Genomic DNA, 65,881 nt, shown 5'->3' on the forward strand with positions numbered 1-65,881 from the left:
GGCGGGCAGTGAAGATGCCGTGGCAGTCATATGATGCATAGCTCTCACAAAAGGACACAAAAAGGAAGGTCCAGCTGCATGGATCCCTCTGCCTTTCTTCGCTAGCTTTCTATACAAATTAAAGGCCCATTTACAGGGGCCGATGATCGCTAAAAGACCGCTCAAACGACAGTTTGAGTGACAGCTTTGAGTGCTCATTTTGCATAAACTATTAAGTAGCTACTCAGCTACTTAATAGCAATTAAGTGTGCAAATGAAGCCTTAGATGAATGCAGTTAATACCCTGAGGGCTATTATCTGCGCTCAGATCCTTTGTTCTCCACGGGGAGTGCTGATAGCATTGTTTCCCCGTGGAGAACAAAGACGATTTTTAGGTTGGACTGAATTTAACGATCAGCTAGCAGTGCACGAAAAGCGCATTAGCGATTTTCTAGCGATCGGCTGGTGTAAATGGGCTTTTAGTCTTTCACAGTTTTCAGATTGCACTGCCCTAAATCATCTGTCAAACGCATACCAGAAGGAGAATCTTTCACAAGTGGACAAAAGACACCTATGGGTAGATCACACTATATGTTTAGATACTGTAAATTTATTGCTATTCAAAAGTATCCTTTGGAAGTTACCAGTGGTCGCCCATTCAAAACATGCACTGACAACAATTGTATCAACACAATTACACTACATTAAATGAAGATGGTGTTCGGCAAAGTCGCAGTATATATGAAGTCCCTCTGTCACTTGCTGATAAACAAGTTTTCCTGGTTTAGCAGAAAAATAAGTTATAATAAACTCTCCCGCTCAGGTCTGTGTTCATTATGCTAAGAAGAAAGTAAGAGTAAAGGCCCATTTAGACAACGATTATCGCTCAAAAGCCATCTTTTGAGTGATAATCAATGCGTCTAAACGCACGGCCAGCGTGCATTTTTCATGCACGATTCATTAATTACTGATTTTTAGCAAGCTTAAAGTCAGCGATGACTGTTATCAGTGCCATACGACAAGTTCTCCGCAAGATACCAGCTGACAGCATTCTTTCAGCTGGTATCCCGCACAGAGCTCTCAGCGATAGCTCCGAAAACAAAGAAGCTGTTTGCATATACAAAGCAGCTGCTGTTCTCTGCGCTGTCAGTAGTGTCCTGCTCCACCTGCATTTAACTCTTAAGTAGCTAATTAGCTATTAGCTAACTTAAGAGTTAAACTGTTTGAGCTATCATCTTTCGGTGTAAATGGGCCTTGAGACTCATAGAAGGGAGGGGTTTAATGGGAATCTAGACCCCCTCCTCCCAATAAAGATACCAGGGGTAAGAAAACTAGAATGATGGTTCAGAAGGGTTAAATAAATAAAATATGTAACATCTAGGGAGACAATCAGGGTGAGCCACAGCAGCATGTTTCAGGGTCCAAATCCCGCTTTTCAAGTATAATAATATATACCCAGTCAGCTAGGGTTGTAAAGGGTAGATCCTCGAGTGAAGTAGTGTTCTGCCACGCCCGCTCAAGAAGAGGGCCCCGGCACATAAACACTGAGGCTACCATGCCGCTGAGCCTCTCCCTCGCTGGCTCAACTCTTCTCCTCCCCCCCACCCCCCGATCCCAATGGGAGGGGGCGGAGCTAAGCACCGCCCCATCTCCTCCCATTGCTGACTATGAACAAGGAGCAGGCTAAACTCCCTCTCACCTCCCTTCTCCGGCCGCTGTCATTGGCTCCCATAGGAGCCCATGCAGCGGCCGACGTATTCCAGCCCAAAAGATGGTTCCAGGACTGTTTGGGCCAGATGTAAAAATGCCCGGCGCTATATTGGCCGGCCGGGCGCTTTTACGTCACGGGAATATGGCCATGTGATCTGATGAATTGGAATCCAATGTATCAGATCACAGCGTATTATCAGCTGACCGTGAAAACAGCGGACTGATATACGCTCGTGTAAGAGCCCTCTAGGGTGGTTTCATACAAGCAATAAAATTGTGCGATTTTCGTGTGATGCGAGTGATTAAAAATAAAAAAAAATTGTGAAACCAATGATTTTCAATGTTTTTTCCCCATTAGTGATGTTTTCACTGATAAGATGTCGCGAGAACAAAAGAAAAAAAAATCACGTCATGCTTTATCTTTTTGCGATGTGCGATTTATTTTTTTTTAAACTCCAATGTTTCCCTATGGAGCCTCCTTTTTAATTGCATTGCGTTGTAATGCGATTTTAACATTAGAAAGTCCTATTGACTTTTGCGATAAAAAAAATGGCAGTGATGCAATGCAAGATTTTTTTAAAGAATAAAACAACCATCGCTGATGCTCAAAAACCGTGGAAACAGAGAGGCGATTTTGCCGCGAATTTCTTGCTGCAAAATAGTGATCGCCTGGAAGCGCATGCAATAAGAGCCTAGCCTTGGACACGCCGCGCGAATTACTGCCCTGCGCGGCACAGAAGAAGGAATACTGAATAGAGGGAGCTGCGAGATTCCGGCCTTACCTACCCATCTACACACACTGATAAAGAGTGTGTGGGGGGAGATGTAGCCCTAAAAACATAAAAACATTCAAACACAAAAAGCATATCATTGTAGGAGCGGGCAAGGGAGAGAGACTCTAGGAGTTCGGCCCTGCCAGATGGTCGGACGGCGGGCGGAGGCTGCGAGACGGAGAATAGAATAGACCTACTAGACTGAAGGGCCCTACACTGGCTCGACCCCTAACCCCCCCCCCCCACCTTTCCCCCTCCCCCCAAGTCCCCCCCCCCCCCTGACGTGTTAAAGGGGTTGTCCCGCGCCGAAACGTTTTTTGTTTTTTTTTTCAACCCCCTCCCCCCCCCCCTGTTCGGCGCGAGACAACCCCGATGCAGGGACCTAAAGAAAAATCCGCACAGCGCTTACCTGAATCCCCGCGCTCCGGTGACTTCTTACTTACCGGCTGAAGATGGCCGCCGGCATCTTCTCCCTCCGTGGACCGCAGGGCTTCTGTGCGGTCCATTGCCGATTCCAGCCTCCTGATTGGCTGGAACCGGCACGTGACGGGGCGGAGCTACACGGAGCCCCATTGAGAACAGAAGACGACCCGGACTGCGCAAGCGCGGCTAATTTGGCCATTAGACGGCGAAAATTAGTCGGCTCCATGGGAACGAGGACGCTAGCAACGGAGCAGGTAAGTGAAAAACTTCTTATAACTTCTGTATGGCTCATAATTAATGCACAATGTACATTACAAAGTGCATTAATATGGCCATACAGAAGTGTATAGACCCACTTGCTGCCGCGGGACAACCCCTTTAATTTTTCAGTTGGTTTGCTCAAGATCGATAAATAGAAAAAGAAAATCAGGGGAGATCTGAGCGAAATTATAGTTCTAACTTGTTAAGATAAAGACTACAAGACAATAATAATACAAAATTGTATGCCGTGTATGAAAAATCCTAATAAAAGATGATTTAAAAAAAAAAAAAAATAGTGATCGCCATGTGGGACTAGCCATAACATATTGCACCTTATAATTTATGTCTATTTTCCAGCTATACTGAACCATTCTATTGGATTTCAGATCCTCCTTGACGCTATCCCAAGTTGTGGATACCCCGCATCTTCCAATTGCTCCCACCACTTGGCGTGCAGGGAACAAATGGAGCGACAACTGGCTTTTCACTGGGCTCAGCTGTCAACACCAGGTGAGTCCTTTCCCACCTTTTTTTGCTTGACACTTATTTGCATTACTTTATTTTTTTTCTTGGTTTTGTCAGAGTAAGCAGGGAGTGATCCTCCAGATTCACAACTGCAACCAGTTTACTAAAATAGTCTTTGCCTTTTTTCTCTTTAGAATATAGATGATCAAAAGGCAGGTGGTACCAGTGTCATTCAGTACTGAGGGCCACATTTCTCAACATCCAATGCAGTGCCGAGGATTACTGCCCTTACCAAGTACAGTGCTCAGTAATACATTGTCCTTATTAAGCAGCTAGCGCCTGTCAATAGCAAGGTCTATCCTTCTGCAGTACATGACACACCACCACACTACATTTTCAGTCTCACCGTATGCCTCTTCAATCAGTCCACAGTAAGGGTTTACTCCACCACCACTTTGCTTCGCTTCTTGTTCCCCAAGTCGGAGGATATTTTCTAGTCCATTCAGAGCCACTTGCACTATTTTTGAATCCATGACTGTCAGGAGGTCACAAAGTGGTTTGATGCAGCCCAGGTCTGCCAGGTATCTAATATGAATGAACATAATTACAGCATCCACTGTGCACATAATATTCATGATTTTTACATGAATCAACATGTATATACAGTTGATATTACCTAATCTGTTCTATGGTACCCCCAGATGTGGCATTTGTGATGGCCCATGCAGCTTCTTTTCGCGTGCGAAATTCAGCTTTTTGTAAAATCTCAATTAATACAGGAAATATATTGGCATCGGCGACGGCCTGAAAACAAAAATATGTAGTTATGCTGACTCAGAAGACAAGTTAATTTTCCCATATAGTAAAACAACCAGTCAGTTATGAAGTCAGTATGAAGAAAAACAAAGAAAAGCCTGATTAGTGGGTATAGCTAGGACACTTTGCTAAAATGATAGCCTTTAACTACAGGAATGGAGATGTGGAGGCATTGGATAACTGCATAATACCTCCATGCAGCCATATCTTACTTCATAGGCTTTTTAAAAGTTTGCCACTCACATTACCTGTATTTGGGGTCTATTTCCAGCAGTGATATTAGAGATGGTCCAGCAGGCCTCTTTACGAATAGACTCCTTCGGGCTACTCAGAAGATGTAATAAACAAGGAAGAGCAGAGCAGTTTAAGATAACCTGCAGGATACAAAAAAAAAATTGTATTTGTGAAGTTTCACTTATAAGCATGTGATCAGGAGAGTTCATCAGGGTAGTCTGGGCCAGATAGAAAAGAATGACTACTAGAGATGAGCGAACGTACTCGGATAAGCACTACTCGTCCGAGTAATGTGCCTTATCCGAGTACCGCTGTACTCGTGCTGAAAGATTCGGGACGCGCTGCGGAGCGGGGAGCTGCAGGGGAGAGCGGGGAGGAACGGAGGGGAGATCTTTCTCTCCCTCTCTCCCGCCCGCTCTGCCCCGCTCCCCGCTGCGACTCACCTGTCAGCAGCGGAGCGCCCCGAATCTTTCAGCACGAGTACAGCGGTACTCGGATAAGGCACATTACTCGGACGAGTAGTGCTTATCCGAGTACGTTCGCTCATCTCTAATGACTACAATCAAAAGTGGTGTAAAGACATGTCGTGAAATCAAGAAAAAGGGGCAAATGATGAAAGGTGTCCCTTTTTCTTCAACTTATGATAGTCCAAATGCGGTACACCATGATGTGATGGTCCCATTATCAGTAACCAACAGAGGGCACTTCTGTTGACAGTATGCTGTGAGTCAAAGACAGACATACCATAGAGGCAGCTGCTTTGGAGCTCCTGGAGAAGTTTTCAATATGAGGTAGCAAAAGCCGGTGCAAGACTCTTCTCTAGAAAAGTTGCATTATTAGGAAGCAAAGTAGTAAGGGATTGGCCCAGGAGTAACAAAGAGCAATACACACAACAGCCCTGGGTGGCAAAACTTAGCATGATAATGAATGAATGAAGTTTTTGCCAAATGTATTATGTGCTGCCCGGATAAATTTTAGTATGAAGTACATCAAACTGACTCGCTAGATTACCCTTTATAAAAGTAGTTCTGATACTTTATAAATGTGCACGGCAGTCTGTTTTTCACCTGTGTCTGTATGTCATCTCCTGTGACAATGTTTCCTACAGCTCTCAAGGCAGGCGAAGCCACTTTGTAATCGTTGTGCCTTAGTATAGATAAAAAAGAAAAAACATAATTACTCCGTCAGTTTATATGAAAGGAAAAGCAAGGTTGCTTGAAAGGTCATGATTAACCCTTTCCAATCCAATTTGTATCCTGATTTTCCTAGGGAGCTTACTCTTTTTCTGCCGTTATACAACGGCGCTATATGCTGGCTAAAGCCAGTACTGCATGAGGGGACATGTTGGATAGGCTCCGACAGCAGAGAGGCTGGCAATATACAGTAAGAGAACCCTGACGGATGTCTTCCAACATCGGAGCTGTACAGCCTTAAATCATAATGTCTTCAGAGGTCAGACAGTGGATTAGAAAGGGTTAATCCACCAGAAGTGTTATTCACACAGCTGTGGATGTGTGCTGTCTGAGAAATCAGATGCAGAATACCTCAAACAGCACACAGAGTCCAACAGCTGCACAAGGTTCAGCCATTGAGCTTTCATAGCAAAATGTTAGAGAGTTTTACCAAAAGAGTATTTCACACTAACATTAAGAGTTCCACCAGCCTACGGCAGACCCCAGAATCAATCACTGCTTGGATCTTCTCATTGGGACCATCAGAAAGGTATGAGAGTGCCCAGCAAGCATCTGCCAATAAGTCCGAGTCACTGGTGAACAAGAGACGTGATAACACAGGAAGACACTGAGACACCTAGAAAAAGAATGAAAGACAACAAAAACATACTAAAATTTCTATGAGAAAAGTCAGAAATAGCATCTGTTCTCTAACAAAACAAAAAAAACCTGTAAACAATTAAAAAAAATATAACTAAAAACCTTGTCAAAGTCAGGAGGTGGGTTCTTTCCACGACACAAATTAGACAAGGCCCACACAGCATTTCTGGTCATGGTAAGACGGCTTGACTTGGTGAGGAGACTGGAGAAAAAAAATAAAAACCGTAGTAAGATATTCTAAAACAACTATCATGTAACTATGTATTAGTTGTAGCTATGGTCACAGGTGAACCACATTCTTATATATACAGCTACACTAGAATGAGCAGCATAACGTACTTACTTAAGGAGGGGAGGAAGGATATCACAGCTCAGCACATAGTCTCGGCAAACTGAGCTGTCACCCGCAATGTTACCCAGGGCCCATACCGCCTGCAGGAGCACACAGCAAGTTACACCGCTTGTCAGAAAACCGTCCGACAAGACAAAACATGGGGAGCAGACAAAGAGGTTATTCAGACCTGCTCCTGAACGTCTTCATAGTCCGAGTTGAGCAGCTGGATAAAGATTGGCACAGCTCCTGCCTCTATCACGATCTTGGTTTGCTGTGAAGTGCCTGAAGCGATGTTTGTCAAGGCCCACGCCGCTTCAAACTGTTACACAAGAGTATAATTAAGGATTTTGTGCAGCTCACCACCCAATAACTTTTCTCTACTTCAATGCACAAACCTGTAGCGTGTAGTTATCACTCCTTTTTAGGAAATCTACAAACCGCTCTACCACACCAGGAGCATTTATCACTTCATCGATTGGGGGATTTGGCTCTAAAACAAAGTGATAACAGACTAAGGAAGTGTCCAAGATAATCATTAATTAATGACAGGTCAGCTTTATTCTCTAGGAGTCAATATAGATGAGAGAGATTTTAACTGGTGTTCACATAGTGAAGCAGAAGTGTCTCACAAGGACAGCAATATGTTAAACACACCTTTAGACAGCAGCTTACGAAATTTCTGTGTTGTAGCCAACTGCAGATCAGGATCATCAGAAAGTAGTAGTCCAACCATTTCACGGGTAATCACTCCATCCTGTCAGTACACACAAAGAAATTCACAGTACATGAGCCATTGTAGAGAATTGCTGAATTAGCAAATATTCAAATAAGGAAGACGGAACAATACCTTTGCAGCGCCATCTATTGGATGGCAGCATTCCTGCAAATTAATGTCAGACCCTTTATACAAGTCTTTATAACAATCATTGGGAATAGGAAACTAAGACAGAAAAGCACACACAGACAGCTGTTTCATGGTGTTTACCCCTGATCAGTGTGCAGTAGGTCTCTGGCTTGGCTGGTGAGAGGCCTGTGACGTGGGTAAGAGGGCTGCCGTCTCTCCTTAAGGAAGCACCCATAAAGTGTGTGGAAACACCTAGGGGGTGAGTGGGTTGGGGGATGATGGCATCGTCTCTCCCCAAGAAGAGCACCCAGAAGGGGTGTGAGAAGACATATACTAGTCTCTATAACAATGACTGGAATAGGAAACAAGCCAGAAAACCACACACAGATAGCCGTTTCTGGGTGTTTGCCCCTCATCAGTGTGCGGTAGGTTTCTGGCTTGGTTTGTGAGAGGCCTATGATGTGGGCAAATATTTGGAATTATTATTAGGGTATAGGCAAAAAAAAAAAAAAAGAGAAGGTAACAGGTGCTCAGGAATAGAGACCATCAACATACAACAAATATGTTGGAGCTATTCACTTCATAGGAGGGAGAGCGAGGGATATCTCTGTCACTTATATTCCAAAGACTGTGCAGATGTAATCAAATCTCCTCAGAAGGAAGGTAATGGTCACATCCTCAGACATAGGATATTATAAAGCACACAGTAGGAATCAAAATGTTTCAACAGTACAACAGCTTAACCCCCACCACCACCTTAGGAGATTTCATCAATTATTTCACTTTATATTAAACTTACCCCAACATTGGTGGAGCTAACATAAGAATCCATCAAAGGCCCATCAAACATGGATGCCTCTTCAGAAACCAGTTCCACATTGCGACGCTTGAAAAGCTACAAATAAAAAAAAACTACATTTAAAATAAAGTTTCATTTTATTCAGGTCAGACAATAGTCTGACCTGAATCAATAAACCAAAGGCCCCTTTACCAAGCACCGTCAACCCAGTCTCACAAACAGCTCTTTGCATCATCGCCCCATGTTTTTCACAGCAATTTTTTAAACTGGTGTTTTTCCCTTCATTCTGTTAGTGAAAACTACTGGCCAGATGTCAGCTGTAAATCAATAGGGAAATACCAACCCCCAGTGGTCGGCCCATTTTTTATTTTTACATCATCGCATTCCCAAAACATTTATTCCTTTGGCGCTATAGCCGTATGAGGTCTTATTTTTTGTGGAGCAAGTTGTATTTAGGGATATCACTTCAGAGTACATATAATGCACTGTAACATTTTTTTTTCTTCTTTTGGGAGGAAACTAGGGATGAGCGAGTATACTCGCTAAGGCACTACTCGCTCGAGTAATGTGCCTTAGCCGAGTATCTCCCCGCTCGTCCCTAAAGATTCGGGGGCCGGCGGGGGGCAGGGAGCAGCGGGGAGGAAGGGAGGGGAGACCTCTCCCGCGCGCTCTCCCCGCCGCAACTCACCTGTCAGCTGCGGGGACCCCCGAATCTTTAGGGACCAGCGGGGAGATACTCGGCTAAGGCACATTACTCGAGCGAGTAGTGCCTTAGCGAGTATACTCGCTCATCTCTAGAGGAAACCTTTCCAATTCCCTTCCCCCTTTAAAAAATAAATAAATAAAAAAATTTAAAAAAATCACCATATGGTATAAATGAAGTGTCACCTCTATACAGATGGTCCCCTACTTGCGAACAGGTTCCGTTCCAGGAGCCTGTTCGCAAGTCCATTTGTTCGCAAGTCCGAACTCCATACAACATCCGGCTGTTCTTACAGCGGGCACCCGGCGGCAGCAGTCTCGACGAGCCGCGCCGCTTGTCGGAACTGTTAACACTTTAAATACTGCTCTAACAGCGGTATTTAAAGTGTTAACAGTTCTGACGGCGCGGCTCGTCAGAACTGCTGCCGCCGGGTGCCCGCTGTAAGAAACAGCCTGCACTCGACGTTCAGGGGGCCCGTACAGTGTCCCACGATGAGATCGCGGGACGCTGTGCGGTTGCTAGGCAGTCGGGGACCTCCTAAAAGGCCCCAGGGCTGCCTATGCAGAGTGCCCATCAAGCGCACGGCTTGATAGGCGCTCTGCATAGACAGCCCTAGGGCCTTTCAGAAGGCCCCCGGCTGCATAGCAACCGCACAGCGTCCCGCGATCTGACCGGACAGGCTTCTATCAGGCTTGATAGAAGCCTGCCCGGTCCCTGCACAGTATGATGTAATGCCATAGCATTACATCATACTGTGCAGAACAGATTGTTCGCATCTTGCGTAATTCGTAAATCGAATGTTCGCCAGTCGGGGACTATCTGTACTGGGCATCAAACTATATACATTTACCAACATAATTGTACCACTACTTTCCACAATAAAAACACAAGAGTAGCTACACTTTCAGAAAACGTGACCTGTAGAAATATGTCAAAAGAGTTTATAAGTGGGTGACCTGCTGCTGAGACCCCTGCTTATCACTAGCATGAGGCTGCAGCACCACCCCCCCCCCCCCCCCCCCCCAGCACTGGGCCCCCTTGACTACGTTCGCTTGCTTTTGGCTGCTCCCTGTAGCTGAAGGCTGCCGCAGAGGTGTATAGGAAGCTTTTATACCCCTCTAGAAGGTCGTCTTCAGCTACTGGAAGCAGCTGAAAACAAGCGAACATAGTCAAGCTGTGTCTTTACCCTCCATTGGTGCATAGACCCACTAGGGTTTACTGTATACACAAAATATTTGAGTCTTTTGTTACAGATCAGTGGTTACTAGTTGTGGGATCTCAAAGAGAAGTTTCCAGGGCTTTATATATGAATTCTAGTTCATAAAACATCTTACGCCAGTTTTGGGCATTAAAAAAAACAAACAAAACACTAAATACTTTGCACAAAATGCTGTTTTTTGACAGTTTGTGCTGCCATCCACCACGGTGCAGAAAAGAGGGCATGGCTCATCAGGAAGAGACCAGAGGCACACTTACGTATAATTAACATAAGAAACTAGAATAAATCATATCCGAAATACAAGCCAGGTCGGACCTGGTGTACTTGTCTGTGTAGGCACATGGAGGTATCTAGATGCGACTAATACATGAAGAGGCATGCGCTTCCTTATATTAGGCACTGGGAGAAATAATATTTGAAATCCCAGATAGTGCTTGAGAAGATTACTTGCCTGATAATGGCGGCTATGCTGGACCTTAAAAGCATGTTGTAGTTTATATTGTTGCTATGCGTATTCCGGTTTGACCATTTGATGGTACCGAAGTCTGACTGAGAACACAGAGTTACGGGAAAGCCCGGCTAAGCGAGGGATGGTGTTCTTGCACCCACCTCCCCTTTGTGGAGTAAATAAAGTAAATAACCCCCTTACTTAAAGTTCTTATTGTTTGTTTGGGCCGCACATCCCTGAGCGCTGGTACACATATCTTTGCTCAGCAAATTTGGCTTATGAGTTGTTTTTTTTAATTTAAAGTAACTCCCATACACACTTTTGGTTCCTTTGAGAACTTTAAGATGTGATCATTTGATAGTTTATATACTATACAACTTATATAATGCAGTGTAGTACACTTCCGACAGCTCTCCTATATGGCAATGTCTGATAGGCTGGTTTACATGGTAGACCATGGGAAGCCCTCGGGTGCCAATGGGCAAAAGAGGGAGCCCCCTCCCCGTCAACCAGTTACATGGTGCAAATCACTATTCAGCGTCAGGGCAAATGCAGTGAGAAAAGACCAGGATTACAGGCCAGTAACCTCAGGTGGAAACTAAGTGGTCTGAAGACGAAATGCTAGAAGGTGGGGCCAGGGTGGCAGCTGGAGGTCAGGAGTTGGGTGCAGTGGCAACTGGAGCAGAACAGTCTGGTGTGAAGGCGGCAGAGGAGACCCAGGTGATACCAGAGCAAATCAACCTTAGTATTGGCAGAACCCAAGTAGCTGTGTGCAAGAGCTCATTCACATCTGCATCTCTGCTCTACATCTCTGCTCCATTTTTTGAGCAGAAAAACGCAATCAGGACTCCAGACTAAAAATATTACCTGGGAGCCATTGACTTGTAAATTGTGGCACTAAATTGAAATACATTATTAACCCTTTCCGATCCACTGACGTCTTCAGACATTCTTATTGAAGGCTGTACAGCTCAGATAGGGTTAATAAAGACTATACTACACATATCCAAAGTGCCACCATCATCTGTATAGTCACAGATCATCCAAAAAATCTCCTCACTGTAATCTAGAGTGCCCACTGCTACCGTCTGCACAGTGCCCTAGTATACACATCAACGCTCCCCTCGCAGTATACTTCTACCTGAGGTGTCTCCTTCCCCCTCGTGGTATAATAACCCCACCTTGAAAATTCCCTCTTGCAGTATAATAATCCGCCCAGAGGATCCCCCGCATCACAGGATAAAAATCATATTAAAAACTCCTCGCATTAGCAGTAGCCGTGCCTACTGGCAACCAGATGACCACCCCCATCACAGGAGCAGCAGCCAGGTGCCCCCTGCCGCACCAACCCACATTAGCAGCTAAGCATAATGATGAATTGCATGGAGAGGTGGGCAAGCATGTGCGCTGCTACTTGGTAGAACCCCACGGGCGGTATGGAAACAGGAGTAGATTTTATACTGTGCAACGAAATGATGGATTAAAATTTCTAACTTGTTGTTCACGTTTCTGTTTTCGGAGTTGGATTCCTTCTTCTTCACGGCGTCTGCGCATCTCCTCCGGGTTTAGAGCCTTGTTCTTGTAGCTCTTCATGCGACTGTTGTCTTTCCCGGGGCTCGCTATGGATTCTGGAGGAAAGAAGCAGTCTATCAGCATTTTACACTTATTACCATTCTTCACTTCTAATTCATCGCGTACTTTCTCAAAGTTATACTACAGGCGACTCAGTCCCCTACCACAGATACCGATAGATAGCTTACAGAAACTATATAGGAATAGATTTGGTGTTATCAATCCAAACCAATCCCAACAAGCGACCTGAAAACTGTGACTGTAATATCACCAGTGTTAGAATGGAAATACAATGCAGTGATCACATGATACAGAAGCAGGTAGCATTTATATTCCATGTAGAAGTCCTAAGCAAACTCAGCTCCATTCTCCGCTATACTACAGCAGTCGCACCTCCACCAACGTTTTCACCCATTCACTGGATGGGTGAAAAATGAAAAATAAAAACAACCAATCGCCAGAACACCCCTTTAAATCTTGAGGTTCTTTTCTATTGACAACTAGATAATTTTAGATCACGGTGTTTTTTTTCACTATAGTTTTTAAGGTCTTAAAGGGCCACACTAGCAAAAACATTTTCCCTTCCCTGTCCTCCTCATCCGATTGTCTGACACATTCTGGACATCTATGTACAGTATATTGCAGTCACGTCTATGCAGTGCAGCCTCCCTTCTTATACTTATCAGACATCTTGATTCTTGGAGTTTCCCGTGCTCTATACTGTGTTAGCAGTCCCATGACACATCAATACAGCATCACATGACCAGCTATAGCCAGTACCATTTCTGCCTGCTGGAAGGACACTAAGGGTTCATTCACAAAGGCATATTTTCTAAATGTATCCTGTCCATAGATTTAACTAGCTTAATACAGACAAAATGTGGCCGCGTTAAAGTAAATTGGTGTATTCAAATGTGTGCTTCACGTAAAAAAAATAAAAAATAAATAAATATAAACTAAAAAAAAATAAATAAAAATATCACAGCATGTCTTATTTTGGTCTATTTTCAGAGAGCACCACCTACAAAAAGGTCTATGGCAGCATTTTATATAAAAAAACAAACAAAAAAAAAAAAAAGAACAGTGAGCACACGTTACATGCGTATGCACTGCATTTTTATGCATATTACCAGGAGACAGTAAGGGGAAAAAATTGAATCAAATGCACCTTCTTGCATTTTTTTTTTGCATGCATGAAAAATGGATAGTACACAGATATAACAAAAATGCGTACACAAACACGCAACATGCACGGTGAAATCAATCTGATTTTCATGGACCGAAACCGCATATGCCTGTGTGAAAGAGCCCCAATTAGCCTTGCCTTCTATATTCACCTGAATAATCTAAAGATCATAAGTATACCGTCAGGAGGCAGAACCATCTGCTCCATTGTAACTGGGACAAAAGCCTTCAATCGGAATTGCGATAGGGGTTTCTGTCTCCCTCTGTGAAGAGCCTGTGTGGTACAGTCTAGGTAGTTTCATCATACAGGAGATTCTGGGGACTTCTTGAGAGCACAAAACCAAGTAATCCCCAAGCTATCACAATGAGATCACATGACCTGACAGTCTTCTAGCTATTACACTGTATACCGATCCGGGAGGGTGGGCGGGGCTAGTGGGTCCTCATGAATATATTTGACTCATCTCTTGCTTGCAGAAACCAACTACGTTCTTAAAAACAACTGCACATTACCCTATAAGTGACAGAACGCTGTAATCAGCATGTGTGTCACCATAATAAGCTGCCCTCAGTGCGGACAGCATAAAGTACATGACGGGTTCCCTTTAACTACTTGGCTGTTTCCGTAAGGGCTCATGTCTATGGACGTATGCGTACAACGCTGTGGGTATCCCCGTAGCGCATTACCATTTTGTAAACACGGGCAGAGACTGCGTTTTGCACTGCCCACGCCCACATATCACATGCGCAGAGTGACTCTTTGTTTAAACCCCCCACTGTGTTTCAAAGGGGTCCTATGCAAACGCTGCCCACATGCCATGTATCGCGTACGGACAGCGTATCATAGGCAGCCCATAGAAATGTATAGGGCTCATGCTGTGATATACAGAGAAATAGAGCATGCTGTAAATGAAAGTCCATTGACTCCATTCACCGCGTATCACACACGCGTAAAACACGGTGACAACACGGTCGCTGACATGAGTGCTACATCACAGACACCCACTTCCTGTAGGGTCCGTTTACACCAAATGATTATTGTTTGAATGAGTGAATGATATCAGAGTTCGCTCGGGCAGCCTTTTATACATCATTCTGTCACATTTGCTGTATAAGTGAATGAGAACGAATGAACGGTTGTTTAAACCGAATGATTAGTGAACGAGCCAACGATGACTTATGACTGCGGAAAATGAATGAACGAAAAGTGAATGATCATCCGTTGTTGGCTACATTAAGACTGAATTATCATTCACTTCTGCTCCTTTGAATGATAAGCGTTGCGTCTACAAGAGTCTTTAGATGTGGCTGCCATCAGGGATGCCTGTGCTGCTACTAAGCCGGGGTCTCAGGCAGGCAGCAGTGGAAAACCCCTTTAAACCCCACTGAACTGCCCCTGGGCTACATGCTGCAGGCAGGGCACATCCACACAGGAGCAGTGGGGCTGGCATGGCCACTACTTGGGCCACCACTGCTCCTGCACAGCTACACTACAACTAGCCGACTCCAGCATGCAGGAAGGACGGGAGGTTTCCGCACATGGATGAAACTTATGTACGTAGCAAAACACCTCCAACAAGCAGTGAAGCCCCAGGGTGGGCGTGCTGAGCCCCTGCAGACATTCCTCAATGACAAACCCGCATTTAAGGCAGTGCCATGCTAAACAGCCTTATTCCATCGCCGCATTTCCATTTACCCCCTTCTAGCTCATCCCCAAATCTCACCCATGCTGCCCCCGGTATGTCAGGGCCTCTCCCTGCTCCTCTGGGACAATATGTCTGACTAACGGAAGCCTCCGAATGACAATCTAAGGCGCGGAGCGATTTTGCGTAAGCGAACGTCACGAAGGCCCTTGTACGTGCGTATCACCGCTGCTAGTACGTGCGTTCCACCACTGCTAGAACGTGCGTTCCACCTCCTTAAAGCGACAGGGTTATATTTAGCAGTTCTTCAGCATGCGTCTGCTTGTGAGTGTACGGCTTTAAGCGATTAACCCTTCTCCCTGAAGCCCAAGACCTCTCATTCTGCAAACCGTCAGCCGGTTCCTGTAGGGGGCGTTATCGCGGCTCTTTCTAAAACCTGGCATGTACGATAGCTCACGTGACTCCTTTCGTGGTTCAAATTCATTAAAAGTCTTTTTCAGGGTTGGTAACCGAATCCTGCTGAATGATCTGATGGATTAAATGCTAAGCGCTGCTGCTACATATTGTCCGATGAGCTGCTGCACTCTTACAGGTGTCTGAAGCTGTATATTAGATATGTGCTGCAGATCGGCCGATTTTGCCAGTATACAATAATGATTTTACAATCCAGAGTGTCCAGTTATAGTGTGAGCTGCCAGTGGTTCCAATGAGATTGCTACTTGGCTGACAAAACTCTGTGTGTGGTGTAATGTGGGAAATTGTGCCTAATAAGCAAATGAGAGAAATATAATATGACAAGTACACCATATATTAAGGACATGGGCCTCCCCCCCCCCCCCCTCCCATTTTCGGTTTTCCTCACTTTTAAAGAATCATAACCTTTATTTAATCTTCGATGTCGCCATATAAAGGCTTGTTTTTTGCGTGACGGGTTGTATTTTTCAATTATACTATTAAATGTACCGTATAATGTACTGAAAACTGAAAAAAAAAATCTAAGTGGAGTGAAATGGATAAAGAAAAAAAAATTCCAACATCTTTCAGGGATGTTTCTACAGCGTACACGCTGCAACAAAAATAACATAATAGCTTTATTCTATGGGTCAGTACGATTACTAGTTTTTTTTCTGCTGCTCTATTTCTAAAAAGTAAAATATCTTTGAATATGCCGCCATAACTTTTTTATTTGTTCATCGACATACGGTAGTTGTGTGCGGGCTCATTTTTGTGGGACGTCCTGTAGTTTCTAGTGGTTCCACATATGACTCTTTGATCGCTTTTTATCGTATTTTTTTCTTAAAGACAGAATGCCAAAAAAAGAGTAAGGCTGGGTTCAAACGGAGTGGATTTGCCGCGGAAATTCTGTACGGAATTTCCGCGCGGCAAATCCGCCTGCGGCCGCTAATCCCGGGATTAGCCAGCCATGTGGACGAGATTTCTCAGAAATCTCGTCCACATGGGACGGCAAATCCGCTGTGGCTAAGTCGGCAGAAGCCGCTGCTGCGGCGCAGATTTGCCGAATGCAGCATGTCTATTTTTTTTCCCCCGCTGCGGCCGCGCACTCCTCTATGGGAGCGCAGGCCGCAGTGGAACAGCGAGCGGCCAGGCCGCTTCAAAGCCGCCGCGGCTTTTTCTGCGGCGGTTCTCCCGGAGGAAATGTCGCAGTTTTTGCTGCGGCCAAACCGCAACATTTCTGTTGGGAATCCGCCCCGTGTGAAGCTAGCCTAATTCCAGAATGTTTTTGTCTGACGACGTTCACCATGCGGAGTAAATAATGCGTCACTTTGATAGATTGGACCTCTATGGACACAGCGATAACAAATATATTTTTTATTTTTAAATTAAATTACGGTTTCCACACGCGGAGGAAAAATCGCAGCATGCTTCATTTTTTTGGCGGATTCCATGTGGACGGCTTCTATTGAAGTCAATGGAAGCTGTCTGATCTGCGGCCCTTCCGCAATCACATTGCGGAAAGGTTGCGGATTTTCTCGTCATTGCTAGGCAATGACGCGGAAAAAGCAGTAGTTCAAAAAGAAAATTTTGTACTGCGCATGTCACAGTACAGTTGAAAAATAAAAGTGACAGGTACGTGCAGACACGACTGCTGGCAGAGCTGCATGGGGAATCTGGCTCTGCAGAGTTCAGGAGGCCTAATGGGCAGACCACACTCCATTGATAGCTGGAGGAACACGGGAGAAGCAAGGATTTAAGGGGGAAAAAAACTGTAGCATGCATGTCCGACAGCTTGCCGCATGGATCATCCGCAGTACAGAAAAAGGAGAATGTCAGGTACGCACAGATGCCAGCTGGCCGAAGGGAGCCTATACACAGGCAGGTCGGATTCCGCATGCAGAATCCTGCAGTGGAGTCCGGCCTTGGCAGCAGCGGCATCCGCACGTACCTGTCTTTCCTTTTCTTCTTCTGTACTGCGGATAGTCAGCATGGCTCGCTGTCGGATATATGCAGTACAGATTTTTTTCTTAAACTCCTGCTACAAACTATGGCTACTAAATATAATTGGGCAAAATTACTACTACTATCTAAGGCCTCTATATGCTCTCTGTATTACGTGCATATTTTTACAGACGTAATACAGAGAGATGAAACCCATCGATTTGCATTTGGGTATTCAGATATGCATTTTTCACAAACTTGAGAGAAACACTGCATATCCCATTTTAGTTCGTATTACGGCCCAAAATAGGACATTAAAGTCAATGGGATCGCGTAAATACGCGGTGAATGTGCATTATACATGTGTATTCACACATAAATTCAGTGGGGCCATCTTGCAGTTATTTTTGCGTGCGTGAAAAAAAACAATGAATACGTGCACAAAAACACCCGCAATACGCACAGCTTCGGTCTGTGAAAACGCTGCATATTTTATGGACCGAAACAGAAAATGACCATACGAATGAGCCCTATTAGACAGTCGAAACTTAAGAAGTCTTAAAAAGTGCCATATTTGTCACAGTGAATGATAAATCTGTGGAATTTTTAGACTGTGTAGTCTAACTTTATACAAAATAATAGTTTATGCACAAAATGTTGCTGGCATTGCACTGCGTACATCACCCCGGAGGTGCTAAAGAGCGGGTAGGAAGCCAAATAGAGCTCTCTGCAGCTGCACCCTGGGGAGGTGATCATACCCCTTGGATAGCTGTCTGTATTTGGTTCATCTAAGTGTGTGTGTGTGTGTTTTCATTGGAGAGAGGGGAATAAGCCAATGCCAGACACCTCTGAGATCCTATGTGCCGTACTCCTTCTGTACCCCAGCAGCTTCTGTTGGGAGAAAGTGGAGACATCCTCATACATTAAAAGGGGTTTTCAGACTTTACTACTAATGATCTATCTTCAGGATCCGTCGTCAATAGTTGATCACTGGTGGTGCAATGTTTAGGACCCCAACACTCAACTATCGGACCTGCTGTCAGTGTGATCAGAAACGGAAGCTGACTGCTCCATCGACATTGCAGTGGCTGGGTTTAAAACACAGGCACAGCTTCCGTTGACTTCAAAGGAAGTTGTACCTACATTACCAACCTGGGCTGCTGCAACATGGACAGATCTGTCAGCTCCGTGCACATGTACCATCTTTTCTCATAACTGCAGTGTGCCATTCCTCCTAATTTCTGCTAGAAATGTATGAACGAATTGACAATTGGGTGTTACCATTCTCCTTGTGAAAGGGACCTCTCATTTAAACAAACCTAGAGATCCAAGAAAAGATGCTCTGAAACGGTTATATTATGGGGAATAGTGTTATTTACTAAAACGGGCAACTTACAAAAGTTGACAGCTGTTTATATGATCCGCTGGGCCTACCGAATTCAGTGGGTGCTGCAGACATTCATCCGATGTACACTGGCACCTAAATGGAGTGGTCTCACTACTAAGACTAATGACCTATCTTTAGGATAGTCTACCATCGGGCTGGTTTCCTAATGTATGGAGCCTTGTTGCTGGGAACAGACAGCTCCATTCATTGCACACTGGCCCAGTGTAGTGCTGTAGTATTAATCCCACCAATGTAACTTCTGGACATAATAGAACTTAAAAAAATAAACGGCTCTTCAGGAGTAGAGTGTAAAAAAAAGTTGCTTTTTTCAGTTTATAGTTCATCCTTTAAAATTGCAAATTAATACCAAAATAAAGTAGTAAAAAAAATGTTCCTTCCTGTTTCAGTCAGTCATTTTGATATCCATTATGTACAGTCTTGGGTAAACAGGGTGGCTATAGCGATGGTTTGGTTTGCAGTGGGAGGTATTCCCCTCTATTGCAGTTTTTTATATAATCATCATCACCACTTTCAATGCATCCATAACTTAATTTCAGGACCAGGGGAACAGGGCTGAAGGACAAGGGGCATGTAGAGCCATAAGACATAGGTCCCACCACCATGAGCAGCTCAATTGTATTCATGTCTTGAAGACACTGATAGAATTGGACATATTACAGGCGCTGTAGGGTGCAAGGAAGTTTTTCCCAGTTCCTTGCCCCATCGTACGGCACCTTCCTTGTGATGGAGGCACAGATTTTATGCAGGGGCGCTATGTGGGAACCATATTTTAAACATGAGGTGCAGAGTTTGGTTCTTATGTTTTAGTCAGAGGAACATATTACTTTGGGCATACTGGAGCACTGTGTGGAAAACGCTACAGAAACGAGTTTGGGATTGGGAAAAGTTACCGTGGACCAGATGGAAAAGGAAGGGAACAGAATAAGGACTCAGACGTATTTATGCTCCATATTACATGTATATAGCAAAAAACCCAATGATTTGCATTGGCCTAGTCAGACCTGCATGAAAAAAATCACAGCCTATTTTGGTCCATACTATTGAAAAAAATTGCCCCTTAAAGTTAATGGCATCACGTAAATACGCATGATACATGCATATTCAATGCATATTTATGCACGAAGTCAGCAGAAATGTAGGGAGCCATCTTGCATTTCTATTACATGCGTGAAAAATACACTGAATACATGCGCTAAAAATTCAAAAAGGACCAAATTTACATTTTTGGTCCATGATGTCACCTCACCGGACTGAAAGTATATATAATAATAATCTTTATTTGTATAGCGCCAACTTATTCCGCAGCGCTTTCAGGCATGGATAAATGCAAACAATACTAAAAGTACAATGTGAGGTACATTCGGTTTAAAACAAATGGGTTGGGGGTGGTACAGGAGGTGCAGGGGGGAGGAGAGAGGCATGAGGAACACAGGCATTCAGGGATTTCATGTGGAAATCAGTTATTAGAAGGCAAACGGGGTGGGGTGCCCTAGGGATGTCAGGAGATTTGGTATGCTTCCCTGAAGAGGTGCGTTTTTAAGGCACGTCTGAAATTTCGTGCATCGGGAATTGTCCGGATGCCTTGGGGTAGAGCGTTCCAGAGGATGGGTGCTGCTCTGGTGAAGTCCTGTAGGCGAGCATGAGAGGTTCGTATTACAGGTGTGTTTAGTCTGAGTGTGTTAGCGGATCGGAGTGAGCGGGCTGGGTGGTGTACTGACAGTAGGGAGGCAATGTACGGTGGCACAGTGCCATGCAGAGCTATGTGGGTGAGGTAGAGAAGTTCAAATTTAGTTCTGCAGTGGATGGGCAGCCAATGCAGCGACTGGCATAGTGCAGAGGCGTCTGAGTAACAGCTGGATAGAAAAATGAGCCTAGCTGCCGCATTTAGTATGGATTGGAGTGGAGCAAGTCTAGTGAGGGGAAGGCCGATGAGTAGCGAGTTGCAGTAAAGCCGGGAGTGGGTGAGGGTGACCATGAGTGTCTTTAGCGTGTCTGTGGTGAAGAACGGCCGTATTTTAGCAATATTTCTGAGGTGCATGTGGCATGTTTGGGCCAGAGATTGGATATAGGGGGTAAAGAAGAGGTCAGAGTCCAGTGTGACCCCAAGGCAGCGGGCATGCTGTTTGGGGGTTATGATGGTGCAAGACACTGGAATGGAGATGTTGAGGGGAGGTCGGTTGGAAGGCGAAAAGACAAAGAGGTCAGTTTTAGAGAGGTTAAGTTTGAGAAAAAGGGAGGATATAGTGTTAGAGACAGCGGACAGACAGTCGGTGATATTTTAGAGGAATGGTCCACAGATCTCACGAGAGGAGGTGGATAGTTGGGTGTTGTCAGCATAGAGATGGTATTGAAGGGACGAATGTGTGGATGGTTCGTCCAATTAGGGCTGTATAGATAGAGAAGGGGACCAAGGACCGAGCCCTTGGGGATCCCAACAGTGAGAGGAAGTGGAGAGAAGATAGAACCAGCAAAGGAGACACTAAAAGAGCGGTCAGAGAGGTAGGAAGAGAACCAGGAGAGAGTCCTTTAGACCAATAGAGCGGAGCATAGCGAGAATTAGGTTATGGTCGATATAAGCCCATAAGTCACTAAATCTATATATTTATTCTTCTGTGCCTGATAAGTACTGTAGTCATCATAAGGATGGATGGTTGCATTCCCATTTGTGAAATTCCTCCTCTCACCACATCTTTACCATTGTTAAAAGTTATACCGAGTGCTGTAGATTCACACAGTACGAAAATATATGGCAGAGGTTAACATGATTTGCAATTTATCTCTATACAGAGCTTGGTTCCACTGCTGTCTTTATGTACCAAGCTTGGTTTTGGTACTCTATTTAACTAATGCGCCTGGTTCTACTTCCATATTTGTTATGAGCTTCTGGCACTGTGTTTATATTACATTATATAAGTGGGGTATGGGCCACTATTCATAGGCAAGTTCTGGGTGCTTGCAAGAGGTGGGAAGAATGAAAAACCTTACTATGACCATATCCTAAATTTGTCCACAAATAAGCTGACATGGAAGTTCAATTTACAAACTGTAATACATTATGTACATATTCTTTGTATTAAACAGCATAAATAGAAACAATTTCCCATTCATCATGTGTACGTAGCAACCCAAAAATCAGTAAGCAAATTCAGGACCAGAAGTTCTTGTAAAGATTTTTTGGTTCTCAAAAGGTGATGTCGTTAATGTATTCCAAAGGATTTATTATACACGCCAAAACGGATCCAATCATTAAAGATCATTTCTCGCCATCTTGTGAAAGAACCACACACACAGTTTAAGAGTAAAAAAATATGATCTTGTTTTTAATTACATAAAGGAAACAAAGCAATTGTAACAAAAATACAGAGCTTTGGCGTAGTGAAAGTCAGTTCAGTTTTTGTTCAGAGTCTGAAACCCCAGTATACGAATATGCTTTCCCCAGTACAATCCGGTCACGGAGCAGCTTGAAAAAGGCATAGTAATTACTGAAAAGGATGAGGGCTAAAGAAATGGTATGATGCCACTTCTCTGAAGATAAAAGCGAATATAGCTGGTAAAAGATGAGAAATCCTTCCAGTGTTGTTAAAATGTTCAGAACTCGTAGGGGGTTACTGAAGAAAAACTGGTGGGGAAGAAAAAGCGAGACATAAAATAGAAAATGTGTTTATTTTTTACAGGTCTAGACAGAATATAAAAAGGCATCACAAAGTTTAAACAGTTTGCACTTTTTTTTTTTTTTTAACACAGCAACGTCAGTGGAAGGACATCGGGGCTGCAGCTTGACAGTCATGACATTATCTTGAATGTGGCTGTGACATGCTAGAAGATGATTTTTAACCATTTCCATGCTAAAGCCCATTTTTAACCCTTTCCATGCTAAAGTCACAAAAGTTTTGTGCAAGCGCTGCTTGAACCAAATTTTGCTACTTTTTTTTACACCAAAAACTGGCGTAAAACACTCAGTAAATTTCCCCCTATTAAGCTTCTATGCAAAATTGCATAAAGACACTGTGAGTGTAAAAACACTGGATGGCATTTTCATAATGTTCCAGTCATCTACGTTTTAAATGTATATGAATATGTATTTTTTATACCAATGGAAGTCAATAGTAACAAGATAGGCATCTACTTGCAGAATTTTGTTTTCATAAACTGTAAAACACTTTCAATCACCTTCAGCAATCCTGATCGGGAAATAGTCAGTATTTATGCCCCATTGGGTACCAGGTATTTACTCCACTGAAATCTTCTAATCCTAAGGCTGGATTCACACGAACGTATATTGGCTCGGTTTTCACGCCGAGCCGATATACGTCATCCTCATCTGCAGGGGGGTGGGGGGTGGAGGATGGAAGAACCAGGAGCGGGAACTGAGCTCCCACCCCCTCTCCGCCCCTCTGCACTATTTGCAATGGAGAGAGGCGGAACAGGGGCAGGGCTAATTCACTGAACTTAGCCCTGCCCTCTTTCATTGCAAATAGTGCAGAGGGGCGGGAGCTCAGTTCCTGTTCCTGGCTCTTCCATCCCCCCCCGCAGATGAGGATGACGTATATTGGCTCGGCGTGAAAACCGGGCCAATATACGTTCGTGAATCCAGCCTAAGTAGGGCTTTTTTATATGCTGGTAATGTATAGTGTTTGCAGCTCTGACACCTCTTCTGCTAGTACCTGCATTAAAAGCAGCAGGCACGTTCAACTAAACATACAGTTTATAGTATGGCAGATAGAGCTCTTTCATATATTGATAATCTACTTATTAAATAAAACTGGGCAATATTTTCAAGGATTATTTTCCAGGAACTCTGGAAATATAGTGGGAGGCAGAAGCAGTGTGTGGGGATTTCCTTACACAAAGAACATGACTGACAATGAGAGCAGATAAAGCCCCACTTCCTGTCAGAGAACACAGCGCAAGAAACAACTGTGATCTTATCACTAGGATGTTACCCCATAGACTGCACAAAACGATTCTGAAACGTCAGAAGTTTACTTATTTGTCTGGTGATGTGCTACAACAGTTTGGGCAGAGTCTTTTGTGTATCAATGACACTTTTCTTTATATATAAGAAACCAGCATCTCCTTTTAAACTGAAAATTTGAAGACCAAAGTTTAACAACTTACATGGAACCGAAAATGAGACATATCTGAGGGAATTGCCACATTATAGTGACCAACCGCTTTGTAGACATTCTTATTGTGTTTTACCAACACGCCTTGAGGCCACATGCACTCCTCCATCCACCTGCAAAACAAAACATCAATGGAGGAATAAGCTTATATACCTAAAAGGGTAATGCGAGTTGCACTATAAAAACAGTCCAGCAGGTTCACACCCTACATGGTCAAATTAAAAGTGGTTCCTGGTTTAGTGCCCAAAACATTCCCCGACAAGCAGCTAGTTGCAGGAGGTCCCCACAGTCTTCTGATATTTCCAAACAAAACAGAATTTTTGTCTTCACTGTAGGACGTGGAGCAAATAGTGCACAAATGTGTAATGTTCTTCCAAGTAAGTGACATTGGACTGTCATTTATATAATATCCTTGCTACTTCTTTTTCATTTTTTAATTATTCTATCCTCCTACGAGCGCAAAGAATTTTCCCACGTATATTCTATTTCTTGTTACAAAACTCCGTATGGAGTTTTGGTTACTTTGCAGCTCTTCGTTCGATCTCATGTGGATGCTAATCTAGCATAGGAGGAAACCTCCACGTTGAATAGGACTACAGGTGTGACACTTGGTCCATCGGGCGCAGGTGATCACACCAGGAGAGTCCATCCATTTACATATATTTTTCTCTAATTGTCTTGATTTATCCCTGTGAGGCGCTTTCCAAATCATTAATTTTCATTTAATCTGATGCCTCATGTCACCGATATTGTTATTCTTGAAAATCACAAATTTTAAAAGATTAAAACAAAAAAAAGTTCAGCATATGAAAACTAAGTATGGATTTACATCTGGCATAATTTTATGCCACTAACAAATCCATCACACAATCTGAATCTGTTACATGTGGATTTTGATGCAGTATTACCATGAATTTCACTCTTTGCAGTGCTTAAGAATATGTTTTACACAGTGAATGCTTGCTACAGAATTTGCTGTTGAATGCATGTCGATTCCCTATCAAATCTGCATCCCATCACTGTCAGTGGTAATCCACACTATAGTTTAGGGTTTATTCAGACATGCATATATCGGCCGGGTTTTCATGCCTGGCTGATATACGCTGTCCCTTTCTGCAGGGGGAGGAGGTGGGACGGGTCAGGAGAGTAGCGACATGTCAATTATTGATGCCGATTCCACACAGTTTCCAATTAATATCGAGAATTATGCAAGCAGATTTGCCTGTTAAAAAGGGCTAAATCCACAGAAAAATATTTGTCCATCTGTGGATTTCTGCCGTGGTCTTTAGAGGAGGAATCACAAGGTCCACATCTGATTCCTCCATCTGAATATACCGCAAGAGTGAAATCTGCAGCAAATTTGCAAGTAAGACATTATACACCTCATGTGAATCGGCACGAAAGGTTTTCCTTTAATATGGCTGTATACTTACGAATGTTGAAGCATGTTGGAGCAGAGCGCCGGGTCCACTTTCTGCCAGCAGCCAAGGTGAGCAGCTGCTTTATGCAGAAGATCACAATACCGTGCAGGCAGGAGATGCTGCGTGAGGATTACTGAAGTGCTTAGGGAAACTTGAAGAAAGAGTTCACATGACCAACGCTTGTCATAATATTGTGTGCTCTATATAAAGAATCAGAGGGGAAAAAAAAGTACAAAATAAGATATAAACACACAAACCACAGAATAGTGGGTGTCTTAAAGGAAAGAGGGTGGGGGCTGTGTATAAAGTGTTGATCTTCTTACACTCTATATTTGCATGGAAAAGCTGTAATAAATATTCTACCTTGACAAACCACACAGGCACAAATGCCACGTAGTATGCAGATAGCATAGAACTAAGCAGCACCTCCCGAACACGCCAATTGAAGTCCAGCTTCAAGTAGTGCACCTCACTGCGAATTAGATCTGGAGACAGGCAGCAGGCATGTGTAGGAAGCGGATCGGTGCTGGGCCTCCACATGTGTTGCAGTACTGTCAAGTAATCACGACCTGACTTATCAACAGACCCCAGATCTCCACTAACACGTGTGTTGGGTACATGGGCAAAAAGGCTTGACCGACGAAAATCATATCCCAGGTGCAGAAATGGGATATACATTCCAAATCTGGAAAAGTGAAATAAAAACAGAAAAAAAGAAAAGCTGTGTTACCTAACAGAATAATTTAAATTTATGATACAAAAGAGCCAACGTGAAAATTAAATAATCAGTTAATACATATAATAATAATAAACTAATGGTGATATTGCGCAAAAAAAAAACAACTACTGACAGAGCAAATTCTCCTCTAGATAATCCAGGCCATGTTACTGAATGAAAAACTAAATACTCTGCTATCTGAAAAAAATAGATTTAGAGTTTCTGTACCTTCAACCGACTACTTACGGATAGCATAAGAACAGTAGGTTGAGGAAGGAGTGTGTTCTGAACAACAAGATTATGGAGCGACATAAACTCCATCCTGTTCCTGTTAGAACGGCAAACCGTGTGGCCACCAGAAGCAATGAGTGCGGGAGAGAAGACTTTCCTCCTTGTGAGGCCTAAACAATGGGAAACAAACAGTCATCTGTGTGGACAGAACTTTTTCCGGACTAAAATCCTAATGTATAGCAGACATACCTCTCGCACAATTGCTGCAATTAATCTTCGAGCTAGCACGATTGTTGTTAAAGTCAGCACATTAAAATCTATTAGATGGAAGTTCTACAAGAAAGAAAAAAAAAAAAAAGAACATAAGAAGAAGCACAAGATTAAGTTAAAACAAGCAATTTTCACAAATGAATACTAAATCTTATTGTGCATTTTAAGGCTGGGTTCACACAGGGCGGATTTGTTGCGGTTTTGCTGCATTTTTTCCGTTGCGGTTTTGCTGCAGAACTACTTCTGTGGCAAAACCGCTTCAAAAGTTAAAGGGGTTGTCCCGCGCCGAAACGGGTTGTTTTTTTTTTCAAGGAGGAGGGGTTAAAAAAGAACACCGCACAGCGCTTACCTGAATCCCCGCGCTCCGGTGACTTCTTACTTACCTGCTGAAGATGGCCGCCGGGATCTTCTCCCTCGATGGACCGCAGGGCTTCTGTGCGGTCCATTGCCGATTCCAGCCTCCTGATTGGCTGGAATCGGCACGTGACGGGGCGGAGCTACACGGGGCGGAGCTACACGGAGCCGGCATCCTGCACGAGCGGCCCCATTGAGAAAAGAAGAAGACCCGGACTGCGCAAGCGCGTCTAATTTGGCCATTAGACGCCGAAAATTAGGCGGGCTCCATGGAAACGAGGACGCTAGCAACGGAACAGGTAAGTGAAAAACTTCTTATAACTTCTGTATGGCTCATAATTAATGCACAATGTACATTACAAAGTGCATTAATATGGCCATACAGAAGTGTATAGACCCACTTGCTGCCGCGGGACAACCCCTTTAATTTTGTCTTGCGTATTTTCTTGCGGAAAAATCCGCCCGTGTTTTTTTCCGCAGCGCTTTTTTACATTTTGCAGCGTATTTTGCTGCGTCCATACAGGTCTGTGGACAAAAAAGCGTTGCGGAAAAGTCAAAAGAGCGGACATGCTGCGTCTTCAAAAACCACGCCGCAGTTGGATTTCCGCACTGCGGCTGTGCGGAAAAAATCCGCCCTGTGAGAACAGCTTTTTGCCCAAACACATTTGTGCTGCATTGCACTGCAAACGCAGCGGTTTTGCCGCAGTGCGGATATGCAACGGCAAACCACAGCAAATCCGCCTTTTGTGAACCCAGCCTAAATGTATGGTTTATAATAAACTGTAATTTTTTAGGCCATGTCCACATTTTGTGGGATTTTTTTGGCTGTAGATCTCACTGCAAGTACATGGCGAATCTGCAGCAAAATATGTATGTAGATTTAAAAATATGCAGTATGCTTGTTATCTTACCAATTTTTTTCCCCCATCCACACGTATTATATTGTAGTTTGCTGTGTGCAGTCAGCCCCATAAATCTGCGTGTGTGAATTCACCCTTAATCTTTAAAGTTGTTGTGCCATGATTGCAAGGTATTCCCTAAAAAGAGGGCTAACTTGGAGGTCCCAGTATTCAGACCACTAGCACCTCCACCAATCCCTTGAACAAGGCCCTGGTGTGTTCTGAAGTGAAGGCAGCAGAAATTGCACATGTGCATTGATGCTCCATTCAATTGTATGGGACCGCCAGAGAAAGCTGAGCATCTAAACTTTGTTATCTTTGGCGGTCCCATTGAAGTGAATGGATATAGAAGAATCATTTTAATACAGAATTGCCAGGAGAACTAAATGGCTTTTTTAATTCAAACTAAGCTGCTTCTCAAATTACTGAGAGCACAGGCATACATCTGTTTGCTTACCTCAATCTTGAGATCATAAGCTCAGTGAAACGGGTATTCATCATGCGCATGTTCCCTTTTAGTGGACACTGTGCAGGGCCTTCATCATCAAGTATTTTTGTAATGTTTGGTAACTAGCTTGTTACCCAAGTGCTGGCTACTCACCAGAGAAGTATGTGAAGGTGGGTGGGATGGTGGGTACCACCAAACACTCTTGTAGATATTGATGTAGTGCACAAACAAGGCAATCAGGTGACAAAGAAACAGCTGTAGCTCAAACACTAGATGGCGGTCTGCAGGCAGTTCAGGGATCTTACAATGTTGCAGAGGTACCACTGTCTGTGCTGCAAGAGGGGGACTTGACAATCCAGTATTGGAACTACTCCTAAATGGAGAATTTAAAAAAATGTAAAACAGCATTTCCAAGCACTAAACGTAACCAGGAATAAAACTTTAAAGTTTTTTTTCTTTTTTTATCTGACAGTTTTGCAAACATAAGGTTCTAGCCCGACAGCCCTAGTATGTCAAATGCACTAATTCCAAAAGGGTATTCTTGAGAAAAAAAACCTTGAAAAGTCAATTCGCATGTAGTTGAAATATCCTGCACAGAAAAAGGAGCATGTTGCAGACTGTGAACTCTGCAGCACACTCATTATGTTGCAGAAAAGCTGCACATTTTTACCAGATTTCCCGCTTTACATGATTAGGCGCTGTTCACACAACGGCGTTTGCCGCAGATTCCATATTAATTTCACGTAAAGTAAGTGTCCTATTCAATTAAATGGGAATTACCACCAGAGTCTATATGGCGCACATCTGAAATATACATGACGGAAAAACAAAACTTCTTGACATAGATTTCATGTTGGGTTTTCTGCACTTGCATTCGCCACATTTAAGGCTCATCCACCTGTGACAGCTGTAATGCAAATCCACTACAGGAATCTGCATTTCCACTGATCCTCAAAATTGTTTTTTCTAACAGATTTTTACCATGTGGATATAACCTTAACCCAGCCATATGGTTGCATTATCAACTAAACACAGCATTCGTAACACAGCTATGTGCCAGTCCCAAGCCCGATAAAACTGGGAGCGATGGAGGAAGACGTGGTGACCTACTCCACTCTATACCACCAAAATACTTTATAGATTGGATCAAAAACACATTTAAAGATATGGTGCTAGAAGGTAGGCCTCCCTGGCTGGAAAGCACCTACAATGTTATCAGGGCAGAGCAACGGCGCGTTTCAAGTAACTCGGGAATTTGTGACGCAGGCAAGGGTAACCCATTCAGGTGCCAGCCTGCTGATGTTGCCTGCAGTATAAGAGACTGCCTGCACTTTACTAAATGCATAAAATTGGAAGTACATGTAATGAACATTGTTCTTTATAATGTCTGATTTGCCAAAGTGCAACAATTAAACATTGACCTTTGGGGATCAGTAAACTTCATTGGACAGGGAGCAGATACGGTACTTTACCAGCGGCGATTTCACACTGTACTATTCAGGAAATTAAAAAGTCCTTAGGAATAGTGTCGCCTTCATCGTGAATAAAAAGATTAGTAAAGCTGTTCATGGTTTCCATGCCATTAGTGATAGAATCATGCCCATCTGCAACAGCTGAAAACTTTGCGCCATATCTGTAGTACAAATTTATGTCCCTACCACCGACGCAACAGATAAACAAATCGAAAAATTTTATGCTGACGTCCAAGAAACTTTGCAGCAAATGTCATAAAAGGACATTGTTTACATCAGCAGCAATTGAAATTCTAAAACTGGCGCAGAAGAAGAAAACACTAATAGTTGGGGAATTCGGCTTAGGAGAATGAAATGATGCCAGGGACAGACTTTTCCAATTTTGCCCAGAAAATTGATTAAAGATTATGAACACTTTGTTCACATGACCAAAACATCACTTGTACGCCTGGACGTCTCCTAACGCAGTTCACCGCAATCAAATCAATTACATCTTGTGACCCCAAAAGTGGGAAGTTCTAGCAGCAAAAACGTTCCCAGGCACAGATTCTGGTTCTGATCACCAACTGCTTGTTGCCAAAAATCAAACTACGTTTCTGAAATCGCAAACAGCAGCAGCATTGAAGTTCAACACTGACTCAGTGCCTCTCGCTTATGCAGTAAAAGTAAAGAATCCTTTCAAATTGCTTAATACCTTTGAAAAAGAGCCAGACGAACTATGGGAGGCAATGAAAAGCATTACAATCTAAATAGCAAATGAGAATATACAATGCAAGAAAGCAACAAGAACAACCACCTGGCTATCAGCAGACACCATCTAAATCACCAACATGCGACAAGAAGCAAAAGCTACTGGAAATAGGGACAATTTCCAGTGACTAAATGCCCTGTTTCAGCACAAAGCGAGGAAAGACAAAGGACGGTTTTGGAATACACGCTGCATGGAATTGGAAGACGCAAACAAAACAGGACATACGAGAGAGCTCTTCACTCATGTTAAAAAGGCTTGTGCTCCTTTTACATTGTGCATTTCAACCTTAATTTTTGATCAGAATGGCAAATAATTCCACAATCCTGAACAAATCAGGCATAGATGGCGGAAATATACAGAAGAACTCTACACAAACTATCCTGGAAATCATCAACTGCAAACAGCAGAACTAACAGAATTAGAAATCGATATTCTGGAGGATGAAGTTGAGTGGGCACTTACCAGCTACCAAATTGGATAGCTCCTGGAATCTGTTGTATACCTGCAGAGCTGCCCAAGCCCCTGCCAGTCCAGATGCTAACAGCACTCTGTCGCAAGATTTGGGAAACCAAATCATGGCCAAAAGATTGGGCAAGGTCTGTTTTCATGTCGCTCCCCAAAAAAGGAGACCCAAGAGAATGCTCAAGCTACCGCACTAATAGCGCATGTGAGCAAAATCCTACTGAAGATTATACAAAAATGCATGATGGGGATAGTGGAATGAGAACTCTTCGATGCACAAGCCAGTTTTCACAAAGGAAGAGGAACAAGAGACCAAATTGCAAATCTCTGAAGGATCATGGAAAATGCCTGGGAATACCAGAAAGAGGTGTAATATGCTTTATTGATTACAGCAAAGCCTTCGATTGCATTGAACACGACAAGCTGTGGCCTAAGACAAATGGGAATCCAAGGACATCTGGGGCAACTCATACAATTGTTATATGTGAACCAAGAGGTTATGGTCAGGACCGCCAATGGTAAAATGGAATGGTTCAAATTTGGGAAAGGCGTATGCCAAAGCTGCATCTTATCCCCTACATTGTTCAACCTGCATGCAGAGGGGATCTTGAGGCAATGCAATTTAAACAAATTCAACATCGGAATCAAGATTGGTGGAAGAAACATCAACAATCTCAGATATGCAGATGATACAATCTTGCTGGCAGAAAGTCAGAGAGATCTTGAACGAATACTAAAAGTTAAAAAAGAAAGTGAAAAAGCAGGCCTGTACTTAAATATCAAGAACACTAAGATAATGCTAACAGTTGGCGACGGTACAGGAAAAAAATCTAAATCAATAATGAAGAGATTGAAGTAGTTCAAAACAATCTTCCTCGGATCGAAAAGCGACAGCAATGGAGAATCAGGACCCAAAATAAAATGATAAGTCATGCTAGGTCACAGCACAATGTTACGTATGGGTAAGATCTGGAAAAACAAAGACATAAGCATTGTAATGAAATGACGGATAGTCAACACAATCATCTTCCCAATTACAACTTACAGCTGTGAAAGTTGGACACTAAAGAAACAGTCCTGAAGAAAGAATGTTGCCTTTAAACTTTGGTGCTGGAGACAATTCTGACAAATTCTTCGTACCGCCAAGATCATGAACAAAACAGTCCTGGACCGCATCAAACCAAAGATTTCATTGGAGGGCAAAATTACGAAACAGAGACTCTCATACTTCAGCCACATAATGTGAGCCAATTCATTAGAAACATCTATAATGATTAGAGTGGCCAAAGAACGCTCTGGCTTGATACCATCAAAGACGACAAGAAAGCGATGCAGAGCAGATCCGCGTGGAGAGCGCTGATGCATAAAGTGTCCGAGAGTTGTTCCCCACTAAACTGATACAAGATAGAATATAACCTTAGGGTGAAAACTCGCTGCAAGTTCACAGCACAGTCTGAGGCAGGAAAATCATACTTGTACGAGGATTTGATAATTAATCTACTAAAAGATTTTATTATAACAGGATCATTATATCTATATACTACAGCTTTCCCCCTTGGTTGTGCCAGTGTCTAATAGACAACCCAGCAATCAGATAGGCATACTCATGTGAGGGCTACAGTTTCATACAGGAGCACCTGAATACAACGGAATATGGATCAGACCCTAGTGGAGAAATTCCAAAGGAGCTGTTCAGTGCTTCATACTAAAGAAACAGATCCAAAGTCCAATAAAATATTTGGAAAACAAGCTTACAACTATACTTGTTGAAGATAGCTTATGCTTTACAGAATGTAAGGTATTCTAAAATGTAACCTAGTCTAATACCGAAAAAAAAAAGACCTATAGCTAAAACCACATTCATGGTCCTCATCTGTTCTCTATGCTCAATAATGCATCTTTATTCTACAAAAGTACTACAACACAAACTAATTTGTTTTTTACCCTGTAACCCGATATCCACTCGTCCTTTACTCATGTGAGAGTATACAAATGCTCAATATTACATTACATATATTTACTATATAAAAATTATCTGAATAACTTCTGGTAGACTCTTAGGGTGCTTTCAGACATGCTGGAATATTCCACAAGATGCTGCAGAATACTCCATTGTACAGAAAAATCTGCACTGAAATCTGCATGTCTAATGTGTGGCTTTTGGTAAGGATTTGAAAATGGCTTAATTGTGCTGGTAATTCCATGTTAATATACACATAATGGCCCAATGCCCATGGACGGATGTTTATCGCTGCAGAATTCGCGGCCAGATGCCCGCCGCGAATTCCGCAGCAATGTCCGTCCATAGACATGCCATGTTAAAAGATTCTTCCCTGCAAACGAGCGGAAATCAACTGCGATATTCTGCTCGCGGGAAAGAATTGCAGCATGTTGTATTCTGTGTGGAGAAAAAAAATAAAATCACACGGACTGCTTCCATTGATCTGCGTCATGGCCGAAGCAATGGCAGCGTCATGCTCTGCGCATGCGCGCCAGCCGAGACACTTGCCGCGGATCCAGACAGGTAAGTATAAGGTCTCTGAGATTTCGTAGTCGGAATCCGACTCCGCTGTGGGCATGAGGCATGCAGATTTTTGTGCAGATTTTGACGGTGGAATATATTGCAGCGTCTTGCAGAATAGTTCTGTGTGTATGTGAGAACACACACTTTTGGCTTTTGTTACTACCAAAACTACAACAATTGTGTCGATGGCTACCAAGAACCAATATTTAGCCCCTTTAGTTTTTCTGCTTCTTGACTACACCAATGAGTTTTTTTTGGGGGGGGGGTGGGGGTATAAAAAAAAAAAAAACAATTGTACAGATTGTACCAGAGTCACTCAAATGTACCTGTGTTCTTTATAATCAAACCTGGACAATATAGACATTTGATATGCTGCATCCAAGCTGAGGCTGCTCTGCTTCATTTTACTTAAAGGGAACCTGACACGTCCCCACGGCACCATAAACTAACTTACAGTGCTGTTAGGAGATGCGACAGGGAGCCGGGTGAAGTATACTTTATACTCACCCACTTCCTTGATCCAGCTCCGTCACCCGGTCAAGTAGACATGCAGCACGAAAATCTGTTTTCAGAGTCCTGTGCACATGTTCTGCCATAGACTTAGAGAGCCTTGTATTAGAGAGCGCACATGGGACTCTTCGTTCATCTATATACCATAGTATATCTATGTACCATTTTTCCCTGTTCCCCAAAATTACCTTAAGATATTTCAAAGATTGGTTACCTGATATACTTAGAAGGATGAAGGGGGTCCCAGAGTTAGTAATGCTACATGACATCGGCATAAGTCAAAAGGCTGGTTAGGTGTGCTCAACATAACCAAGTACTATCAGGTGGTCCAGATGGCTCTCTACCACGTTACTACTGAGCCTCCTCTGTGGCTCTCAGTGGAAGCCCTGTAATATCACCAACTTTTGCCATCTCAGCGGTCATTTATTATGTGTGTCATTATTTGAACTTTTCATTGGTAAAAACCTTTCTAGACCTGCAAGAGTATTGTTTTTCCAGTACTTGCAAATCAAGTATTTTCTTTTGTCCCTCACCTTTTCTCCTCATACCATTTGAGTCTCGTCTTCTAGATGCACAATCACCTGGGATTATCTCTCAGTACTGGTGCATTATGTCTCCACCGGAAGCATGGGTGGAGATATGGCTTAGCAGGGTTGAGATGGAGGGGATGGCCATGTGACACCCATAGGTGCCGATTGGCAGATGGGTTCAGCATCTGTGCTTGCCTGTCAACCCCGCAGCTGTCATGCCAATTCCCCTGTAACCATGTCTGCTGCCGTCTCCCCTGCCGACCCCGCAGCTGTCATTGCTGCCGTCCCTGTTATGACTCTCCCCAGCAGCAGGCTCCCAGCATCGCAACCCCACAGCTTTCATTGCTGCCGGCCCTGCTGTGCCTCTCCCTGGCAGCAGGCTTCCAGCTCTGTGAACCCGTAGCCGTCATTGCTGCCGGCCCTGCTGTGCCTCTCCCTGGCGTCAGTCTCCCAGCTATGTAACCCCGCAGCTGTCATTGCTGCTAGCCCTGCTTTGCCTCTCCCCAGCGGCAGTCTCCCAACTCCGCTGTCACTCTCTTGAATCTGACTGCAGGCAGCATGCTGCTCATTCGCTGCCGCCTCCTCCCGCTCTGCCGTGCTCACACTGCCGTTCTTACCAGTCCTGCTGCCGGCACGTACTCCTGCTTACACTGGGACTTCTCCTCCACAGGTTCTGGAAGGGCCTAGGCCACTCAACCTGCTGCAGCCGCTCAATTTCCTGGGCATCCAAATAGTAGCTGATGCTCCGAATCCTGTGCCCTCACTGCTAGCAGACTGAGAGGGCAGCTAATCAGGAGCTTTGTGGAATTAACCAGGGCGTTACCTGTCACTGTGTCGGTCTCCACCCATACTTGTGGTGGAGACATAATGCACCAGTACCTTGTCTTTCTTCTATATTCTTATCTCATCCAAGCCCAATTAACCTGCTATTTCTCGCCACTCGCGTATTCTCACTGGGTTGATTTTCTTAGTTGTGAAGCAAACTAGAGCAATTTACTAACGAAAACCTGTGCTTGATGCATGTCATGGTATATGGTCAATGAGAAGCTGACAGCTAAATTGCTGGATTAAATGGAGACAATTTCAAGGATTTGGTCCCCATGCATTGATTATATTAGTTTTAGGCAGTCCTCCTGATAGATGGATATAATTATTTGCCCTGCCATTGTTCACCTTTCCTGATCTCTTCTTCTGTCTCTACGCTTGTTTCTTCTTATTTCTTCCTATATAAAAGGCGCCTTTGTGCTCATGGATGGTTTTTAGTGCTCATATGTAATGCTTTGGCTTCACCGATTCTACAAGGGCTGGTTTGGTTCATCCAGCGTCCCGTGGTTGGGCATCTTGTTATCTGGCTTGGTGCTAGATTGAATGATTCTATTGATGTCACAGCTAAGTGTAGCTTGTCAGAGTTCTGTATTTCAAACCTGCGTACAGGTTCCTCTTTTTTGCACACGGTTTGCACTTCGTTGGTGTTTTGCAGATGTATATACTCCACTGCTGTTTGTTACACTGCTATAAGTGTTTTTCTACTGTTGTAGAATTCTCCCCTGGGGGGAGGGGGTTGTTGGAAGCTTATAAACTCAACAAAACTTGTAAATTTAAAACTAATCTTCTTGTTACACTTCTGTTGAGTTTGCTATATGCAATTTTGTTATTCTTAACTCCCTGGATTATTTGGTGACCTCTAAATAAATATTGACCTTATAGGGGGTTCGCACTCAAAAAAATATTGTTCATAGACAAATTCAGCCCTTAGGCCCAATGTCCACGGGGAAATTAGATGTAAAAAATCTGCACGGGTCTCCCGCATGCATGATCCGCACCCGTAGGTCATTAAATACCTGCGGATGTCATTTTTCCCTCGGCGTGCGGATCGCACACACGGGAAAGCACCCGGAGCATGCTCCATTTTCTGCGATCTCCTGCACGGACGGCTTCCATTCAAGCCTATGGAAGCCGTCCGGATCTGCAGCACGTCCGCAGCTGACACTGCATCCATGCTGCAAGAATGCAGGCGATAAAAAAAAAAAAAAAAAAGCCGAACGCATCAGCCATGCAAAAGAAAGAAGATCCGGCAGCAACAGAGGAGAGCCCCGCAGCGTCCCAACAGGTAAGTATAATGTATTTAAAGGTCTCATGTCTGTGGGCTGAGTGGAATCTGCTGCGGGATTGTGCACGGGAAATCCGTGCAGGCCTGAATTTTTTCCGTAGACATGAGGTCTTAATTATGAACATTTTTGTATTTATACTTATTAAAAAATGTTTCCATCCCCAGATATTCCAGAACTGATGTTAGAATAGCACCACCTGATGCTTGTATTGAAGAGCCTTTCTGTGCCAGTCTACCTCAGTAATTGCTCCAAGGTGGTCACACCTGCTCAGTCTTGCTTCTCTCTGGGTATATGGAGGGATCCCTGGTATGGTGAGCGTCTGCTTCTGAAGTTCCAGTGTCTCCTCTGATATCATAAGAGATGCTGAGCAATAGCAGTAACACTATATCAGCCTTATCACTTGCTCAACATCTAGCCAGACAAGCAAAGTAATCACAGGAGCTTCCCAAGCAGCCATTCACACCATGGATCCCTCCAAATACCCAGAGAGAAGCAAGACTGAGAAGGTGACCACTTTGGATCAATTACCCTGGTAGACTGGCACAGAAAGGCTCTTCAATACAAGCATCAGGTGGTGCTATTCTAACATTAATCCTGGAATATCTGGGGATAGAAACTTTTTTTAATAAGTGTAAATTCAAAAATGTTTATTATTATGGGCTGGATTAATCGATACAGTATTTTTCATGGGACAATCCGTTTGAAGCATACCCACTTTCAGTTAACTTTATAGAATAAGCTGTCTTGTGTGTACATGAGCAATGACACCATTTCTAGCCATTACATGACTTGTACATTGCAATTTTCACTTGTTTTCTCCTCTGCAGGCTCTCTTTAATTTTCAGTTTTCTCTGAGCTAGTAGGTAGAGACAAGCCGTTATGATTAGAGATGAGCGAACCTACTCGGCCACACCCCTTTTTCACCCGAGCGCCGCGATTTTCGAGTACTTCCGTACTTGGGCGAAAAGATTCGGGGGGGGGGGGGGGGGGCGCCGTGGGTGAGTGGGGGGTTGCAGCAGGGAGTGGGGGGGAGAGGGAGAGAGAAAGGGCTCCCCCCTGTTCCCCGCTGCTACCCCCTGCTCCGCCACGCCTCCCCCCGCATCTTTTCACCCGAGTACGGAAGTACTCGAAAATCGCGGTGCTCGATCGAGTAATTACTCGAAACGAGTACGTTCGCTCATCTCTAGTTATGACTACACATGGTGAAAAAGCAGATTTTGCTTTAACTCTCTGTAGCACACACAGAGAAATAAAAGCATCATGGAGGACATTATACAGCAGTACTGAGCAGCGTAGATGTGATTCCAGTAACTGTAGCAGAGTAAACATTTAATATTAACTGCAACCACATCTCTGTGCCAGTCTCTCTGCCTATGTCTCCTTTCTTCTCTTCCCCAATCATAGACTTTTATGGGCAGCATGAGAGAGCAGTAAAGACCCCCCACTTTTTGTTCTCCATCTTGGTATCCATACAAAACAATGATCTATCAATTAGATGAAGACAGAGAAAACTATAATCAGTATATGCCTACTACAGATTTACCTAGTATTGAATATTTCCATTATCTAGGTCTTGATATAAGGTTGTAAAGTTATTTAGATATTTGTATTGGTACGGCAAGCATTATGTTTAATTAGACATTCCCAGCTTCTTGATTATACGCATGATTAGTAGCTTTGATGGGTCAATGATGTCATATGAGACTCAATTTGCTATTTTTAATCATGGAATGTACATGATCCTATTGAATGAAATTGTATGATTTCCAACCTGCAGCTCTAGTTCTTATTTCATATTGTTGTCTTATAATACATGCTTATATTCGATGGCAATGTGAAATCGGTCTGATAAAATTGGATTTTATTTCTATTTTCTCTGTTTCAAATTGTTACAGGAATAGTTGTACTTCACAGAATGTTCATGATAGGTGATGCAAAGTATATACATTTATCTAATAAAACAATGTCATCAATATAGGGGGGGTGTTGACAGCTAATATACTGTACATGCCACGCGGTATCGGGAGGTCTAGTCACATGACAATTTACATCACCACTCAAGACATTCATAACATGCCCATATGATGTATAGATGAACACGAGTGGCTAATGTCTACTTAAAAGTCCATGGGTTTTTAGTCTGAAACGAGCTGTGATTAAGAATGCATGTTAAGCGTCTGAAATGCGTAAACGGTCCTGTCCTGCTGTGTCCAAAAGGTGCCTTTAATATTGATTTACAAAGTTTCAGTTTTCTTTGTCCATCTGATTGTTGAATCATTGCTTGGGATGGTTACACTGACACGTGGTTGGAGAGGGATCCCTGCAATCCAACCAGGAGTGGTGAGCTGGCGTTCCTTTTTCTTCCTATCCGACGTGATGTCTCCGTTACTAGAGACAATAAAAAGGAGGCACAGCCCTCCACATCAGAAAAATGGATGCAAGCCTCTTTATATGGGGATAGTCCTCATTACTAAAACTCATACCCAAACAGAAAAAGGAGTAAGAAGATTATTGCTCTGTTGTCTATACTAGAAATTGAGTCCACTTAACAACTGGTAGTGAACATCAAATTAAAATAAAGGGACCCCCAATGGCCAGCACTTTAGAGCAATTTTTCAGCTGAATACATCATTTTAGATACATAGTTTGCACTTTTGATAGTTATTGCATTGGCTATCAAATAAGCACAAGCTTCTTCAAAGTGCAGTGCCCATTTAAAGGGAACCAGTCAACAGGTACATGCTGGCTGAACCACAGGAAGCATGAACCTGGGACTGGTCTGCACTCGTGTATGTGATATTCTAATAAGGTAGCTGGAACAATACCTCTGCAGCGCCACGTATTGTCATATTCTGTAACGCTGCAGCGTTTGACTAAGAAGGGCCCATACACAAGCAGGAAAAGAGCTGTCACTCTAAATGAGGGGGGCATCAAGAGGCTCGCACGGCCCTGCCCCTGTGAATGGGATCCCCCTTGTACATTCCTGTCCAGGGCTCATGATGTCTCATGATAAAATATGCAGAAGGCCCCAGTGTTTTGATGCGCAAATACTAGAGATGAGCGAGTATACTCGCTAAAGGCAATTGCTTGAGCAAGCATTGCCCTTAGCGAGTACTTGCCCGCTCGAGACTGCAGGTTCGGGTGCCGGCGCGGGGGAGCGGTGAGTAGCGGCAGTCAGCAGGAGGGAGCGGGGGGGAAAGAGGGAGAGAGAGATCTCCCCTCCGTTCCGCCTCGCTCTCCCCCGCAGCCAGCACCCGAACCTTCTGTCTCGAGCGGGGGAGATACTCGCTAAAGGCAATGCTCGCTCGAGCAATTGCCTTTAGCGAGTATACTCGCTCATCTCTAGCAAATACGTATGTTTCGGGTAGTTGCACTAGCTCATTCAATTCTATGGTCTATTTTGATATGTTATATGCACCAAAATTGGACACACTCGGTATTTTTTTTTTATATGACCGAAAATCGCACGAAAAATGTGAATGAACCCATTGAAATCAATGGGTTATATTCACTGCATATTGCACACTTGAAAAATACACAGCCTAGCCGCACCTGTGCGAATGAGCCCCAAGATAGAAAAATCCCAACATATCCTATTTTTGGCTGATTCCTGTTCAAAAAGCGTCCATTTCCTTTGGGTGTGTGAAAAAAAAACCAAAATATAATTTCCATGCAAGTGTGTGATGCTTCCCCCCCCTCCCCCCATTTTAACTATTGGAACAACATGTGATTTTTTCACGTGCGTAAATATCACATGTATAGTGATGTGATGCAGTTTTAAATCTGAAATGCACCAAAATTGCAGGAAAAAAATAAATATGTAAAAATGCAGGTTTACGAGTACAACATGGCTTTGATTTTCTTGCCCCTGTAAATACAGCCTAAGGCCTCTTTCACGCGAGGGGGTTCATTTTTCGGCTAAATGCATTTGGACGAAAAACGCTTGAACGAGAAAAAGCTGAAACCAAATCGCGGCTAAATCTCGACCATTCACACAGCCGGGAGCGGCATATAGACGCCGCAGCCTGGAATTCCTTCAGCCAGCATAAATACTTCAACTGACTCAATAAAGCCACTGCTAAACTCCCTCTCTTTACTGGTAGCTCCCATAGAAGCCTATGGGAGTGGCCGTCCGACCGCGGCAGAAAGATAGGCAAGACCTATGTTTTCCGTCTGCGTCAAAACACTGGCCAGCGTATTCGGCCATGATGTCCTATTCTAGCCGCAATGTTTTGACGGGGCTAGAAAGCGACCATCTGAATGAATGCATTGGAATCCAATGCTTAAGATGCTTGCGACTTTAAGCCAACGTCTTATTGCGGCAAAATAGCTGCGATAAAACGCTTGTGTGAAAGAAGCCTTAGGCTGTCTCCGGTTTCCCACCAGCAGTAAGCAGACCGCTACCAGTGTCACAACTATTGAACAAACAGGTCAGTAAGTTGTTACCAGCTCACATTAGTTGACTAAACTATTGGCCAATACCTGGTTCTGGACCTCACTCCGCTCACAGTAGGGGCTCCTCCATGGACGGCACCACCTGCAGATCCAGGGTCACAAAGGGGAGTGCGGCAGTACGATGTGCGATTTGGGCCCCGACGGCCCCCAGCCATATCTGGGCTTAGCTACCTCAGTCACAGACAAGACATGTATGGTTGATGGACCAGCTGTTGTACAAAATACACCACATATAAAGAAAAATATTACATACGAGATATTACCTGTACAGATTTCAATGGAAAATCTATGAAAACCAGTGTTTCCCACTGTAATTACTCAAAGACATCATTCACACTCCCAAATTAACTATTTAATTGCCCCTTTTCTAATGCCTGCATGCATGCATGCATTTGGACACCTCCTGGCAAGATGCCCCCTGCTGCCAGCTCTGGAAGGAGAGGAGCTGGGCAAGTAATGTTTAGTAGCAATGTGTACCTGCAGCATGCAGGGGGTACGTGACGGGTCATGCCATGGCGCAACCTTACTTCTTCTTTAAAAACCACGTTAGACTTTCACAACATTTGCACTGATGAATTCTGTTTTCCTATGTTGCCATGGCAACAGGAAAACAAAATGCCAGTCAGCGATAGCTCCGTCCTACGATGAAAACAAGGGCCACCTGACGGACCCCACCGAGTATAGAGGGTTCTGTCATGCTGTCCGAGGACACAAATGAAACTGAAACATGCATTAGACAGTTACGCCGGTAGCTCGCAGGCAATCAGTTACATTGCCGTACGCAGTTTCGCTCACCTTATCGTGTCGTAATCGTGTAATCCGCTAGCACAAGATAGAATGCAGCATGTTGTATTTTGCCGCCTATATACAGATAGAGCCCATTGTTCTCTACTGTTGTGTATCGATCTGCAGCCCATACGCATGTATATGTGCACACGTGTCATCGCCAAGCGACGCCGCAGAAAATTTATAGGAAAAACAGATGTACTGCACATGGCCGTCTCTGTGAGTACGCAGTTCAAATTTGCCACCACACGCAGAGGGATGGCCGGGTTCACAGCTGTATAAGGTTGCGGGTACCCCCACGGCATTTTGCACATATGGCCGTGTGAGCTTGGCCTTACCTAAAGATTACCAGACAATAACCCTTTAATAGCGCTCAATGCAGTAAAACAGACTGATCAGTACCCGCCCCTCCGCCAGTGTGATCCAGCGCTGCAGCCCCGCCGTGGTCCCCATGTCTGAAGTGATAGCTGATGTCACCGGAGGTCAGATGACTGTGGTAACCAATCAGAGGCTGCACCATCGGCGCTCACATGCTGGGCATCATGATGCCAGGAGAGTCGGATAGTGATGCTGCAGCTTCTGATTGGCTGCTGCGGTAACCTGCCTTCCAGTGACATCAGCTGTCACTACAGACATGGGGACCACGGCGGCTGCAGCCCTGGATGCTGGCTGCGGAGGAGAGGTAAGTGCTTATCAGTTTATTGTACTACAGGGGGCGCTACTAAAGAGATGTTGTCCGGTAACAAAGTGTTTGTCCTCCAAGTAATCCATTAGGGAACTGCGAACAGAAACATCCCCTTTCCCAGCAGGTAGTAGTAAAACTAAAGTAGGCATATAGTAACGTATAAAAAGCCCCCACTACCTGCGCGTGGCCGCCGCGTGCCCCCACTGCCTACCCGTGTGCCCCCACTACCTACCCGTTGCTGCTGTGTGCCCCCACTACCTACCTGTGCCAGCCGCCGCTGCTGTGTGCCCCCACTACCTACCTGTGCCAGCCGCCGCTGCGTGCCCCCACTACCTACCCGTGCCCACCGCCGCTATGTGCCCCCATTACCTACCCGTGCCCACCGCCGCTATGTGCCCCCATTACCTACCCGTGCCCGCCGCCACTGCTGCGTGCCCCATTATCTACCCGTGCCCGCCGCCGCTATGTGCCCCCATTACCTACCCGTGCCCGCCGTCACTGCTGCGTGCCCCCATTATCTACCCGTGCCCGCCGCCATGTGCCCCCATTACCTACCCATGCCCGCCGCCACTGCTGCGTGCCCCCACTACCTGCACGTGGCCGCCACCGCAGCTGTGTGCCCCCACTACCTATCCGTGCACGCCACCGCTATGTGCCCCCATTACCTACCCGTGCCCGCCGCCACTGCTGTGTGCCCCTACTACCTACCCGTGCCGTGTGCCCCCACTACCTACGTGTGCCCACTGCTATCTCTGGGGTCCACCACAGACATAGCCCTGTGACAGCTGCTGTAGCTACAGGGGAAGGAAGATCCTGCAGTGGAATTACTTCTAATCTAGCGTTTCCACTGTAGCTTTTCTGTGCACTGATATGCAGTCAGCAGGGGGCAGCTCCGTGCAGCATGCGGGCTCTGAGGGGCGAGAGGCCGGCTGAGTGCCCAGTAATGATGTATCACAGCGCGCCTCCCACAGCTCGGACAAGTATATACCGGGGGGCAGGAGGGCAGCACCGGACACATTCAGGCCTCGTTCACCTCCCTCCAAACACACTCACCACTTCTCTCCAGCGGGCGCGCGCCTTGTGTCATAAAGCGCGAGGACGCGCAGCGAGACCCAGTTCGTAACGAAAGCGCGCCGGGGTGCGTGATGACGTCACAGCCGAGCACAGTGCGCATGCCCGGCTGCAGCCCAGTGGCGCTGGTGCGCGGGAAGGGAGTGAGTAGCTTGTGAAGGGGGTTCACAGAAGGACCTCGTTTTATTTTGGAATGTGAAGTAAACTAAATTCGGGGTTCCTCCCATCTATATGTGCACAGCCATAGTGTGGGCGTGCTGAAGGGCTCCTACTCACTTGTGCTTTTAACATTAGAAAGTCCCATTGACATGTGCGTTAAAAAAACGCAAGTGGGTAGGAGCGCTAATACCAAGTATTGTGGGTGCAATACCCAAATGTCGTGCCCGCTGTGAGCAGAGAGGACTGGTAATGAACCGCTTAAGGCGGGTTTGATTTGCAGGAGATCCTTAAATCAAAGCGCTCAGAGGGAAACATGGGCGTCCGCAAATTAATTTAACCCCTTAGTGATCACACTTTTTTGTTTTTTTCCATTTTGTTTTTTTCCTCCCCCCCCCTTTTAAAAAATCGTAAGTCCTTTATTTGTCCATCGCTGTTGCTGTATGATTGCTTGTTTTTTGTGGGACGACTTGTATTTTTCAATGGTGCTATTTAATGTACCCTATAATGTACTGAAAACTTAAAAAAAAAATTCTAAGTGGTCTTGTCTCTACGGCACACAAACTGCAACATAAACGACCTGATAACTTTATTCTATGGGTCAGTACGATTACTACCATACCAAACATATAGGTTTTTCTTGCTGTACTACATTTTTTTTTTTTTTTTTAAAGATATTTCATTTTTTGAAATTATTTTCTGTCTCTATCTTCTACGCACAATAACTTTTTTATTTTTCTGTCGCCGTAGTTATGTGAGGGCTCATTTTATGCGGTACGTTCTGTAGTTTCCGTTGGTATCATTTTTGAATACATGAGACCTTTTGATTGCTTTTTATTCGATTTTTTTCTTGGCAACATGGTGACCAAAAAAGCGCATTTCTGGCGTTCTTTATTTTTACGGACGCAGCAATACCAAATACAAATTTTAGATCGCAGCACCATCTCCCTCCATGCACGTCCTTCAACGGCATGATGTAAAAAGACAATAGGGTGGTCACTAAGTGGTTAAACATGCAGATTTGTTTTGTGGACCTTTCGGTCGGGAAAACAAATCACAGCATGTTCCTTTTTTATGCAGATCCCGCATTGACGGCCATCCAATCCGCTGCATGCTCGCAGCTGACACTGCGGACGTGTGCCACAGGAAAGCAGGTGATTAAAAAAAAAACTGCACTGCGCATGTCCAATGGCGAGTGGTGAGGACCATGCGCAGTACAGCGAACCTGGAAGTGGAGAAATCTGCACGGACGCTGATACCAGGGAAATACAGGTACGCAGGGGTCACTGGCAACGGGCAGGACATGAGGCCTTAGGTCGGCTGCACACTACCAGGTCGGATTCCAGATAGGGGAGCCCGCAGTAGAATCCGACCCTGTGCCTAGCCGATATCCGTGTGTACTTGTCATTTCTTCTTTTCTGTAATGCGGATGGTCCGCGCAGTTTGCCATCGGACATGCGCAGTACAGAATTTTCTTAAACCCCCTAATGATGATGCGTAATCTGCAACCTCTCCGCAATATCATTGCTGAAGGGCCGCAGGTTGGACGGCTTCCATTGACTTCAATGGCAGCTGTCCACGCAAAATTAGAACATGCTACATTTCTGCAAGTGGAAAATTGCAATTGATTTCTGCTCGCTTTTCAATAGCATGTTATGGGCGGTATTGGCTGCTGAGGCAGATACCCACTATGGATTCCGCAATGCAAAATACTGATGTAAAGTACGACGTGTGAAGGAGCCCGAAGACTGAACGAGAGCTTTTTAAAGCATGACGATAAGTGAACGATGATTTTTATGTCGGCATAACATGAGCAACAATCGAAAAGCAAACAATTATTGTTCGTCATTGGCTTGCATTTAGACAGAACCATATCATTCACTTTCACTCACTTGAACAATAATGGTTCAGTCTAAAAGCACCTCAAGTCTCCTTGAGACGGTCAGGCTATTGGGCAAATTTCACAGGCGCTACAAAATTGCACGATTTTGTAGCAATGCAAAATCTCTACAAAATGCCTGTATGCGAAGCCCATGGTTTCCAATGGGTTCTTTCAGCCTACAAAACATCTCTCATGTGAAAGAACTGTGCTGGATCATATTTTCCTCCAGCAGGCTTCGGGGTATTATGTAGCTTCCAAATTGTATAGTGTGCACACATCGTCGACCAGATCAGACACAAATGCTGGTCTAAACTGGGAGAGTCTCTACAATGTGTAGAGCCTCAGCCTTTTTATTATAACACATGACACCTGCCCTTTAATGGGCGTGCGACAGATTACATCAGTAACATATAAGATTCTCATTTGTCGGATCATATAGAATCTCCCGCCTCTCTGCCCACCCTTCCTCAAGCCCGATGTAGCTTGGACTTTGTCTTCTTAGCATGCAGGCAACCTTAAGCAATGTCTGTGTACGTGGCAACTCATTGTTTAAGTAACTTCAGTGTGGGGGGGGGGTGGAAGAGGGCTAGGAAAACACTCAGTATTGGACGAGTATACATATAACACTATGACCTTTAACTCTTAGAGGCTGCTTGTGCAACTTTATGTACTCAGCTAACATTACACCACACATCTTTCACCATGCCATTGTCTAGCAAATACCATGATGAGATTGTGTGGCCATTAGCCTCCACTAAGTTAAAAAGTCATTACAATAGCATAATACATTTGGTTTATACAAATCAATAGACATTTTATACTGACTAATCATCATGTCTATCACAATCCCCCCTTAAAATATCTATCCTCTAACTCTTCCCATCAAATTTTCACAGTTCTCTGCGTGTGAGCCTATAATCGGAGCGCGTTGAAGGTTCGTTTTAGAGTCTTCAAAGGGGTGTAGGACTTGTCCACGCCTTCTGGGGATGCATCCAGCGAACTCATTGTGGGAGCGGCTTTTCCAGCATCAGTTTCACAGGTCTCTCTGACACAGGGGATAACACAGCAGACTAGAACAGAAAAGGTAATCATCAGTTCACATACAACAGCGACGCCCGTCTGTGCCAGGATCCTTTACCACCCGCTCATCCATGGCGAGTGCTGGTCCTAAAAGTTAGCTCTTTTTAGTTAGTGCGGTCAGCTTCTTAATGGCAACTGCGTCTTTACCCGCGGGTCACGTGTCGTCTGGGATGTAGGTACAACAAGTCTCCCCTATCATCTTACAGACAACCCCCTTTTTAGCTAAAATCATATCTACGGCCATTCTATTTTGAAAAGTCTTAGTCGAGGTAGGTCCTATTGGTCGACTAGTCCCTATAAGGCGTCTCTAGTATAATTTATAAACCACTGCTAATTATAATAAACATAATTAATCCAGTCAACATTTTATTTACCATAATGATCAGGAAAATGGACTCGAATCTAGTTTTAACTTGGTCTCTAATTTTTAAAACTCGTCAGGTACCCCCCTTGGCTATCCTATGACGTCAATGTACACGTGTAGATCAAAACTACCACCAGGGGTCTCTCTTCTCGCTCTAGTATAATGTTACAATACTAGTAGTGTGCACAGGTACGCACGGCCTGGGACTCCCTAATCTTCACCCACACCAATGTCCCTCCTGGAGATAGCCCAGATGGTGGACACGTCCAGGCCGCCTGCACTGACCCTACACTACCTAGTGACAAGACTGGAAGGAACCGCCGTACCTATGCAGAAAACAAGGATAGACCAACATGACAGGATAACCACAAAACACAGACTGAGTTGGATCGAGATAAATTAACTATTGGGGGTAACCTCATTATCCTCAATGTTGTCTGACAGGATGTGGAGGAGCATAAGGGCTTTACTAAGGCACACTCCCCTGTCCAATTACCCTCCAGGCGGGTCCTCTACCTCATGTCTCCACAAAGCCAGTAAACGTCTCCTGAGGACTGGACCTGATTCTGCATCCATTCCCCTCCTATCGTACCGTAGGAGGAGCAATACCCGTTAGTGAGTTCCCCAAAATCTCCCTCCACCCTGCCCATTTGCCTGGCAGGTGTAGTTTCCAGGGTAGTCAGTAATACTCTCTCTGGTGCAAAACACTTAAGTAGTTATAGAGTATTCCTTCTTCCACTTCTCACGGACAGTGTAATTAGCGGAAATGGTCGTGAAGAGACTAATTAACCACTCTTCAGCATCTACAGAGAGATTTAGGGGGACCATCCCCGAGTGTGGTCGGGCACTACCGCACACGCAACAGTTAGACTTGTTGCTCCCGTTAGCATTGTACCTCATCAACTCCAACCAGAGATTCTGGTCAGAGTAGCCAGTCGCTACTGTCAAGGTGTCCACAAAAGGTAGGGTCGGCTATGATCATCATGTTCGTCAAGGTCTTTATCTCACGGCGGAGGGGGTTAATTATGGGCACGGGACTAAGTGAAGGCTTCCGGGTGCATCTACCATATCCCTTACTTTAAACTTCCCTAAGGGATTTGTCCTCCCATACCAGTATGTCTCCAGACTGTAAGTCCCCCCCCCGTCCCCGTCCCCCGGGCTTGGATCTCCCATGGTTAGTGTAAAAACCGCATTAAAACCAAGCAACATACTAAGTTCAGCCTTCCAATACCTGCTGTCTTTATTATTCTCAAGGAGGGTTATACGACTAATTAGGGATTTCCCGCTCTTATCTTTCTTATTTTAAGGCACTTCGCGGTTTATAGGACTAGTCTGTTCCTGCGTTCCATCCCACTAATCCCCAATAACGGCAGTCTTTTCCCCAGACATTATCAGTGGCGCGAACATATTGTATTCCCCGGGTATATAAGTCATATAACTAGCTGGACTGAGCTAAATCTGGCCTGCGGTGGGATCTTGCGCCTAGACACGGGACCACAGTACAATAGTCGATGGAATATGCGGCTACTTGAGCATTGGACGAGTTATACCAGAAGGTAACCATACCCTCATATTCTTCCGACTAAGGATTCCAGTTGCCACCCTCCTCTTTCACTAGCCCTAACCAGAGTAATGTCCTTGGCACAACTAAGACTGGTCTCCCGGATCTGAAGCTTTCTTACAGTATGAAGCATGGATCCATGTAAGTCTTTTGGCTAGTCTCACAGCTGTGGCAGTAGTCAGAAGCACCTGGTAGGGGCCATCAAATCGGGGCTCAAGAGGGTGCTTCCTGAGGAACTTCTTGACGCACACCCAATCCCCAGGCTGCAAGATATGTGTCCCAGTGTCTGCCTCTGAGTCTGGAAGAGAACACCTGTGCATAGGCTTTGGTTAGTTTTTTAACAACGGAAATCACATACTTAGTCAACACATCAGATTGTAATTGTAACTACTGAGGATAGTAACGACCTAGCCTTGGGGCTAGCCCAAACAATCTCGTAGGGAGATAATGCATGATCCCCCCTGGGTTCATATCTAACACTGAATAGGGCTATTGGATGACAGTCTTTCCAAAGTGGCGTCATTTTTAAGTATCTTACTTTTTAGCGTGCCACTAAGTCTCTCCACCTTTCCACTACTCTAAAAATGGTAGAGTATGTAAAAGGCCTGGGATACACCCAGAGCAGACATGACATGTTACATTCACCTGCGAAGTTTATACCTCTGTCTGACTCTGAATCACTTCTAGTACCCCATATTCACAGTTTACCTCGTTCATGAGCTTCTTTGCGGTTACCTACTTGTTTGCCTTGGTAACAGGGTCGACCTCCAACCTGCAAAGACATCAACAACAACAAGCACGTAGTCATACTTCCCAACAAGTGGGAGCTGAACGTAGTCAATTTGCAATCCCTGAAATGGGTAGAGTGGTCCCGGCAAGTGTGATGTGGCAAATTTACTTCTGCCCTGACTCACCTATGGCATAGATCATGCTAAACTGGACAAATGATGCAGCAGCTACAGAGAACCCAGAAGTCGCCCACCCTCTTTCAAGCGTCGTCGTCATTGCTGCTTTACTAGGTGGGTCTTTCCGTCCATCAGCTGGGCCATCATGGGATACGGGAACTGTGGTGGGCAAGTGCTGTTGACTGTTCACCATACACGGTCCTGTTTCTGCTGCTCCCATATTAGTCCATTTATTCTTTCCTTCCTTGCTGGCTTGTAACTGTAAAAGTCTTTAGCATATCAAAGTCCACGTTTTTGTCAATGTCCAAAGTTTTTACCACTGACTCATGCTCTCAGTACCTTTCTTCTTTCTTCCACGGTTTGAGGGCCGCTGCCTTTGCTGCGCTGTTGGCGAGGGTGTCGTCTCTCGCTTCTCCAGTGTAGGAATCTGTGCGAACTATCAGCTTTGTCAGGTAGAAGTAGGGCCTCCATGAGACTCTGCACCGCTGCACCATTCTCAATTGGTTGTCCTGCTAAGGTAAAAACTGTCTGGCCTTCCATATTGGGCCGTAATCATGAGCTATGCCAAATGCATACCAGGAGTCAGTGTAAATGGTTGCCGTCTTACCTCCCACCACTCTACTCGCCTCAGTGAGGGCCTTCATTTCCGCTTCTTGTGCTGAGACATGCGGATGCAGAGTTTCTGCTTCTAGGACATCTTGTTGTGTGACCACTGCATATCCGATGTGGAATCATCAATCCTCACCCTGGTACCATCTGCAAAAAGCTCAACATATGCATCGTCAACAGAGGTTCCGGTAACTGTTTGCATACCTGCAGTTTCTTACTGTATTAGTACTAGATAATCGTGTTGATGTTCTATTTCACAGGGCTCGGAATCTTGTAGCACAAAATCATTTATTTCCTTTTTATCTTATTTCATTTATTTATTTTTTTTATTTTTTTAACCCAATAGCTGATCTACAACACCTAGATCATCTATGACCCAGATCACCTATGCCTCCCCCCTTTTGAACCGGAATACTCAATGGAAAAAAGAGTAATTGTGTTCAAACTAGTACAAGTTGAAAAAGGAAACCAAGAGGCACAAAAACAAGCACTTTGTAGGTCAAGGTGACATTGTATGCAGCGAAGTCTGAACGAAAATATCCTTAAAATTTTTTTTTTCTTCTTCAGGTCGCAGTTAGCATTTTTTAACACAAGGGGGCGCAACACAAGTAAAATTTACATCACCCAGTGTAATAGTATTTCAGGGAACGTCCAGCGTTTAACTTTCACTCTCCTGTCGGAATATAATTATAGCTTCAGTATAGTATAGTGTAGACTGACACTAGAATATACAAAAGACTTAAGGAAAAAACTAAAGAATACGGATGAATTAATATCCTACTCTGGGCAATTTAGTCCCTCTTTCTCACATAAAAAGTAAAATTACTTCATCAAATTGCGTGAAAAAGTTTGCTGGGTGACTATAGGGAAATTATTCCATCTGTAGGAGCCTTCCGTAACATCATCTGTCTGAACATACATTGGAGAAGCAGGCAGTGGAAAACAGAGCCCCTGGGAACATGGGAGAGCGTCCCCTGTCATGAATTCCTGGCCTCTGTCCCCCATGCATCAACTCCAATCTTCCATGCACTATAAACCAGCTTAGTCATCTACTATGTCCCAAGCTGCATCTTCACAAAGGTTTGTTTCCCTGAACTTATCACACATCCAAAGTGGCCACATCTTGGAGTGTAACCAAGTCCGGTCAAACAAAACCTTACTTCAGACAATCATGAGGTTAGCACTGGATACAGTGGCATTAGGGAATGTAGGCCTCCCAAATGCAGCAAAATGGCCGCCAGAAGCAGAAAGGGGCGGGGCTACAAGTTTCCCAGGTGAGGCAAGAGGGCTGCTGGGGGAGGAAGGGGCGGAGCTTAGTCCTATTCCGGATTGGAATGGCCGGAAGTAACATCACACACCTTGAAAGTGAGCACATGGGGGGAAGTAACTTCAGGGTGGGGGCAGGGCTCACCACATTTGCTGCAGAGTCACACTATGTGGGGTTTTAAACATTGCAAGTGCGGCCACCATTACAGGGAGGGGCTGTAGTCAACACAAAGGCATTACATTGTTCATAAGCAATACACATCCCCCACTACACGCTTTCCCCTCTTGAATCTCTTTCCTACGTTATACCACCTCCTAGCAAAAAACTAGCTAAAACACCTTTCTTTCTGCTGGGCTTCCTGCTCATCTTCTGAAAACTTTCTACAGTCTATCTTACCATACTCATTTCTGCTTATCTGTCCATAACCTGACATTTCTTTCTGCAACTTTTCCTGATCCTTTTCTTTGTAAAATGTTTCTACATGCTTTGCATATTCCAAAACATCCTGTACTGATCCCTCATTCTATTCTGCCTGCTTATTCTATCCTATTTGAACTTTCTAGACACAGTAAAACTCCTTTACTAAATTCCACCTCTTATATCCCTCGTATATCACAATGCACATTAACTCTACAAAACACAAGACAAAGGGAACAGAAGGGTTAATTGAGAAATGCTTTCAGTGGCTTAACTTCAGTCCACTCTCTTATCAGCAACCCTCCCCCAATAATAAACACTGCACATTCTTTAAACTAAACGTCTGAAACACACAAAGACTGATGATTATTTTCAATGACCAAGAGCTTCTGGAGGCTTCAGCCGTCGCACCACGGCTATAATTCCCGCGTATATACCTTTTCACATATGAGAACATAACACGCTCAATCATACAGGTAAATATGCGTATAATAAATTTTCCTAACCTCACACTAGTTACCTAGGAGTAAGTGTCTCTCTCTGGCGTGTTCCCTCAGACTTAAACAGCCAAGTCCGCCCTTCTGACACATTACCCCTCACAGAATTTATCTCTTGGTCTTGTATACACAATTTTTAACCGTCTCAGACATAATATACACAGCATACAAAATACCCCTTAGGCAGGATAAAACGGTGTTTTTTTCCGAGTAGAAAGAACTATATTACCTGCCTTCCATTGATTTATCACTCTGGATCAGAAACAGGCAGATTAGCAGTTAGAAATCAGCTTGACACAGGTAGATAAAGCAATCTTACTGTGTTCTGTAGATTTTCGGGCCCCTGAGTTCTGCGTGCTATCTGCCGGTCTCTGTATTTTTCCAGAATGAAAGAAATCAAAATCTCTACTCGGCCCACCCAGGAGACGCCAATTTGTGCTGGATCATATTTTCCTCCAGCAGGCTTCGGGGTATTATGTAGCTTCCAAATTGTATAGTGTGCACACATCGTCGACCAGATCAGACACAAATGCCGGTCTAAACTGGGAGAGTCTCTACAATGTGTAGAGCCTCAGCCTTTTTATTATAACACATGACACCTGCCCTTTAATGGGCGTGCGACAGATTACATCAGTAACATATAAGATTCTCATTTGTCGGATCATATAGAATCTCCCGCCTCTCTGCCCACCCTTCCTCAAGCCAGATGTAGCGTGGACTTTGTCTTCTTAGCATGCAGGCAACCTTAAACAATGTCTGTGTACGTGGCAACTCATTGTTTAAGTAACTTCAGTGTGGGGGGGTGGAAGAGGGCTAGGAAAACACTCAGTATTGGACGAGTATACATATAACACTATGACCTTTAACTCTTAGAGGCTGCTTGTGCAACTTTATGTACTCAGCTAACATTACACCACACATCTTTCACCATGCCATTGTCTAGCAAATACCATGATGAGATTGTGTGGCCATTAACCTCCACTAAGTTAAAAAGTCATTACAATAGCATAATACATTTGGTTTATACAAATCAATAGACATTTTATACTGACTAATCATCATGTCTATCACAGAACCCATTGGAAACCATGGGCTTCACATACATGCGTTTTGTAGCACTGTTGCATCGCAACAAAATCGTGCGATTTTGTAGCCCATGTGAAACAGACCTTAATTGCTGGAGCCAATGTCTTATATCCACACCATGCATTTACAGTGACACAGGTTTAAAGCATACCTATATTTTTCAGACAACTTACACTCATCTAACCGCCTGAATGTCTCATCAATAATGTAATATACAGTACTTTAATTACATTTTTTTTTGTTTTATCAAGCAATATTGAAGCCCCTTTGCAGTCGACTGCCTGTTGTTAGGCATTCAGCTTCCATAGCAACAAGGAAGGGGAAGGTGTTGTTTCCACAAGATCAGCTTCCCTGCATTCACTTCTCTCAGATGTGCCGTCAGTGAGTGAACAATCTCTGCCTCTCCTGTTTTATTTACCTAACCTACTATGTGCCTAATGGATTGATCTTTATTAGCTGCTTTACTAGGTCTTGTATGTTTGCTTGGTCACAGTATATATAGTGATCTCAATAAATGCTGTGACTGTGCAAACACTGCAGCTAATAAAGAACAATAAGAATTATGTTGCTTTGCCGACAGCAAACTGGAGACACATAATGCCTACAATATAAAGATGAGTGCACGTAGCAGGTTAGGTAAATTATAACATCACGAGAGACTGAGAAATTGACTAGTTTCAGACATCAGAACCACTGGCGTACCGCTGCCCATGGGCCCCCTGCCAAATGCTGTCTCACCGCTGCAGCCCACGGGGCACCTGTCAGGTTTAGTCTGATCGCCGTGGGCCGGTACTCAGAAAGAGGAGGGCAGTTACCAGAGGAGTCAGCAGCCAATTACAGGCTGCAGACTCCCTGGGTGCGCGCTCCTCCCGCTGAAAGACTGCAGTTGTGATTGTGATGTACGATCCGACTTCTGATGTATACGCAGGGCACATAGGAAATGAACAAAGATTTATTGTGTCAACACAAATGTTGAGTCTGGGAGAAACAAGGTTCTCAAATGTCAGACTGCCACTTACATCACAGACATAGCTTTTTATATCCAGTAGGCAGGCTTAGTATAAGCTAACACTTTTGACTCAAAGGAAGCAGGAAGTATATGCTTCTTTCACGTGCGATATCGCTGCTATTTCTCGCGGTGATACCGCGACTTTGTAGCGCTACAAAGTCACATGTGGTGCTACAAAGTCACACGACTTTGTAGCACCACATGCGAGGATTGTCAGGGGAGGCTTGAAATATTAGCCCTTTCTCAAAAATAAGCCATAGCTGAGGAAGAAAAAAAAGAATACACATACATCACCTCTCCCGCGCTGTCAGCCCAGCCACATCAGTGCCGGGGACCCTGCGAGAAGCTGCGGCCGGGCTAACAGTGCGGGAGAGGTGATGTATGTGTATTTTTTTGTTTTTGCCTGCAGTTAGGGCTTAAGTTATTGCTATGACAGTAGGATTTCCTACTGTCAAAGTTGCATCGCAGTGCACAAATCCACGTTTTCATGCGATGCGATGTAACAGAGAGGAAGGCTCCATAGGGAAACATGGGCTACAAAACCTCACGAGTCACGTGCATATCATCGGACCCGCCGGATTTTTGTGTCCGGTTGTCGCATTCTACAAAATATCGCATGTGTGAAGTAACCCATAGGAAAGCATGGGCTTCTCATACATGCGATTCGTAGCATTGTAGCAATGCTACAAAATCGCGCAACTTTGTCGTCCGTGTGAATGAGGCCTTACGTGTAGAAAAGGTGGGAGGGAGATACAGGAATAGAGAGACACAGTCAGATCAGGGGGGCAGAAGCGGGGGATCGTAACTGCAATCTCTCAGCTTCCACTTACACCACGTTCTCAGCTAACTACATGGGAGACTTATTACAGCAGAGTAGGGAGGTGTGGATTGAGTAAAGGTGGGTGAATTCCAATCCAGGCTCCTAGTACCTGGTTACACAGTACATCTCAGCCCAGCATCACACAGGAAAAGATAAGATACACAGCAGAGCAGGCTGCATATACAGACAATTACGTTTAGAAGAAGGGAAGTTAGGAAAGGTAGGTATCTTATCTCATATCTATCCATCTATCTCACAACTATCTATCTCACTAGATCTACCTGTCTGTCTGTCTGTCTATCTATCTATCTATCTATCTATCTATCTATCTATCTATCTATCTATCTATCTATCTATCTATCTATCTATCTATCTATCTATCTATCTATCTATCTATCTATCTATCGTATTAGTTATACATCTCCCTGTATATACTATATATAATCGCACACTGTACACACAATTTAAAAATGCATCAAAAACACATGCGGCTTTTAATACTGTATGCAGTTTCTTAAAAACATATGTGGTCTTCAAATACTGCATGCAGTTTTTTAATATGTTTTTTTAAAATTGTGGTTCAAAGGTACAACAAAAAACATGAACGTACCCTATGGTCACTCTCACACATGCACTCAAATTCGTGGCATTTTTACCGCAATTTCAAGCGGCATTTTTGAACGGTACAGTGTTTGACAGCACTTTTTAATGCACCCCACTCATTGTGATGGTTGAGGAGGTGCATTAAAAAATGCGAAAACGCAAAAATAGAGCAGACAGATCTTGAAAATTGCGGCATTAGAAACACCATGTACAAGCTCAGGTCTGAGTAACCCCATTAAAATCAATGGGAGCGTTGTACTGCGGTCAGCACGGAGCTCGGGCACCACGCTAATAGCGGTAAAAAGCAGTGTGTGTGTGTGTGTGTGTGTGTGTGTGTGTGTGTGTGTGTGTGTGTGTTAGAGTGGCCTAGGGGGCTACAAACAAAATTTCATGTAGTGCAGGAAATATGTCATCTTTGAAAAGATTACTGCAAGGGGCATGGGTACAGGATCGGGGGCCCAAGCTGAACTTTCGCACACGGGCCCCTGAGCCTTTACTTACGCCCCTTATGAGAACCTAAGCAGATCTGAGATAGTCAGAATGAGATCACATGACTATCTGAAGAAAAAGCCAGGAATTTCAGATAGAAATATCTAACCAAGGGAACACTAACCAACATATTTGCTCGGGGGACAGCTACCTGATACATAAATAAATAAATAAATCACCAAAGCATCCTTTAAAGTATGCTTTAAAAGCCCAGGACCATGTGCTGTGAATTTAAACATGCGGTATTTAACCCCTTATTGCTACAGAATGTAAGTTTATGTCTTGGCTGGCTGGTATTTACTGCTACAGGACGTAAACTTATGCCCTGTGGATGGCACAGGCTTAGAAGCGTAGCCTATGCTTCCCTGCAGTGGGAGCCGATTGTGACTGGCAGCTGGCCTCCCACTGCAACAGTGTAGATCAGTAAGAACACAGTCCCGCTGTAATCCCTTACATGCCACAATCAATGTAGATTGTAGCATTTACCCTCCCCTGTTTCCTTTAAATGTGCGCTCTGGAACTGCCAGTCAGCATGCAACAAACTCCCCACCATCCACAAACTTTTTCACGGTTAAATCTCTAAACCTGCTAGCTCTCACAGAAACGTGAATACAGCAGTCAGACACTGTCTCCCCTGCTGCATTGTCTTACAATGGCCTGCAGTTCTCCCATACCCCAAGACCAGAAAACAGGCGTAGTGGAGTAGGTGCTTTTCTCTTTCCACAATGCGCTTTCCAGGTCATCTCCCCTGGTACCCTCAGTCACTTTCCCATTGTTCGAGGTACATACCCTACAACTTTTCTGCCCGCTATCCATGCGAGTAGCATTTATCTACTGCTCCCCAGGTCCTCCCGCCTGTTTCTGCATCAGTTTGCCGCCTGGCTCCCCAACTTCCTTTCCTGCAAAATCCTAACCCTCATCCTAGATAACTTTAACATCCCCATCTGCCTCTCAGCTTCTATTGCTCACCTCCTCTCTTGGTCTCTCACAACTTACAGAGATGGCAACACTCTGCATCTGGTCTTCCTCCGCCTCTGTTCTGCTTCCCACTTCACTAATTCCCCTCTCCCGCTCTCGGACCATAACCTCCTCTCTTTTTTGTCAAGCTACCTCACATCTCCCCAGACCCTCCCACCCACCATATGTACAGGAACCTTCAGGCCGTTCACACCCAAAACATTGCTGAGTCCCTACAGTCCTCTCTGTCCCCTATGTCTCTCCTGCCCCAACCTGGCTGCCGCACACTACAACTCTGCTCTCAAATATGCCCTGGGTGAAGCGGCATCCCCATGACCCAAGCCATCTGATGCAGACCATGGCAACCCTGGATCACACCTCAAATGCACTTCATCCGGTGGTGCTCTAGGTGTGCTGAATAGCTGTGGAGAAAAGCGCAAAAGTCCGCAGATTTTCTCCACTTCAAATTCATGCTCAGAACCTACAACCTAGCCCTCCACCACTCCAAACAAGTCTACTTCACCTCTCCCGTCTCCTGACTATCTCACAACACTAAACGACTTTTTGACACTTTTCACTCCCTTCTCTCGACCGATGCTGCCAACTACCGACCCATCTCCGATCTCCCCTTCATCTCCAAACTATTAGAATGCCTGGTTTACTCCCACCTTATAAACTGTCTATAAGAAAACTCTCTTCTTGAACCCCTACAGTCCAGCTTCCACCCTCTACACTCGACAGAAACTGCCCTTACAAAAGTGTCAAACGACCTCCTGACAGCCAAATCGAGGGGTGACTACTCCCTACTGATCGTCCTCAACCTCTCCACAGCATCTGACACTGTTGATCACAAACTCTTCCTCAATATGCTTCACTTCATCGGTCTAAAAGACACTGCTCTTTCCTGGTTCTCCTCCTACCTATCTGACCGTTCTTTTAGCGTCTCTACCTCCTCTCCTCTTCCCCTTGCTGTTGGGGTCCCCCAGGGCTCGGTTCTCAGCCCCCTCCTCTTCTCCATCTATACAGCTCCATAAGAGATTTGGCTTTCCATACCATCTCTATGCTGACAATACCCAGTTATACACCTCTTCCTGTGACATCACAGCACCGTTCTTCAGAATGCCATTAACTGTTCACTGTCTCTAACACTATGTCCTCTCTCTACCTAAAACTGAACCGCTCAAAAAATGACCTACTTGTGTTTCCGCCCTCTGATAACCGACCTCATCCTGACATCTCCATCTCAGAGTGTGGCACCACCATAACTCAGACAACATGTCCGCTGTCTTGGAGTTATATTCAACTCCGATCTCTCCTTTACCCCCTACATCCAATCCCTTGCCCAAACAGAACCTGCACCTCAAGAACATTGCAAGAATCCACCCTTCTCTCACTGTGGACATGCTAAAAAAGCTCACTGTTGCCCTCATCCACTCTCAGCTCTAGTATTGAGCTCGCTGCTGATCGGCCTTCCCCGTGCCAGACTCTCCGCCGTCCAATCCATCCTGAATGCTGCAGCCAGGCTCTTCTTTCTGTCCAACCGCTACTCGGACGCCTCTGCTCTTTGCCAGTCACTGCAATGGCTGATTGTCAAATATAGAATTCAATTCAAGCTCACTACCTTCATCCACAGAGGTCTCAATAGCACTGTGCCGCCCTGCATTGCTTCCCTCATCTTAATCCACCACCCAGCCAGTGCCCTCCACTCCGCTCACTAAATCAGATTCAAGTGCCCCTTTAATTTGAACCTCTCATTCCCGCCTCCAAGACTTCTCCAGAGCAGCACCAGTCCTCTGCAATGCGCTACCCAAAACAATCCTGGCAATCTCTGACACACGAAAATTCAGGTGTGCTCTAAAAACGCACCTTTTCAGGGAGGCATACCATATCTCCTAAACTAAACCCCTCTTTACTCCGCCTGATAACATGCTCCCTCTGTCCTACTAACTGCAATCCCTGCTAGCCGCAATCAACCGCCCCCTGCATTCATATCGATTCAGCCACCACACGGCTTAATTCTGACCATCGTGTGTATAGCATCCCCCACACTCTCCACCTCGCCATACTGTGCACATCTCCAGCCCCTTTACCTTCTGTATCACCCCATTATTTGTAGTATGTAAGCTCGTTGGAGCAGGACCCTCACCCCTACTGTTTCCATCAACTGATTACTACTTGTAACCGTGGTTTTTGTATTTTCGTCTCTGTTCAACCCTGTTTTGTAAGCACTGCGGAATATGCTGGCGCTATATAAATAAAGATTATTATTATTTGATTGCGTTCCCTCTGTGACGTCATTGGCTCTTCGCTATGTAATCGCAGAGGGCTGAATGGTTGCTATGGCAACTGGATATCAGACAATGGCATCCGGACCTGCCATGGCCTGTAATTGCTATTGTAAGCAATAATGCATTGCAGTACATAAGTATTTTTCCAGTTCAAGTTCCCTGCAGGGACCTGTAAAAAAATGTAGTAGAAAAAAACCTGTAAAACAAAATACTAACGATCACTGTGAGTGATGAGTGACTGTGTGAGTTATATGTGATGATGTCACCATCATGTGATCAGTCACTACCCCTGATCACGTGACAGTGATGTCATCACAGGTCCTAAAACATTCAGAGCCTGACAGCAGCTGTGTGCTTACAGGACCTGTGATGTCGTCACTGTCATGTGTTCATGGGCTGAGCTCAGCCCTGTAAGCTCACGACTGCTGTCCAGCTCTGCTAGTTTAGGACCTGCGACTAACTCCAATCCTTTTCACTATAATATATTAGTAAGTGGTGCATTGGCGACCAGAAACACTGGTACTAGTAATAATTAAAAAAAATGTTTTGAACACGTTATTTATCCTGCATGGCAAAAACTGTAATAACAATGCAACAAAGGTGAACGAAAGTGTCGTATGTACCCCAATATGGTAGCAATAAAAACTACTGCTCGTCATGCACAAAATAAGCCCTCTTAAAGCTCTGCCCATGAATAAATAAAAGTGTTATGGGACATTGAATGCAGCAATACAAAAAAAATTCCAAAAGGGTTTATATTGTACAAATTGAAAAAAAACCCTGAAAAAATGATAATTTTGGTATTGCCATAATCGAACTAACCCATAAAAAATGTATCATGTAATTTATGTTGTATGATTAATGCTGTAAAAAAACTGAAGAACAATGGCAAAATTGATGTTTTTGCCCTACCCTCCAAAAAAACTAAATAAAACTTTTACAATACATTACATGTATCCAAAGAATGGTACAAATTAAAACCTATAGTTCACTGCTCAAAAACCAAGCCCTCATACAGCCATGTCAACAGAAAAAGAAAGAAGTTATGGCTTTTGAAAAGTGTAACCGTTCTTCATAGGACATGTTTTGCAGACAGCTCACCATCTTGGTAACTCTTCTCTGAACTTGCTCCAGTTTGTGTATGTCTTTTTTAAAGTGGGCTGCCTGGAACTAGACACATTATTCCAGATGGGGTCTGACTAAGGAAGAGTAGAGGGGGATAATGACCTCACGTGATCTAAACTCTATTCTTCTCTTAATACATCGCAGAATTGTGTTTGCCTTTTTGGCTGCTGCATCACATTGTTGACTCATGTTCAGTCTATGATCTATTAGTATACCCAAGTCTTTTTCACATGTGCTCCTGCTTAGTTCAATTCCTCCCATACTGTATGTGCTTTCTTCATTTTTCTAGCCCAGATGTAGGACTTTGCATTTCTCATTGTTAAATACCATTCTGTTAGTCGCTGCCCACTGTGCAAGCTTTTCTAGATCTTTATAAATACTCTCGTTCTTCCCTAGTGTTAGCTATCCCTCCTAGCTTTGTGTCATCAGCAAATTTGATCAGTTTCCCATCAATTCCCTTCTCCAGATCATTTATTAAAATGTTGAACAACACTTGGCCTAGGACAGAGTCTTCTGGTACCCCACTTGATACATTCTTCCACTTGGATGTGCAGCCATTTATGACCATTTTTTGAGTACGATCACTCAGCCAGTTGTGAATCCACCTAACAGTTGCCTTGTCAATTCCATTATTTGGTCATTTTTTCAATAAGTATGGTACGAGATACTTTGTCAAATGCTTTACTAAGGTAAAGAAAAACTATATCCACCGCATTTCCCTGATCAACCCAGTCAGTGATTCTGTCATAGAAGGAAATTAGATTAGTCTGGCATGACTTGTTTGTTACAAACCCATGCTGTCTTTGGTTAATTACTCCATTTTCATCCAATTACTTGCATACATGCTGTTTAATAATTTGTTCAAAGATCTTTCCTGGTATAGAAGTTGGGCTCATAGGCCTGTAGTTTCCTGGATCCACCTTCTTCCCTTTTTTGAAGATGGGGACAACATTTGCCCTTTTCCAGTCTTCTGGGACTCCTCCTGTTCTCCAGGAATTTTCAAAGATTATGGCAAGTGGTTCAGCAGTTACCTCCGCTGCTTCCTTTTAGTATCTTAGGATGTAATTCATCTGTACCTTGAGACTTGAATTCATTTAAGTTAGCTAAGTGTTCCATCACCATCTCTATGCTTATAGATGGCTTGCATTATTTTATTCCCCCAATAGCACAGGGAAGATCAGTTGATGTTACATCTACTTTCTGAGAGAAAATAGGTACAAAATAGGAATTTAAAAGTTCGTCCTTCTCAACATCATTCTTAACGAATTCATCATTTTCATCTTGTAAGCATCCAATAGCATCTTTGACTTTTCTTTTGCTTTTGACATACCCCCCAAAATCCTTTTTTATTGCTTTTGGCCTCTGTTGCAAGCCTCAATTCATTATTAGCTTTAGCTTTTCTGACACTTGCCCTACAGTTTCTGCAGACCCTATTATATTCTTCTTTAGATATTCCCCCTCTTTCCATTTGATAAACATATTTTTCTTTGTTTTAACATACATGTGTGCAAGTTCTGCGTTTATCCATCCTGGTTTCTTTAAATGCTTTCCATTCTTCCTTCTTTTAGGGATTAACGATTGTGCTTTGAGAATCTCATTTCGCAATATTTCCCAACCTTGGGCATTTCTGTCCTTAAGAACATCCAGCCATTGGATTCTTCCTACCCTCTTTCTGAGTTCATTAAAATCTGCCTTTTTGAAATCCAACCTTGAGTTCTGAGTTTGCTCAGGTCTTCCTCCCCTTTTTATCCAAAATTCAAGGATCGCATGACCACTGCCTCCTAAGGTCCCAGCCACGTTTACTTCCTCAACCATTTCCTCCCTGTTGGTAAGAATTAGGTCCAAGATAGCAGAATTTTTTTTAACATAAAATAACTCCATAAAGGTTTTGCATATCCAAGTGATTCTGACATTGTTTTTTTTTTTGCCACATATGGTACTTCATTTATGTGGTAAAAATAGACCCGATAGAATTTGTATATTTTTATTAAAAGCTCCAAAATTAGGAACATTTTGAAAAAAATCGTAATTTTTTTCCCCACATTTTCAACTGCAATGTGTCAAATATCTGCAGACATGCTGTACAAATTTTTGATAAGATATATTTCCATCTGTTTATTCCAGAAGCAAATTGGAAAAACTTTAGTTTTTATTAACCATTTAGGAGAAGTACAAATTTAACATTAATGATTAATATTTTGAGGAACATTTTGTTTTCCTGCACCAAGCCAAGACTGCAAAGGTTTATAGGTGTCAGAATGATAGATATCCCCACAAATGACCCCATAAAAAAATACACATCTTAATTAGAGATGAGCGAGCACGCTTGGATATGGCAGTTACTTGAGCTAGCATCGCTCTTCTGGAGTAACTGCATTCTCGTCCGAGCAGGCTCGGGAGGGAGGGGGGCGGCGGGGAGATAAAGAGAGAGGGATCCCACTCTCTCCCCCCCGAGCCTGCTCGGACGAGAATGCAGTTACTCGAGAAGAGCGATGCTCGCTCGAGTACTTGCTTTATCCGAGCGTGCTCGCTCATCTCTAATCTTAATGTATTCTCTGAGGGGGGTCATGAGTATTTTGACCCCACAGTATTTTTTCAGGAGTTAAAGCAGTTTAGAGGAGAAAAAATAAAATTTAATATTTTTCTATACTACACATGGAAATTAGGATTTGCACCCCAAAATTGATACCCGTTTGTCCTGTGTTCAGAAACATACCTGTTGTGGCCATAATCTTATGGCTCCATGAACCATGGGGCCAAAACAGATAGGAACAGCCAATGGCTTTCAAAACAGAAATTTTGCTTGAAGGTGTTTCAGGCCCCATAGCACACTTGTAGAGTCCTTGAGCTGGCGAAACGATGGACACCCCACAAATGACCCCATTTTGAAAACTAGACCCAATAACGAATTTATCTAGGGGTTACAGCATATATTGACTCCACAGTTTTTGAATGAATCTAAGCAAAGCCAGGCTCACACGTCTGAAAGTGGAATCTACTTGCAGTGGCCCGCAGCGAATTCCAGCGGTGAGCTCGTCTGTGGCCCTGCGTATGGAGGTATAATGTACTGCGCATAACTGCATACTCACTGGCAGTACACCTCTTTTTGTTTATATTTCCTGTGCCATCATTTACCGATGATGCAGGTACCCCCGCATCCCATAAACAATGTAATTGCGGATGGGCTGTGGGTATATCCCCGACCATAGAGCACAATGGGCTCTATGTCGCGGATATCCATGGTAAAATAGAAAATCATGCGTTCTGTTTTCTGCGAGTGGATAATGTAATTCCAACCCGCTAATGTGAGTGGAATCTGCAATTACGATCCGGTTGTGTGAGACCGCCTCAAGGTAGATAGCTACCTTTTTATCACGTGACTGGGGAACACTCATCGAGACCTCCAGTCACTGCTACTGTTGGTAGCCAGGAGCAAGGAGATTTTAAATTTCCCGAGCCCTCCCTGAATCTTGCGCGTGTCCGTATTTTGGATAACATGATGTGACCACGGACCTCGAGCCCCAGTGAAATCTCCAGGCTCTCAGGTACATTATGTAGCCAGGAGCATAGAGATTTAAAATTTCCCGGGCAATCCATGGCTTTTGTGCATGCGTTCGCCATTTTGCTGCGAGTGTATGCACAGAGGCCGGGGTAAGGTCCGCAGAAAAAATATCCCGTCGCGGCCTTAGGTACATAATTTCATCTACCCTCACGATGGGGTTTTTGAAACCCCAGACCAGGAAGCGCTCCTTGAAGACTACCAACAAGTGCCAGAGCAGTAGAGGAGACATGCGGTGGAGCGGACAACGCCTCATAGGTGATATATTGTTTTTTTGTTTTTCTATGCAGCTAGGGCTTATTTTAGGGCTCAAACAGTAGGATTTCCTACCATAAAAGTTGCATTGCACCGCATGAAAACCATGTGTTTGTGCAATGTGATGAAACACATAGGGAAGCTCCATAGGTAAACATGGGCTACAAAACATCACAAATCGCAGCTGTATAGAGCATGCTGTGATTTTGTATTCTCATAATGTAGCAGCCTACAAAATATTGCTGATGTGAAGGAATCCATTGGAAAGCATGTGCTTCACATACTTATGAGTTGTAGCACTGTCGCATCGCAAGAAAATTGCGCAATTTTGTCGCTAGTGTGAAACCATCCGTAGGGCCCTGTTTCCACGGCGTAATTTCACTGCTAAAATTTTTGGCGAAATCTGCATTTTTAGCATTCTATTGCATGCTACAGCACGGAATTTTGAAATCCACTGGTCAATTCTTGGCACGAAAACCACATTGGGCAGCTGTATGCGGATTTGCATTATTGACTGGCGCTATTTGAAAACTTAGAGAACTCGTCCTCTCTTCTGACATGTCCGTTTTAGTAAACAATTAGCAAATTATAGCACCAGTTTTTCTGGTGGCGCAGTATTGTGCTACATGCAGGTCACACACACACACAGAGCAACATACATTGTTCATCCCATATAACAGGAATCAGAAGCAGCACTGGAGATGGCAGTGTGATAGCGTCAGTCATGCTCCGCCCCTGATCACGACAGTGACATCAAAGGTCCTGCTTTCTTGTGAATATTGTGGGCGGACTACAAACCCCCTGCAACCTCAGTCGCTATAGAATACTAACGAACACCTAGTGGGACACATATTAGCCTATTACTCCCCACTTCTACACAAGCCAACCTAAACAACCAATCACCGGGAATCAGCCAATCCATATGACCAATCAGGTTGCGAATGATGTGCATTTGGGGAGGAATATAGATATATGCCTGCAGGACAGCAGCCGTGTGCGTAAAGGAGCTGCGATTTCAGTCATGCGCTCAGGGGCAGAGCATGTAACTCCCTCACTAGGGATGAAGGACCTTTGATATCATTG

General features: G+C 44.2%; 2 protein-coding genes across 3 annotated transcripts in view; both read right to left on the reverse strand.

Annotated features, from left to right (window-relative positions):
* The window catches only part of KPNA6 (karyopherin subunit alpha 6), a 17,591-nt gene extending 2,141 nt beyond the window's left edge, over positions 1-15,450 (reverse strand). Inside the window, exons 1-13 of the mRNA XM_066575008.1 lie at positions 15,322-15,450; positions 12,335-12,468; positions 8,471-8,566; positions 7,482-7,581; positions 7,223-7,317; positions 7,015-7,146; positions 6,837-6,925; positions 6,596-6,695; positions 6,307-6,470; positions 5,729-5,807; positions 4,676-4,801; positions 4,288-4,415; positions 4,018-4,196 (exon numbers count right to left, since the gene is read on the reverse strand). Coding sequence (XP_066431105.1) covers positions 4,018-4,196; positions 4,288-4,415; positions 4,676-4,801; positions 5,729-5,807; positions 6,307-6,470; positions 6,596-6,695; positions 6,837-6,925; positions 7,015-7,146; positions 7,223-7,317; positions 7,482-7,581; positions 8,471-8,566; positions 12,335-12,468; positions 15,322-15,325 — 1,426 coding nt within the window. The 5' untranslated portion in view covers positions 15,326-15,450. The remainder of the gene's footprint in view (positions 1-4,017; positions 4,197-4,287; positions 4,416-4,675; positions 4,802-5,728; positions 5,808-6,306; positions 6,471-6,595; positions 6,696-6,836; positions 6,926-7,014; positions 7,147-7,222; positions 7,318-7,481; positions 7,582-8,470; positions 8,567-12,334; positions 12,469-15,321) is intronic.
* A 6,886-nt stretch (positions 15,451-22,336) lies between these two features.
* Positions 22,337-43,951, reverse strand: TMEM39B (transmembrane protein 39B). Of its 2 annotated transcripts, none has more exons than XM_066575009.1 (9): positions 43,852-43,951; positions 41,355-41,536; positions 28,666-28,885; positions 26,791-26,874; positions 26,557-26,711; positions 25,956-26,277; positions 25,605-25,792; positions 24,164-24,284; positions 22,337-22,664 (listed from the first exon to the last, which is right to left on the reverse strand). In XM_066575009.1, exons 2-9 carry the CDS (start codon positions 41,480-41,482, stop codon positions 22,428-22,430), a joined length of 1,455 nt encoding a protein of 484 aa, XP_066431106.1. In that variant the 5' UTR covers positions 41,483-41,536; positions 43,852-43,951; the 3' UTR covers positions 22,337-22,427. The 2 variants fall into 2 exon arrangements, with proteins under 2 accessions (XP_066431106.1, XP_066431107.1); XM_066575010.1 differs by lacking the exon at positions 43,852-43,951 and adding an exon at positions 43,533-43,553.
* Between the last annotated feature and the right edge of the window lie 21,930 nt (positions 43,952-65,881).

Source organism: Eleutherodactylus coqui, chromosome 1, assembly GCF_035609145.1.
Source record: "Eleutherodactylus coqui strain aEleCoq1 chromosome 1, aEleCoq1.hap1, whole genome shotgun sequence".
NCBI lineage: Eukaryota > Metazoa > Chordata > Amphibia > Anura > Eleutherodactylidae > Eleutherodactylus > Eleutherodactylus coqui.

Excerpts from the sequence above, each read along its gene's own strand:
- TMEM39B (XM_066575009.1), bottom strand. The coding sequence starts at position 41,482 with ATGGCTGGGGGCCGTCGGGGCCCAAATCGCACATCGTACTGCCGCACT. Across the intron at positions 26,875-28,665 it reads CACCTTCACATACTTCTCTG|AACTTCCATCTAATAGATTT; the intron begins GTGAGTAGCCAG and ends TCTTTCTTGTAG. Across the intron at positions 26,712-26,790 it reads TTGCAGCAATTGTGCGAGAG|GCCTCACAAGGAGGAAAGTC; the intron begins GTATGTCTGCTA and ends CCCATTGTTTAG.